This window comes from Bidens hawaiensis, unplaced genomic scaffold (genome assembly GCF_021521415.1).
Source record: "Bidens hawaiensis isolate Kalapana, Puna unplaced genomic scaffold, B.hawaiensis_p1.1 tig00027291_1, whole genome shotgun sequence".
NCBI classification, from domain to species: Eukaryota; Viridiplantae; Streptophyta; class Magnoliopsida; order Asterales; family Asteraceae; genus Bidens; species Bidens hawaiensis.
In genome coordinates, this window is record NW_027494402.1 from 169,015 (window position 1) to 229,962 (window position 60,948).

Sequence of the window (60,948 nt, forward strand, 5' to 3'; positions counted from 1 at the left end):
TTTTTTTTTTTTTTTTTTTAATAACCATTATTTTTTCACAGTATAAACAAACCGGTAACTACAAGGCAAACCGGTAACTACAAGGCAAAACGGACTGACCGAAGCCATTCTTTGCTTTCGTTGTTAGGGTTCTTTGCTTGGAAGATTAAAAACACATAACTTTCATTTATAGTTTTTACATTAAAAATACAAACATTAAATCGTTATCGCATATTCGTAACTCAAAAATACAAACATTAAAGAATGCTTAGACACGATTACATGAACAACTTGCTGTTTCTTACTCATTATTTGCCTCCATGTTTGCTGTTTCTTTAACTAATTTTCTTCGCTACCCGATCCCGAGCTATTCCTTAGGTAATCGTCGTACGCGGCTTCTTCATCGGTCATTGGTTGAGTGTGTCCTTCATTGACCTCGTCTTCATACAAGCCCGCCTCATACTCCATTTCCTCCTCGAGTGAGCGTTGATGTTGTGCCCTATCTAAAGAGTCCAAGTAATCCTTGTAGCAAATCGACATCTCTATAGCTGGTGGAGTGAGTCGAGTCCTCCTAATCGATATAACCCTGCCAGAAACAGAAAAAGCAGACTCCGAAGCTACCGTGGAAGCTTGGACCGTTAGTAAATCTTTGGCCATGGCGGCGAGGATCGGAAACTCATCCTCCTTACCTCTCCACCAAGCCAGCAAATAAAGACTTCTAAATTCATCCGGAGTCATGTGTTTCACAAAGTTGGTACCACCATACCTTCCAAGTTCACTGCTTGGGGTGTTTACCTTTTGACGTTTACCGGCGTCTTCCCAAATCATGTAGTACATCCCCATTTCAAGGTCGGTTTGGGATTGGGATTGGGCAACAGCTCTTAACGAGTCATGAATTTGGGAAGACGACCCGTATTTTGTAAGGTAAACATCATACATGTTTGACAATGTGGTGTTGAAAGCATTCTTTAAAGTTTGGCTATAATAGGGGTTTTGATCGTCGTTTAACTCTAGCTAATCACAAATTTTTTCTATTAAAGCTTCAACACCACCAACATTGATGCAAGGGTTTAACGCAGCAGCACATGTCAAAACAGCGGGTAGTTTTTGAAAATATTTTCTAAATTTTTCTTTCATTTTTACACCCATATCAAAATAAGGTGCACCCCTACAATGAAGTTCACTCAACTTTGTGCACATGACAGCAATTTTTGGTAAAGCAATGGGGCTTGTTGGATAGTAAACCCCGGATAAACTAGTTGTGCAAGATTTAAAAATTTGAAGGACCTCCGTAACGATCTCAATCAATAACCAGTTTCTAGGATCGTACGGTGCACATTTACCCCTACTTGACAAAATTTGATGAAACGCAATTAATGATTCTTTTTGTTGGATGGCTTTCTCAAACATATCACAAGTCGAGTTCCATCTTGTTGGACAATCCCAATTTGGCCCCAACCATTGACAATTAGCTTCTACACAAAATTTTTTGTATCTTGAAAATGTTTTATTGTTGCTAAAAACATCTCGTAACATTCTTTTAAAATTGTTTCTTTGCGTTTCGATCACGTTTAACCCATCTTGCACGGCCAAGTTGATAATATGTGCAATGCATCGGCTATGAAAAAACGCTCCATCACAAATAGGTTTATACTTTAATTTTAAATGGCCAACCGCGGCTGTATTGTTGGACGCGTTATCAAACGAAATTGAAAAGATTTTATGTTCAATCTTGTATTGTCGAATGACTTTATCCAAGAGTTTAAAAATATTTCTACCCGTGTGCGGGTAATCAAACAATTGAAACGCAACGGTTCGTTTCATCATTTGCCACGACTCGGGGTCAACCCAATGAGCCGTCACACAAATGTATGAGTCGGGCGAACCATGAGGTACCGACCACACATCCGTTGTTAAGTTTACACCAGTTTGTAAGTTTGAAAAGTATGAAATTAGTTCGGATTTAGCGTTTTTCCATGCTTTAAGACAATCTCTTCTAAGGGTCGAACGACTTACGTGTTGGTAGCGTGGTTGAACATACTTTTGCATCATCTCCGTGAATTGAGGGTTGTCGAAGTGGTTGAAAGGAAGTGTTTGTTGAATCACAAAGTTTGAAAAATTTTGACGTACCGCTTCAAGGTCGTACGTAAACACCGCTCCTTGATTCGTCATCTCCGGCTGCGAACTACTTCCCGATTCGTCCTTCAAGGCCTTGCAAAAGGGCCTTTGTACATGCGCTTTTAAAGTGGAGTTTGCATCTTTGCCATAAAACTTCAAACAATGTTTGCATCGAGCTTTTTGGCTACCGTTAGACATTTCGCATAGGTCGAAATGTTGCCAAACATCATGGTTTCGTTTCGTGGGGATGACCCGAACGACCGTTTCTCCCATGTTCGAGGCACCCATGTTGACGGATGAAGCAGCACTTTGGGAGGCCATGATAATCGACTACGAAATAAGAGCGTATGGAGTGGTAATGTGGTATAATTGAGCGTGAGATAACAAAATAATCGCGTATGAAATAAACGTTTAGAGCGTTTGGAGTTGTATAATCGAGTGTGATCTAACCAATACCCAACCTAAACTATATATAGATGTTTGTGGGGGGTAAAATGGTAAAAAAAAAAAAACGGTCAAAAAAAAAAAACGGCCATATAGCCGTTATACAACGGCCAAAAACCGGTTTTTAACCGGTTAACCGGTTATGGAGAAACCGGTTAACCGGTTTTTCCACAACGGTCAAAAACCGGTTTTTTTATAAACCGGTTAACCGGTTTTTCCATAACCGGTTATTAAAAAAAACCGGTTTTTTCATTAACCGGTTTGTTAACCGGTTTTGGATCAAAAACTTGTAACCGAAATACGAACCGGCGGTTTGTAAACCGGTCAAACCGGTTTTTAAAAAACCGGTTTTCGTAAAAACCGGTTTCCGGTTTAAACCGGCAAACCGGTTCCCCAACCGGTTTTTTTGACCATCTCTATTTACTAGTGAAGGCTGAAAATCAGGTTAGGTTGAAAGGTTTAGGCAAAAACAAAAGTAGGTTTGTGATAAGAACACAATTAGGAGCTATCTAACGTATCTGGAAAAAAACAAACAAAACATATACAATATGAGTATAAAGACTCAATATAGTGATTACTAAGGAGTTTTTGATGATAGGAGTGTGTGTTTCTTACAAGTGTGGTTGTTGAGTCGTTGACTAAGGGTACTATATCTTATGGTGTGAATCATGCGATGGTGGTTGTTGACTATTAACCAAAGAAGTCAACTAAAAAGAGTCATCAATGTGCAAGTTGAACTTTGGACAAGTGATTCTGAGAATCAAGAGAACTGTGTTGACTACAACCATTATTGCCATGTCCCATGACCCAATTTAAGTGCCCTATATATCTTTTCAGAATACTTGTTATTAATTTCTGAAGTACTATATATCTATATAAAATATGATAATATATTATGTTGAGAATTGTAACATCAAGACAACCAATCGCTAAATACTAATCTTGAGATTAATTTATCTGCTTGTCACAAATTTTGATTGTATTCCTGTAACTAGAGAAACTAAATGATTGTTTTTTTTTATTAATTTTGACATACTTACGACCTACGGAATATTATTTAATAAAAGACTTCGCAATCTTAATTAATACTATCTTGACATATCCACGACTTATGCTCTTAATGACATTTTATAACTTATGTGGGCTTCACATATCTTATGGGTTTTATAAGTATGCCTTTTGAATTGTGTTCGTGTATATATGTTATGCATATTTTGAATTAGAAGTTCATGAATTAGAGTATGTTTGGTTAGAAGTAAGAGCATTCACATTCCATTCTACATCCATATCTCTACAATTACACTACAAAACACTATATTTCTCTTTCCTGTTTAATTAAATAATACTTTTATCATACAGTTTTCTCTCTCCTCTACTCACAACCAATCCAACAAATATTAAAAAATAAATAGGGGCAAACAATGTTCCCCAAATTTACAAAAAATTACTACATTTCTCTCTCCACCTTATAATTTACACTCACAATCATTCAAAACCTCACCATATAATTTACCAATCTCCCTCACATAATTATGGGGGATGAGATGTGAATGCTCTAATGGAATAAAGAGGGAATGGAATGAAAAAGAGAATGAAATGGATCATTACCGTTCTTTTGTCTTGTTTGGTTAACCTATGGAAATGAAATAAATAATTACTTTATGTTGCTTGGTATCCAATAAAATTGTAGAATGAAATAGAAATAATAAAAAGATTCCTATCCCAAAATATATTTATTTAAAAAAAATGAAATGCCGACGGTGGTGATAGCTCCGGCGACGAAAATGATGGTGGTGGCGGTTAGGCGGGGTGCTTGTGGTGGTGGGGTTGGCGGTAGTAGCGTTGGTATTGATGGCGATGGTAGGGTGGTGGTCAGGCAGCGACAATAGTGGTGGCGATTATGGTCAGGTGGCGGTGGTAGCGCTGGTGGTAAGGTGGTGGTGGTGGTGGCGACGGTGAGGGGGACGGTCAGGTGGTGGTGGTGGCGATGGTAGTGGTGGTGGTTGTTGTTAGGTGATGGTGGTGTTGAGAAAGTAGGGTGAGGGATGAACGGAATGTAAAAAAAGAAAGGGGTGGGAAGGAATGGTTTGATGGAATGAGATTCCATGTGTAATTGATGATTTCATTCCATTGAGTAACCAAACACCATTTTCTTCATTCCCACATAATGAATCATTCCATTCCTTTTGTCATTCTCGTATACCAAACGTTACCTTAATGTTAGCAATTGAGAAATTAATACTTTTAAGATAAGAAAAATAGTTTAGCAGGCTTTTATTTAACGAAAATGATAATGACAACAAATTGGATCAGAGTAAGTTATATATTTGATAATACTCTAATTAATATTTTTCTTATCGATTAACTATATATCATATACGTATTAGAATATATATTTGTATAAAAGTTACCCACAAGTTTTATATAATTTTTTGTGGGACTTAGCCTACACACTTTTGGTGGTTGGGTCATACAGACACTCTAGACTAAATATATGTTATATTTGCGTTGTAGATTTTTATTCAAGACTTGTATAATTTAATGACGTCATGTGAATCGCTAGAAACATGTGAAGTGTATGGCTAACCCAATAACGAAAGTTTCGTAAGGGGACTGGAGCAGGCTACCATGAGACAAAGATTCGGAACTAATATATGTCTAAGATTCAATATTGAAAAAATTTCAAAGGTTTTCCCTGACTTTGTCTTTGTAATTTCAGAATAATGACTTTTACATGTATGAATTTCCATTTTAAGAACTTTACTTCTGGTTTTCTCCGCCATAACCAAATTAGCAATGTTGCTAGTTGGTTGATATCTTATGCAAATGCTTGATTAAAAGTAAGCAATCATATTGTGGAATGCGACGAGTAATAGTTTAGGTGATACGTGTTATTCTTTTTTCTATTTTTGACGATGATTTTATTTTAATATTTTTCGTCTATAGGGCTTAAACTCAAGACCTCTCATTTCAAACACATGTATTTAAAGAATTTGCATGTGTCAGTAGATCACCCCCTTGGTGATATGCGTTGTTCTTGAACCTTAACTTTTTCTCTTCATAAAATTTATTATTGGGAAAATTCACTATGTTTTACTAGATAGTCTATTGTATTTATTAATTAACATTATTCATATAAACTCTTCAAACCTCTTTTTATCATCTACTTAATTTATATACCTTTTCTAATAAAACCTTATTCAACTTTATATGTCTTTCTTAAATCTCAAATGCAACATTTGTCATTTTGTTTTGTTTTAATTTGTTAACCACTTATTGATTGTTTTACCAAAAATAGTTATCACAAAATCATAACAAGTATTTATGTTAACAAATTTAAAATGGGTAGGGTAACTTTTCTATTATTATTATTATTTTTTAAACGACAGGGTAAATTAAAAGTAAAAAAAATACAAATATGTCCTCGACATCACATATGAGTATTAATTATTGATGCTTATATAGTAAATGGCTTAAAAATCCCGTGAAAAAAAGACAACTTTTTGTGAGAATTTATACAAAAGGATAATTGTGCAATTTAGCCACAATATGTTTTTAGATAAAATCAGTTAGTACACATGACCTTTTTTGTCTTAAGAGTTTAGATATAGAAAAAAAGAATATAATTATTATTTAGTATATGTATATGCTAATAAACTTATAATGTAAATGTGTGCCTCTATGGCTATGATTTCTACAAAATGATTTCACATATCTACTTTATTTCTTGTATCTTTATAAATGTCTTGTAACATAAAAAACTAACATCTCTACCGTCTTCTATAAATATAATTATATATTATATTGTTCCCGGTGAGAAAAACTGCTACAATGTTCAACATACACCGCTGGATCATGCTGAGATCAAATCTGGACCATCCAAAGGCCATTAAAACCTTCTAGAAGCAGCAGTTGAGAGCGGTTATGCAATCCGTATATGATTCCTAAACTTTAGGCCATGTGATCATTAACATACAATTCAAATTGATTCCGCTTTTCATTCCATCCAGCTCCTACAATTCACCAACACATAACTGCCTACCATAAACCACCATACAGATCATATTAATTATAAATTAATTTTTTAAATGTACCATATATCTTCCATATATAAAATATTAAGAGAGAAGCATTTACAAATCAATGAAAAATAAAAACAGGTAAACATTTAAAACTTCTACAAATCATTAAAATCAAATCAAAATATCCAATAAAAGATAAATTTTATAAGAGTACCAAAATCATACAGCTAAACATTTCTACATTCTAATTATATTAAATTACTAATAAATAGCATTATGACTGTATCTATCTATCTTTTTTCTTCAAAAAAGTAGTTAAAAAAATAAATTATAAATTATACCTAATAGTTTACATGAGGACCAAAGTCATACACTAAAATTTTCTACATTCTACTTATATTAAATTAACAATAAATAAGCATAAGTCATACACTATATTTATTTTTTCCTTCTGAAAATCAATTAAACCGAATAGTTGGTTATGTATGAATTATGCTTATTTAAAATTTTAAAAAATTCCATTTGCCTCCATTGAAAATGGCGCAAATTAACTGTTGCCACTCTCTTTTGTAATTCAAAATTAAATAGAGTAGTGGGTTAGTGGGATGACACATGGTAGCAATTCATTTGTTATGCATCATTATATAAGAACATTCACGGCAGTAAAAATAGCATTGCATTTGTCTGAATTTGCTGCAATGAAGATCACCCTTGTGAACACGAAAACGGATCCCACGGTAATTTGTTAACCAACTTATATTTGCTAGCTTCATTTGATAAATTTGGACATTATGCTAAAAAGTATTTTTTTTTCATGTTCTATGTTAGAGTGAGCCATCTACACAGCCTCAAAACATGAAGCAGAAGAAAAATGAAAAAGAAACCTAAAGAAGAAAGGCAAATCATACCCGGATCACCTTCTGTAAGTTTAATACTTTTAGCCTTTTAGTTCCTACCCGCTGCAATCCTTTATTCCATCTCTACAAGTTCAGCTAAACTTAAACTGCAATTCAAAAAACCATACAAATAATTATTTCATGAATATAACGTTTGAGTATCCATTTCTTGTGCAGACTAATTCAGACAGTGTTCTAATTTGTGTTCAGATAATTTCATATGGACCCAATTTCAGTCCCTATAAATCTCACCTTCAACGGGAATTTAGTATTGAGGTATCTATATTTTTTATATTAATTCTATTTTCGTTTGCTAATTTCAAAAATTGATAAAATTATAGGATCGGGAGTTTGAAAAAAAAAGCCAAAAGAATGAAAAACCTTTTTAATTGGTGTTGGAGTGAGGTTATTGAAGTTGATGACAATGATGAGGATGAATTATCCGATTCAGCTATCTAGGGGCTAAATCTCAACTTTATGCATAACAGACCGACTTACACGTGTTAATACTTAGATCTTCAAAGCTTACTTCTTTGTTTTGTTTCGTTTTAAGTTATCGTATGTAATGTTAAATTTTACTACTTTGTTAGTTTCTTTTGAGTTTGGTTTGTAATGACTATGTTTTAAATTACTTTGTTTCGAGTTAATCTACAAATTAAGATGTTGAGGTTATTTATGTTTTTACATACATGTTATCAATTATTTGTTATACTATAACAACAATGTTTACATGTGAATGAGCATTTTATATAATCGGTTTTTAAAGTTTAGAACTCAAAATTCTTGCTTAGATTTTAAATTGAAGTTTAAAACTTTTTGCTTGTATTAAAAACAACTATCAACTTAAAAATTTTACTTAAATTTTAAATTGAAGTTTAAAACCTTTTACTTGTATTAAAAACAACTATCAATAACATATCAAGAACACTACTAATGAAAAACAAACGACTCAAAATTTCAACATATTTAGTGTTTTAACCACCATAGGTTATAAATTCATAGAGCATTAACATATTGTACTCATTTTACTTTTGTCTTACAATATATTTCAGATTTAAATTTTAACAAATTGTATATGTTTATAACTATACTACATGTGATGTAAATAAATAAAAAAAATGTATGAATACACTTACATCTAGAGTGGCCGAATAAGAGAATATCATGAAAGATGTAACATCACGTAAAATTTGGGCCAAAAATGTCAATTTTCAAAGTCAAGAGACCAATTCTGCCAAAATTTAAACCCCAGGGACCAAAAATGTAATTTCTGGTTTCCTGACCTATCGCGGTACGCGATGGGTCAGAAGAGACACCCATCGCGTATCGCGATAGGGTTGTCTGACACGTGGCACACGGTGGCAACGCCTGCCGCCACGTGTCACCACGTCCGCCACGTGGAACGGTGTCCTGCCACGTGTCGACACGTGGCAGGTCTAGGCACTGACTCAGCAAGCCTACATCGCGGTACGCGATGGGCTTGCCAGGTGACCCATCGCGTACCGCGATGGGGTCCGAGATCAGCCCTATAAATAGCGGGTTCCGGCTCTTCACATTTGCACATCAAATTTCACACATATACTCTCTCTCTAGCTTTCTCTCACTATCTCAAAATACGTGCCATTGATCCGTCTCGATAAACGTGCCCCAAAACCTCGTTTTCCATGCCCGTTACCTCGATTTCCGTGCCACTCCCCGACATTCCGAACAAGAAGGAAGTGCCGTCCAACGACCCGGTGATCTCCTCGAAGTGCGTGCCAAAGGTGTCTCGAGAAACGTGAAAAGTGTGGAAAGGAGTGTTGATCAAGTGAACGTTAAGAAGCGAGTAGCGTCGAAGTGCTGCCCGGGTGTGAAGGGTATTAATAAAGCCAAGCAAGGTAGGCATAATGCCCGACCAAAATAATAATAAAATATTATAACAGCTTAATGCCCTAAAGTCGGAATTATACTCGATGATTATAAAAGAGAGAAAATGTAAAACAAAGAAAATAAAGAAAAGAAAGATGAAAATATATATGTGAATATATATATATATATATGATTATTCTTTGTTATAAAATATATTATTTAAGTGTAATGAGTATACTTAAATAATAAAGAAATTACGTTTCTTAAAGAAAAAAAACGTCGGGTTTTTCAATATAAACTAAAGGTTTTAAAGTAAAAGAAATAATGAACTAAAGGTTCATCGAGATGATAAGACTAAAGGTTTTAAGCCGGATCGTTTATCCGACTAATAAATGTTATACTCGTACTATAGGTGCGAGATAGCAAAGGAAGGACTAACGGACGGTGTTGGAAGCCGATCCCATTGAAAAGGTGAATACGCCCCACTTTATAAACTTGTTTTCAAACAAACGTGTTATGTGTAAAACTTTACATGAGACTACGTGTCTCTAAAAACATTGTAAATAAGAGTATAAACCTAGCCCTCAGGCTGTGGTATACGTTTGTCTGGATCCTTACATATGTGGTATGCGGTGGGCACATCGCACCACGCCTGGTCACGACCTCCATCCACTATGGGCCGGACCAAAGTATGTCCGAGTGAGAATGACCTTGTGTATATTTATGATATCTAAGCATGTCGAAACGCTGCGGTGTTTTGCTGAGGTGACCTAGAGTAGAGACTCGAGTTTATGATGACTGTTTTAACTTGATTATTCCTAAGCCAAGATGGGCCGAGACTTACGTGGTCTCGAGGGGTGATTAAGTAAAGAAAATATTTTTAGCGTCAGCATATTCACCAGCATTCGTTGCTGACGTATTTTATTAACATTTTGCAGGTAATAATGAATAGAGCTTGAGGACGAAGAAAGCTCAAGTATCCGATGGCTCGGATAAATTTTGTGTAAATATTAAAATACCGTGGTTTTTGTAAAACATATAAACAAGTAAACTAAACGAAACTTTCGTCTCATCTTTTGTATTGTAAATATTTTATAATATCGATCCTTAAGTTTTTATAAGTCTTCCGCATTAACCCGTTACTCTGATTTATTTACAAATACGATACCAACTATGGCTCACACTCCTAGGCCTAGAATGGGGGTGTGACAGGTTGGTATCAGAGCCATCGATCTTAGTGAATTGGGTATCATAAAACAATACCCAAGCTTCGATCCAAGTTTAGGAATATTTATTTGTTTATTTGAATAGGGATAAGATTAGTTGGTAACCCTTTCTTTCCCTCTTTACACTCTAAACCACCTATCAAGATGTCTTACGAGAATTTAATGAAGTATTATGATAATGAAGTAAGAAGAGCAAGGAAATACTACAAGTTTCCAAGAGGCATCATGAGCAAAGATTACTTTGAATCATTCTTCAATGAAGAACATAAACAAAACCCCAATCCAAGTCCAATCTATCACCTAGACAACACTCCACATGAAGTATACCAACCCCCAAGGCATTCAAGCTATCATCCAACAAGCCTTCCAATGTACCAACCATCCGAAATACCGACGTATCATCCTACTGAAATTTCCATTTATCAACCATCCGGAGGTTCAACGTATTACCCACCAAATCCACATCCTTCATACGCTTTCCTCTCCAACTTACCAATCAAGGAGAAACCGAAATCTTCTTCATCCGACTGGATGCAATGCCACTTCGATCAACTAAGGTGGCATACCGGCACTTCAACTATGGATACTGCTAACGTGTCAACAAGGAAGGACCCTCTCACAAACCCAAGATAAGAGTGACGATGCCATACGAGAAGATACATATGCCGACAAAGACCGAGGAAGAACCAAAAGAGGAACCAGAAGAAGAATCGGCAGAGGAACCGGAAGAGGAAACCGACCCCGAGGAAGAATATCCGGACAATCCAAATGAAGTAACCACACCAGAAGAAGAACAACACTCCACCCCAAGCTATGGTTCTGTCGATCCATACATGAAATTTCTCCACGAACTCAAGGGAAAGGTGTCATCAAGTTTTCCACCATACTAAGGCGAAATTCCATCCATTGAAGAACAGGCCAATGAAATCCGTGAGCAAAATGAAGCAGCCGATGCATTTTTCAATTATCATTATGAAGAGACTGCAACTCCATACCCTGATTCCAAGAACCACTATGATATTGTGATGATGGGTTACCGCGACCCACCGCCAAAGTATGGGTATCCGACTGACATGCCTCAGTCCCAGGAGGAGCATTTGGACCGAGCCTTACACGAGACTGATGACCTTAGGAAGAAGATTTCTGTGGATGAGAAGAAAAAGAAGAAGATGGGAGAAAAGCTTCTCCGCAAATGCAACAAGTTGACAAGGGTAGTGAAGAAATTTATGAAGGACTAAGTGGATAGTAATGATGGTGTGTTCAAAGAATGAAGTTTATATGTGTAATATAGTTTGTATGTTATGTGTGAAGTCTGTATAATATGTAATAAGGATAGGACTTTATATATCGCTTAAACGATATATAAATATGTTGTAAAAATAATATGCATATCATAAAATGATATGTATATGAATGTAAAATAAATAAACTTATATAATAAGAAAAGAAATGTGTCAAATTTCAGATAATAAAAGATAAAAATGTCTCGAAAAAGTGATAATCGAGAGGCCTCCCGAAAGAAAGCTGAAAGACATGAAGCTAAAGGGAAAGGTCCCGAACGAGAGGAACCAATTCCCAACAAGTATATGAATCAAATACAACAAGTGATTAGAAAAGCTGTTCAGGAAGAATATGAAAATAGATCCCGATCTAGACAAACAAAACATACTCAATCTGAAAATCCTTCTCGAAAATCTGTTTCTAAACCCCTTACTCGACCTTCATGTGAGGAAGAGAGTGATCATGATTCAAACAACGATAAGGGTGTTATAAAAGAATTAAAGAAACTTAAGATAGGAGGATGCCCGTTCAAAGACTTTAAGTATTACGGGCCGAAAGAATTCCACGAGGACAAGGGAGCCATCACAACGGTGAGGTGGCTCGAGGAAATGGAGACGATTGTGATTACAAGTAAATGTTCGGAAGAAGAGAAGATCCAATACTCCGCCTTGATGTTCAAAGGTGAGGCACTAGAGTGGTGGAACACGCTGATGATGAGTAGAGGAAGGGAAGTAATGTATAGTCTAACCTGGAATGAGTTTAAGGAGTTGTTGATGTCGAAGTTCTGTCCGATGCACGAGACAGATCAAATACAAACCAAGTTCTTGGCTCACAAGGTTGTTGGAACAAACCTTCGTGAGTATAATACAAAATTCCACGAGTACTGTCGTTTAGTTCCCCAGCTGGTTAACCCTGAGTCCAGCAAAGTGACACGTTACATTTGGGGACTGCCACGAGAGATTCGTGACATGGTGAGGTCACACTTGCCACAAACCACTGACTCCGCGATAGAGTTGGCTGGATACCTAATGAGCGGAATGATCCGCAATAAAGAAGAAGACAAGAAGGGTGCAACATTGCAAGACCCGAAGAAGGAAGGGAATACCCGTTTCAAGGGTAAGGGAATTGACCAACGAAGGTCTGGATTCAACCCCGGCATCCCGCAATGCAAAATCTGTAAGAAATATCACCGAGGAAGATGTCTTCTATCTCCACGACTTTGTGAATCATGTCACAAACCCGGCCACGCCACGGCCGATTGTTGGAAGAAGAAGATGACCTGCTATACTGCAAAGAGATGGGACATCTTAGCTTCGAGTGTCCCAAGAATAAGCCCGCGATTGGTGGTGCGGGTGGTAGCGGTCAAAAGAACGAGCCCAAGAAGGGCAATGCAAGAGTCTTTGTCCTAGATACGAAGAAAGCGGCCGACACACCAGAAACCATCACCGGTACGTTTCTTGTTAACAACGCTTATGCTAGAGTCTTGTTTGATTCAGGTGCCAACTTAAGTTTTATAGATTATAACTTTTGTAGTCTATTAAACGAACCTTTAATCAAACTCAATAAAACTCTAAGCGTCGAGACCGCTAGTGGCGAAACTATTAAAATCTCCAAAGCTTTAGAAAACGGAAAAATCTTATTAGCCGGTTATGTTTTGCCTATTCAATTTCTACCCATGACTCTTGCTGGTTTTGATGTTGTATTGGGTATGGATAGGTTATCCGACAACCATGCTCGTATCCTTTGCAATAGCAAGACTGTTGAACTTCAAGCCCCGGATAAACGAACTATTCGAATTGAAGGGGATAAAGACGCTGGCCAAGTTACCCTAATCTCCATGATAAGGGCTAAAAAATGTTTAAATCAAGGATGCTTAGCATTCATGGTCTACGTCACCGAGGAATCAAAACCCAAAGAAATCAAAGACGTTTCTGTTGTTTACGATTATGCCGATGTTTTCCCGATGAACTCCCCGGCATTCCTCCCGATCGATAAGTAGAGTTTAGGATTGGTCTTATTCCTGGTACTGCTCCGATCGCTAAAGCTCCATATCGCCTCGCGCCAACCGAAATGAAAGAGCTGAAGAAACAATTGGACGAGCTTCTTAAGAAAGGTTTTATACGACCGAGTTCATCACCATGGGGAGCAACGATATTATTTGTCAAGAAGAAGGATGGATCCATGCGTATGTGCATCGACTATTGAGCTCTTAACAAAGTCACAATCAAGAATCGATATCCACTCCCTCGAATCGACGACCTTTTTGATCAACTTCAAGGTGCTAGCTACTTTTCAAAAATCGATCTTCGTTCCGGCTATCACCAACTCAAAGTTCAATCCGAAGATATCCCGAAAACCGCTTTTCGAACAAGGTATGGCCATTATGAGTTCACCGTTAGCCATTTGGACTTACTAATGCGCCAGCCGCATTCATGGACATGATGAATCGAATCTGTAAGCCTTACTTAGATAAATTTGTTATCGTCTTCATCGACGACATACTCATTTATTCTAAGTCTAAGGACGATCATGAAAATCATCTTCGAACCTTACTTGAAATTCTTAGAACCGAGAAGTTGTACGCCAAGTTCTCGAAATGCGAGTTCTGGTTGCACGAGGTGCAATTTCTTGGTCACATCATAAACGTTAATGGTATTCAAGTGGATCCCGCTAAGATTGAAGCAATCTCTAAGTGGGAAATCCCAAAGTCGCCAACCGAGATTCGAAGTTTCTTGGGATTGGCCGGCTATTATCATAGGTTCATCGAAAACTTTTCCCGAATCGCTATTCCCCTAACTTCTTTAACTCGTAAGAACATCAAGTATGAATGGGGAACAAAGCAACAAGTGGCGTTCGATATACTCAAACAAAAGATTACCCAAGCTCCTATACTGGCCTTGCCAGAAGGTACCGAAGACTTTGTTGTCTTTAGTGATGCATCTCATTCTGGTTTGGGATGTGTACTAATGCAATGCAAGAAGGTTATCGCTTACGCCTCTCGTCAACTCAAGGTGCACGAAAAGAACTATACAACTCACGATCTAGAGTTAGGCGCCATAATCTTTGCACTTAAGATATGGAGACACTATCTCTATGGAGTAAGATTTATCGTGTACACCGATCATAAAAGCTTGAAACATATCTTTGAGCAAAAAGAGCTTAATATGCGCCAACGACGCTAGATGGAAACTCTTAACGACTACGACTGTGAAATCGTTTATCACGAAGGTAAAGCCAACGTTGTGGCTGATGCCTTAAGTCGTAAAGAGCACGAAAAGCCAAAAAGAGTCCGAGCGTTAAGGCTAGAACTTCAAATTGATCTTATCGACCAAATTAAATCTGCTCAAGCTCAAGCTATTCACGAAAACAAGATCTCCGATGAAAAGCGAAACAGCACCATTGACTCACTAGTCAAGGGTGACGATGGTATCCTTAGAATGGGAATCCGGATTTGGGTACCAATCATTGGAGACTTACGTGAGAAGATTCTGAATGAAGCTCACAAAACAAAGTACATGATGCACCCCGGTAGTGACAAAATGTATCAAAACCTTAAGTCGAACTACCGGTGGAATGGAATGAAAAAGAACATCGCTTCGCACGTTGCGAAATGTCTAACTTGTTTGAAAGTCAAGGCTGAACATCAAAAGCCTTCGGGATTGCTTCATCAACCCGAACTTCCCGTTTGGAAGTGGGAGTTAATCACTATGGATTTCATAACCAAACTCCCAAAAACGACTCGTCAACATAATGCTATATGGGTGATTGTGGATCGTTTAACAAAATCCGCACACTTCATTCCTATCAAGGAGTCGTACTCAATGGATAGATTAGCACGTATTTATGTGAACAACATCGTTACTTTGCATGGAATACCACTATCAATAATTTCCGATCGAGACAGTCATTTCACGTCTCACTTTTGGAAAAGCTTCCAACAAGCACTCGGTACAAAGTTAAACCTTAGCACCGCCTATCATCCACAAACTGATGGGCAAAGCGAAAGGACAATTCAAACGTTGGAAGATATGCTCCGCGCTTGTGTGATAGACTTAGGTGAAAGTTGGGACGACCACTTACCCCTAATGGAATTTTAGTATAACAATAGTTATCACTCGAGCATTCAAGCCGCACCATTCGAGGCGTTATATGGTCGTAAATGTAGGACGCCCGTGTGCTGGTCTGAAACTGGAGACAATCAATTGTCTGGACCCGAAATAGTCCAAGAAACTACCGACAAGGTTCTTCAAATCCGAGAATGACTTAAAACGGCACGTGACCGCCAAAAGAGTTACGTCGATGTCCGTCGTAAGCCGTTAGAATTCAATGTTGGTGATAAAGTTATTTTGAAAGTCTCGCCATGGAAGGGCGTAGTCTGCTTCGGCAAGAAAGGTAAGTTAAGTCCTCGGTTAGTTGGACCCTTCGAGGTACTCGAACGAATTGGTACCGTCGCATACCGTTTGCGACTACCTGAGAAATGCAAGGGATACACGATGTATTCCATGTTTCGAATCTGCGTAAATGTCTAGCCGACGAATCTCTTTCGATGCCCCTAAAAGATGTAGAAATTAACGAGAACTTAAAATTCATTGAAAAACCAATTCAAATTAAAGATTCGAAAACTAAGAAACTTAAAAGACGAATCTTGAAAATCGTGAAAGTAAGATGGGACTCACGAAGAGGGCCTGAGTATACTTGGGAACTCGAGTCCGAGATGAGAAAGAAATATCCCGACTTGTTCTCGTAAGCAATCTCGAGGACGGGATTTATTTCAAGGTGGGGAGGATGTAACATCACGTAAAATTTGGGCTAAAAAAGTCAATTTTCAAAGTCAAGGGACCAATTCTGCCAAAATTTAAACCCCAGGGACCAAAACGGTAATTTCTGGTTTCCTGACCTATCGCGGTACGCGATGGGTCAGAAGAGACACCCATCGCGTATCGTGATAGGGTTGTCTGACATGCGTGACACGTGTGCCACGTGGCACACGGTGGCAGCGCCTGCCGCCACGTGGCAACGCGTCCGCCACGTGGAATGGTGGCCTGCCACGTGTCGACACCACGTGGAAATACGTCCGCCACGTGGAACGGTGGCCTGCCACGTGTCGACACGTGGCAGGTCTAGGCACTGACTCAGCAAGCCTACATCGCGGTACGTGATGGGCTTTCCAGGTGACCCATCGCGTACCGCGATGGGGTCCGAGATCAGCCCTATAAATAGCGGGTTCCGGCTCTTCACATTTGCAATCAAATTTCACATATACTCTCTCTAGCTTTCTCTCACTACCTCGAAATACGTGCCATTGATCCGTCTCGATAAACGTGCTCCGAAACCTCATTTTCCGTGCCCGTTACCTCAATTTCCGTGCCACTTCCCGACATTCCGAACAAGAAGGAAGTGCTGTCCAACGACCCGGTGATCTCCTCAAAGTGCGTGCCAAAGGTGTCTCGAGAAACGTGTAAAGTGTGGAAAGGAGTGTTGATCAAGTGAACATTAAGAAGCGAGTAGCGTCGAAGTGCTGCCCGAGTGTGAAGGGTATTAATAAAGCCATGCAAGGTAGGCATAATGCCCGACCAAAATAATAATAAAATATTATAACGGCTTAATGCCCTAAAGTCGGAATTATACTCAATGATTTTAAAAGAGAGAAAATGTAAAACAAAGAAAATAAAGAAAAGAAAGATGAAAATATATATGTGAATATATATATATATGTATATGATTATTCTTTGTTATAAAATATATTATTTAAGTGTAATGAGTATACTTAAATAATAAAGGAATTACGTTTCTTAAAGAAAAAAAAACGTCGGGTTTTTAAATATAAACTAAAGGTTTATAAAGAATACTTTATAACTAAAGGTTTTAAAGTAAAAGAAATAATGAACTAAAGGTTCATCGAGATGATAAGACTAAAGGTCTTAAGCCGGATCGTGTATCCGACTAATACATGTTATACTTGTACTACAGGTGCGAGATAGCAAAGGAAAGACTAACGGACGGTGTTGGAATCCGATCCCACTGAAAAGGTGAATACGCCCCACTTTTATAAACTTGTTTTCAAACAAACGTGTTATGTGTAAAACTTTACATGAGGCTACGTGTCTCTAAAACATTGTAAATAAGAGTATAAACCTAGCCCTCAGGCTGTGGTATACGTTTGTCTGGATCCTTACATATGTGGTATGCGGTGGGCACATCGCACCACGCCTGGTCACGACCTCCAGCCACGATGGGCCAGACCAAAGTATGTCCGAGTGAGAATGACCTTGTGTATATTTATGGTACCTAAGTATGTCGAAACACTGCGGTGTTTGCTGAGGTGACCTAGAGTAGAGACTCGAGTTTATGATGACTGTTTTAACTTGATTATTCCTAAGCCAAGATGGGCCGAGACTTACGTGATCTCGATGGGTGATTAAGTAAAGAAAATACACACTCACCGAGTTATTAGATTTGTGAACCATTTTTTAGTTTACAACAATTATACTATTAAACTATACCCTGCAACTAAATATAAATAGCCTTATCATTTTGGTTATAGTTTTTTATGTATCAAAAATACAAAAACTATTATTGTCGCTATTGACTGGTATAAGTGGGTTTGTTACTGTAACGGTTTTAATCCTTTTGTAATTCATTAAAGTAACACTTTATATTAACACATTGTCCACCGGACGAATATAAAACTAATTCTATTTAGTTTGTAAAAAAAAAAGAATACAGGTATACCAAATACTTTAAAAGAGATCGAGAATAAAGAATTTTTATTATATTCTATTTGGATATGTGTTATAGTTTCATAACCTGTGCTTCATAACCACTCGCATATGCACCATAGCCCCCAAACACTTGCAATGGCATTGCCCATTTGCCATTCGAGCGCAGTACTACTTAATCACTGACACTAGGGCTACGTATTGTGATTTTTTTTTCAATTAATTATTAAACTAACTATTTATCTCCACCAAACCCCTCATTTTTATTTTGCATTTTACCCAATCATAACATATCCGACTTTGTTTGAAATGGTGAAAACCCATAGATAAAACTCAGACTCTCCACCTCTCATAACACATAGTCGCCGTCAAACTTAGAACTTTTTTTTTAATATTTTTGAGATTTTTCCATATTATTATTTTCTAAAATGAAAAAGTGTATCCGTCCACACCGCTCGTCGCTCGAACTCGTTCGCCGCTCGCTCGGAAATTGCTCGAAAAATGCTCGCTTGTTTTTACGCTCGATTGAAAACGAGCCGCTCTGCTCGGTTCGGTTTGTAAACGAGCCAAGCAACGAGCAAAGGTCTGCTCGGTTCGGTTCGGCTCGAATATTTTCAATATATTTTATATATGAACAAATATATAAATATATAGACAAAACACATAAATATAATCTTACAATTATTTTTACCCCTTAAAATTTTTCATATTCCGTCAGTTTTATAGTTTTATTTGTTCGATTCAAGTGTTTATAATACTAAAAGTTTGTTTACATGATCATTATATCTCACTTTAAACTTATTTTTTAATAAAAATTTACAATATATTACACGTTTGTCTAAAAACTACTAATTTATTTATAAAATATATTATTTACAACTTTCAAATTTGTTTCTTATTGAAAAGTTTAATGTGAAAAAGAAATAAATAATGCTCGAAATCGGTCGATGTTCGATCGAAAAATGCTCGATTCGTTTTGGCTCATTTCGGTTTTCGCTCGATTCGAATTTCAGCCGTTCGGTTCGGTTCGGTTGTAAACGAGCCAAGCAACGAGCGAGCCTTCGCTCGGTTCGGCTCAGCTAGTGAACAACCTATCTTTGATATATTAAGAGAGAAATGAGTAAAAAACAAAGACTTGGTCTATTTGAGTTGACCGAGCCCAACACTCACGGCATGCCACTCGTGACCATTTCACTGTGTCGTTGACCCCTCGCCCAACACCTTCATTTTCAGGTGTTCTCACACTTTAATATGTTTATTATTGGTTTAGTTTGTTTGGGTCACAAACCATTAAACATTAAAAACAGACTTAAATATAAAACTCAATTTAAGGTTTGCTCCAACTTTGTTCAATTCTTCAAATATGTATTCTCAAATAAGTTTAAAATTAATGAAATAAGTTTAAAATTAAGTATTGGTTTGGATTGTAAACTGAACCGCAAATCGTATTAGGTTCGATTTGGATTTTGTATTTTCTCAGTGTGAGGCAGATTGGGAGTGTAAACCCTACCCTTGGAAGCGATGAAATATTGCCACGTTAAACTACTATAAAGAATCTTCACCACAAAAGGCAATAACCTAATTAGAATCACGATGAAAATAAACATAACATACTTAGTACATGACACATACTGTTAGTGTAATCTTGCGTAAGTGTGGGGACCTAGTTGTCGTACTTACAAACCTAGGGGGTTATTGAGTTAGTTTTCCTCCTATTCTTGTCTAACAAGTAATTGTATAGTTATAAATAGGGGTTATTTGTAATCAAGTAAACACAACAATTTATTAATAATACAATAAAGGTTTAGACTTGAATCTTATTGCCTTCAATTGGTATCAGAGCCAAGTTCAAAAAATCGATAAAACACGTGTTCGAGTCGGCGGCTAAGATTTGAAGGGCCGGCGATTGGGAGGCACGTCACCACACTGTTTTTGTCTTCAAGACCAAGGGTGGCGAAAACAGCAGGTTTCGACTCGGTGATTTGCAGTTGAGACAGTAATCGGTGTTGGAACTGTGAGCAAATTAAAAGCAAGTCGATCGGCGGCTAAGGTTCACGTTCTTGGATTACTGGAATTTTGCTTTTATTAAATAACTAGGTTAAGTACCCGTATACAACACAGGTTTAACAAATTTAATTTCATATGTTCAAAATATCAATAACAAAAAGCCATGATAAATAATTTTGCTTATTAGACTATATGGTATGGATGCATCCTTGCTTCCCATTTTAAAAAGTCATTTCATCACTATATCCACTCCACTCCACTCCACTCACTTTCACAATACGAAGAAAATGATCATTAATTCACCACTTCTCTCTCGTTTCAAATAAAATATTATTATTTATGTAACTAAAATTAAATTAAAATTTAGCATAACTAAACTAATACCACATAAAATATTACCGATTAATTAAAATTTGCATTGATTTATGTAAACATTTAATTAACAAAAAAAGGTGAATTGGCTTCAAATATTACCGGTTATTCTTCTTATTACTACTACTACTATGATTTGTAATTAATGACAACTCATTGTTCCCGTCAGTTGGTTAAAAGACACATCAGGGGCCACATCACTAAAAACGAACGACTTGTTAAATTTTCGTTAACCTTGCACCCACATGCGTAGTTAGGATTATTTTTTGTCATTTCAATAGCTGAGACATATCTTTGCCAATCGAACATAGCTTGGATTATTTGAAACCAATTATAAAAAAAAGTTACAATTAACCTAGAAGTTCCAACACACAAAAAGAAAATAAAAATCATAGAGTATTGAAATTAAATGTTTTTTCCGTATGAACATATAGGCTACCCACTAACAGATTACCGCTCAAAATAAATAAATATCTAAACATAGTATTTCATGTCTTACAATACCTTTCGAATATGGTATTCAGTTCAACATTAAGGGATGGCAATTTAAATAAAAACATTGATTATAATATAAGAGAAATTTAAATAAATAACATGTATATCAAGAAGATTAAGAAAATAATAATCAAATTTAAAAAAGCAAGAAAGTTGATTGAAATAGATTACTTGAATCTAGTCTCCATTATCCACGACTAATTTAGGTGCTGCAATAACATCTTCATATTCATCAATTGGAAGTGGATAAGGGACTAACACCTGCATATAATTTTTCATCTACTCATTAAAACCAACACCACATATTGAATCACAAAGATATAAATAGGCCAGTTTGTTTCTCATTATTTCCGAACTCCTTTTGTAAAGAAGAATCAAGAAGCTATCATGGCGAATCAATAAAACGCATTACAAATATTTGTTAATTTCATCTAAGAAATTAGGGAAATTACAATCTGTTTTACGTTCAGATTGATAAAAACTGAACAATATTATGAAACCACATAAAATATTACTCAGATTTAAGCAATTTATTGATCATGTAGAAAATCAATCAGAGGCATGGGCACGAACAGATTCATGGTTTATCATAATACAAATAATATTCAAATTTAAAATTAATAATCTTCCAGAATCTACATCTCTTCAGGGTATATAAACCAAGATATTCAAGTTTTAAATTATAACTATGGCTTATTAATTTAAAATTTTGAACTGATTTCACTCAAATCACAATCCAACGCCGTAAAACATACACTTAGGGTTCCACAACCCAAATTTCCAACTAATTTATTCTCCAATCATGAGTTATCACACACATCTCATAGTCATAATTCCAGAATCCGGATGTAACATCGATATTAAAAAACTAATTATTATTAGTAATGAAACTTGGGAGTGATGTTTTGGTTAAACAGTATGTTGAAATGGGTTGCAGTTTGACATTATGATATATGGTATGTTTTCTAAATCCTAATTATACTTTAATAACAATATATGTAATTTTACAATAACAATCAATCTAGAAGTTGAACACAATAACTAATGAATTTGATAATTTCCTGTAAGCTTCAGAATATCAATTGTTTAGATTAGCAATTGCGTTATCAAGTTGAGCATCAATATTTAACTTCAAGAAACAAAAGTATATAAAACATCACTTCAAATTAAACCAGTACAATGATGTTTAGAAACAAAAATCACGAAAGCATGTACGATTACTAATGAATTTAATAATTTACCTGAACAATTTGACTTTTGAGGATACCAATTGTTTCATCAAGTTGACCTGCGATAATCATTTTCAACAAATAAAAATAATCAATCAAGAGCATAGAGATGAGAAAAATAACAAAAAACTTGACTGTTATGATTCAAGCACTATTCTATATAAAAAAATACATATTTGTATACACAGCTAAACCAATAATATGATCGTTACACAGTCCTTTAAGGTTTATACAATAGATTAAATTAACTAATTCAGAAATACAACGAATCAAATGATTTTTAGTTATAATGGTAGAAAAAAGGTCAAACGTGATCCAAAACACCATCCCGATGTCACACGCATAATCCTAAGTCCGTGCTTAGTAATTAAGTACCTCAATGTAGAACTGAGATTTACAAATTAGCAAGAGTAGTAAACAGATACTTATATTGCATAATTTTTTTAAATGATCAATAATTTTACAATTTGAGAATATGTTCCAAATACAATGCCAGATCACTACCCTTTCTCTAATTTCGTCCTTAACATCACAAGCCAAGCAATAAACCAAAAAGAAACACTCAAAACATAATTTTCAGGAAGGTATTTAAAAGAATATTACCAATAAATCTGATGAGTATAGAGACTGATTGAATTTACTTAACTACACATAACACCAAACATCAATTCAATCTCCATCTAACAACTTCAAAACACAAAATCACTAAGCAAAATATCCAAAATTAATAACAAACTAACAAAAATTGAAAACACATATGTAAACAACCTTAGAACATAGAGGTAAATAACAAAAAAATTGATTGTTATAATTCAAGAACTATTATATATTGAAAAATACATATTGTGAACATACATTAATCAAAATTGGCTAAACCAATAATGATTGTTACACAATCGTTTTAAATTATACAATTCAGAATTAATCGAAGACTCTGATTAGCAACATACAGTCTGAAATAAAAGATTTCGATTGAATAGTCACCGATGGCGAGGAGCATGTACTTCGACGGAGACGGAGATGAAACTGAAAAACTTGGTCGCCCGTGATTTTAGAGTTTAGGAATGAGGTTTGACAGATCTAAAACATTAGGAAAGAGGCACAATTGATTTAGGGTTTTGCAAACATTGATGAATCTAATTGTTTGGATAAGGGATCCGAACCGGCGCTGTGAAAGGAGAATTTTGGGAGGCGGGAATTAGAGAGCGAGGATAGGCTAGATACAGGACACGTGGCAAAAGCAAACTTTTATTTATTTAATAGTATAGATTACCAAAGGTTAAAAGTTAACAAGGGGTTTCCATGCTCACGTAATAAAGAAAAATTATTATTTTAAACAATTATTTTGTTTGAAGCACAAGTTATTTACGAGCAAACGGGCTCGGTTCTGAAAGTTGTTCAGGGCTAGTTGATTGGTTTGTATTTTTTCCAACGAAGTGGAGCAAAGGGGTTCAACACCATCAATGGGAGGTGATAAAGAAGAGCCGGTAATCCAACCCAAAGCGAATGGGGGGATATCGTTGCAGGTTCCAAAGTTGAACGGAACTAATTACATCACATGGGCGATTGTGGTGGAAGCGATCTTGGATGATCAAGAGTTATGGGAAGTTCAACCGAATGAGGTTGCCGTTATTGATGCGAAGAAGAATAAAACGACAAGGTCGTTTTTGTTCCAAGTTATGGAAGGTAATATTCTTCTTCAGGTTTCTCAATACAAGAATGCTCGAGAAATATGGGCGGCTTTAAAGGCACGTTTGTTGGGGCTGAGCGAGTTCAAAAGGCTCGACTACTAACGTTGAAAAGTGAATTTGAGAAACTCAAGATGGTGGAAGACGAGACTGTTGATCAGTTTGTGGGAAAAATAACTGGTTTGGTTTCAAAGGCAACGGGTCTTGGTCACGTATTCGAGCAAGATGTTTTGGTGAAAAAGTTACTTGACGCAGTTCCAGACAAATACTTTAACTTGGTAGCCTCAATCGAGCAAACGGTTGATCTCAATAGTATGAGGTTTGAAGATGTTGTTGGAAGACTTAAGGCGTTTGAGGAATGTCTACGAGGGAGAGAACGTGCTTCAAATTCACAAGGTCAGTTACTTTTCAATCGAACAGAAAGTAATTACAAAGGCAAGTCGTATGATCAGTCTGGTAGCCGAGGTAAGGGTTGACCGAGTTCATAGGGACGTGGAAAAGGCCGAGAAACCGGAGGTCAAGACCGAGATGATGAGGATCAAGATGGTTGTGACAACCGAGATGGTCAACATCGTGGGTCAAGGTATACGGGTCAAAGGAAGGATCGTCAATGGTGAAGAAAGAATATATCACAGGTTCAGTGTTTCCGTTGTGATGAGTTTGGTCACTTTGCGTCTACATGTCTGGAACGTATGAAGAAAAGGAAGAATCTAACCTGAACAAAATAGATGATTTTGATCCAAGCTTATTTAAGATTAAAGGTGATCAGAAAACGGTTTTTCTGAATGAAGATGGTGTGATTCCAAAGCGTTTCGAAACCGAACCGATGGAGAAAGATGTTTGGTATCTCGACAACGGAGCATCGAATCATATGACGGGTAATAAATCGTATTTTTATGAATTGAAGGAGCAAGTCACGGGAACGGTGAAGTTCGGAGATGAATCTTGTATTGATATTCGGGGAAAAGGGTCGGTCTTAATTGAAGGAAAAACGGGGGAGCAATGTTTGTTGACCGATATCTAATACATCTCGAGCTTACAGTGCAATATCATAAGTCTTGGTCAAGCAACGGAAGGTGGATGCGAGATTCACATGAAACATGATTTGCTAACCATTAAAGATGATACAGGTAAGCTTTTGATGAAGGTGACAAGGACCAAGAATCGATTGTACAAGATTAATCTTAAGATAACAAGTCCCGGTAAACGAGCTATCATTGGAATGAAGAATTTTGCAGGTAGGGATCTTCAAAGAATTGGACTGAAAGAAGACAAGCCGGTTACGAGTCAGATTCCAATCAAAGATCCAAGTTCCAAAATTCAAAGTCCAAAGAAGAGTGTTCAAGAAACTAAACGTGTGGTCAAGAAAGAGATTCAAGCCCAAGGGAAGGCGTGTGATGATCAAACGAAGCAAGTGTGTCTTCTAGCCAAGTGGAGCCAAAAGAACATTGCAAGAGATCATGAAAAGCCTCGGGAGAATCAAGAGAATGATGACAAGCGTGAAGTTGAAGACCCGCCAATATTGAGTAGGAAATTAGGGGGTGAATCGGGTGGCTCGGGTACAACATGCGGGGGTGATTGTTGGGTCAATTGTTGTTTGGCCCAAGTGTGAGGCCCAACACAATATGTAGGTTTTATTATATATGGTAATGTCTTGGCTAACAAGTTAGGTTAGTCCTATATAAACCGAGTTATGGTTAGACATTAGAGAGGGTGAGTTGGTGTAACAGAGTTAGGGTTCATCAAGAGTCAAACCGGGTTAGGGTTTGAGGGTTTGTAATCAGTTTTTTGAGTGATATTATAGATTAATATAAACGAAAGTTATTCGTTTAATTCGTGTGTTGATTATCGATACGGGACTTGACATACAACATTTCACCGAGGGTATCGATGATTCGATTCTCTAGGAATGAACATTAAGCCTTCTTATAGCTCATTTGCTATCTTACATAGCTCACACACTCTTTATAGGGTCGAACTAACTAATAGTGAACGGACCTACGAACAAGATATGTTTTGGACGGTCAAGTTGTTAGGACAACCCGAGCCACCTGAAAGGAAACACACTTGAAGCAATGTATGGACGTCAACAAACTACGAGATTGAATATAAGTGAGGAAGAAACTTATTAGGTTGTCCTCGTCAGTTCACTTAGGCAACACTTGCGACAAAGACTCGTGATGGTGAGCATTAATGCTCCTAAGTCAATTTCCCGGAGGTGCATAAGCTTCTATCTTCGACAAGAAAAGGCACTCAGCATTCCCTAGCTATTCATTCACTTCAACATTTACTACACTACATTTCTATCTCCAACCTATTTATTTTCACATTGAAGTAGTGAAACTCCTATCTAGGTGCTCATTGTGACAAGATTAACGATATTATGTGTCACAAAAATCACTTCGTACAAGAAATAGTACAATTCATCTTGGTGTTACCGCAATCCCGGGCTACCCACATGGATTGTGGAAGCAACATTACGGCATTACCTAATTAAATTATCACGAATTAAATTGTCATATTGTATTTTATTGCGATCTTTGGATGCTTCTAACGGATGTGTTATTGAGTAGTGTCAAGAACTGACACCAACAGTGTATGAACAACCTAAACACAACCTATGCCAGTTTTTTGTTACATTTGTTGGTGACTTGGAGTACAAACTATGTGTATTTTCGTAAGCATCAGAAGTGATATATACACATCAATAAAAACATTATTCTAAGGATTCGGTATTTCATATATTAATCTGTTTAGAGTAAGAGAGTAAAACTAAGAGAAAGAAATTTTCTATTTTCTTATCATTTCATGTTTTTAAACAATAAAAAGAAAGATCACACCTTTGTGCACAGATGCCCCACACCTCAAGAACAATAGCAAATTCGAACATTTTCGGTAAAAACAAATAATAATAAAAGTTATAAATGGTCTTGATATTTTAAAAATTAATTAATCATAAACACAGTACAAAAATGTATTAATATGAAATAGTAATAGACGATTACCAACTCCATCAGTTTAAATTTTTGTAACATCATGAAAATTTCGAGTTTAAATTGTCAACTTTCCAAAGTATAGGGACAAAAATTGCCAAATTCCAAACTCGAGGGTTAAATTTAAAAATTATGTTTTTCTGACTCATTGCGCTAGGCGATGGATCAAAAGAGAGACCCATCGCGTACCTCGATGGGGTGTCTGACAACGAGATGTGTGACAAGTCACGTGTCCACACGTGGCACACCAGTCGCCACGTGTCCTGACACGTGGCCACACGTGGCACGTCGTCCGCCACGTGTCAACACGTGGCACACCGTCTGCCACGTGGCGACACGTGGCACACCTACTATCTGACTCACCAAGGCTACGTCACGGTACGCGACGGTTGCCTTGAAGGCGGTCGCGTACCGCGATGGGACACTAGAAAATGTCTATAAATAGCAAGGTCCGGATCTCATTTGATGCACATCAAAATCAGTTTCCTTCTCTCTCTCCGACATCTCTCTAAATCCCGACAATCGTATACTTGATCCACCTCGATAAACGTGCTATAATTCCTCGTTAAACGTGTCCCGATTCTCGATTTCCGTGTCAACGTTTCCTCGAAATTTGTGCCACCTCCACCCACACTCAATCAAGAAGGCGTTGTTGTAATGACAAGAAGGCTGGTAACCTTTCTTTCCCTCTTTACATTCTAAATCACCCATAATATTAGATGTCATTCAAAGCTCATATAGATGACTTTGTGCGCAAGGCAAAGGAGGCCGGAATCACCGAACCTTACCCTGAGGACAACATGAGTGGTGGACATTATGAGGCATACTTTAACCAAGATGTGGAACATGACTTGACCAAACCCGTATATTATCCCGGAAGTAGACACTACCCAATAGACGTTCCCGATAGTCCACCAAAACAAGGAATTGAGCCACCAAGACACTCAAGTTACCATCCACCAACAATACCGATGTACCATTCATCCGAAATACCGACGTATCATCCAACAGAGATCCCCACTTACCAACCCTCGGAAATACCGCAATACTATCCAACCGGATACCTACCAAACTCTCACCCATCCTCTGAGTGGATGAAATATCTCTCTGAACAACAACAATGGCATACCGTAAGCTCCACCTTCAATGAAGTTAATTCCCAACCAAACAATGGTGAAGGACCATCCCGCAAACCGAAGATGAGGGTAATGATGCCCTCTGAAATTTTCCAGATGCCCCCAATAAACAATGAGACCACACAACCCATGGAGGAAGATGGACTGGAAGAAGAAGAACCTGAAGAAGAGGAAGAACCTGAAGAGGAAGAGGAGGACCCCGAAAAAGAGGAGAATCCTGAGGAAGAATTGGAACCGGAAGAAGAGCATCTCGATAATCTTAACGAGATATCAATGGATGGATCACTCACTTCCCAAAATCCAAGCAACGGTTCTGTGGATCCATATGTTCAATAGCTTGAGAAACTCATGAATCAAGCTTCGTCAAGCTTCCCACCATTCCAAAGTGTAATTCCAACAGAAGAGGAACAAGCTGATGAGATCCGAGTACAAAACCGTGTTGCCAAAACCTATCTCTACCTTGCATCCGACATGACTTACGTTCCGTATCCAGAACCGAGGAATCACTACGAGATGGTGACATCGGGTTACCGTGACCCACCTCCACAGTATGGATACCCCAACGTAGTCCCGCAATCGTATGAAGAACATTTGGATCGTGCTCTACACGAAACCGACGACTGGAGGAAAAAGGTGGACGAGGAAGGAAAGAAAAAGAAGAAGGTGGGAGAAACACTCCTTCGTAAGTGCAGAAAAATGACGAAGGTTGTGAAGAAGTTCTTGAAAGACTGAAGATGGTGAAGAAGGATGTTATGTGCAAAATAACTTTGTATGATATATGTTGTAATAAGAACGTTAAAACGTTCTTGAAATAATGATAGGATGATCTATATATATATATATATATATATATATATCGTAGGAACGATATATATATATACGAATATGTATTGTAAAATAAATATATATATATATATATATATATATATATATATATATATATATATATGAATGTGAAATAAAGATGCGTGTTTTATAAAGAAATTTGCTAAATTTCAGTTAAAAGACATATTGAGAGAAAATGTTTGAACAAAGTAATAACGAGAATGCTCGAAAAGAAAAAGAAATAAAAGATAAGGGGAAAGTCCCCGAGAAAGAAAAAGAAGAACTCATTCCCGATAAATATCTAAACAAAATTCAAAATATGATTAAGAAAGCGGTTAGGGAAGAGTCTGATTTTAGATCTCAATCTCGATATTCTCTATCCAGACAAACCAAACATTCTCAATCCGTTCACCCTTCAAAATCTGTAAAATCCCGTCCAAAACCCTCTCATGACTAGGGTAGTGTTCATGAGTCAAACGCTGATGGAGGCGTTCGTTGAGAGTTCAAGAAACTCAAAATCGGCGGTTGTTCATTCAAAGATTTCAAATACTATGGACCGAAAGAATTCCATGGTGACAAAGGAGCCATCACAATCGTGAGGTGGCTTGAAGAAATGGAAACAATTGTGATTACAAAAATTCAATATTCCGCCCTGATGTTTAAAGGAGAGGCGCACGAGTGGTGGAATGCGTTATTGATGAGCAAAGGAAGGGATGTGATGTATGGCCTGACCTGGGATGAGTTTAAGGCAATGGTGATGGGAAAGTTTTGTCCCATGCATGAAACCGACCAGATTCAAACGAAATTCCTCAATCATAAGGTCGTGGGGACAAATCTTCGTGAGTACAATACTAAATTCCTTGAGTATTGTCGTTTAGTTCCTCAGCTGGTAAATCCTGAATCCAACAAAGTCACCCAATACATTTGGGGACTACCGCGGGAAATCCGCGACATGGTAAGATCCCACTTACCAAAAACCGATGACTCTGCAATGGAGTTGGCTGGTTACTTGATGGGCGGCATGGTTCGCAACAAAGAAGAGTACAAGAAGGTTTCAACAACAACTGTTCAAGGGAGAACAAGTGGAGGCACCAACTACAAGGGCAAGGGCACAAACCAAAGTCGATTCAATTCAAGTGCTATGCCATGAAAGACTTGTAGGAGGTATCACAAGGGTCGATGCAACTTCACCCCGCCTCCGAAGGTGTGTGAATCATGCAACCGTACGGGTCATGCGGCTGCTGATTGCTGGAAAAAGAAAATGACTTGCTACAATTGCAAGGAGATGGGCCATCTAAGTTTTGAGTGCCCAAAGAACAAACCTGCTGCTGGTGGTGCGGGTGGAATTGGCAAGGATAAGAAAGGAAACGCTCGAGTCATCGTACTCGACACAAAGAAGGTCGCTGACATGCCGGAAACCATTACCGGTACGTTTCTATTCAACGACACCTATGCTAGAGTTTTATTTGATTCGGGTGCCAATTTGAGTTTTATAGATTATAGTTTTTGTAGTCTATTAAACGAACCTCTAACAAAGTTAAATAAAACTCTAAGCGTCGAGACTGCTAGTGGCGAAATCGTTAAGATCTCCGAAGCCCTTGAAAACGGAAAAATTCTCTTAGCTGGTTATATTATGCCTATTTGTTTGTTGCCCATGAGTCTGGCTGGTTTTGATATTGTACTTGGTATGGATTGGTTATCCGATAACCATGCCCGTATCATCTGCAATAACAAAACCATTGAACTTCAAGCCCATGATAAACGAACGATTCGAATTGAAGGGGACAAAGGCGCTGGCCAAGTTAGCATAATCTCCATGATTAGGGCTAACAAATGTTTGAATCAAGGATGCCTCGCATTCATGGCCTATGTCACTGAAGAGTCCAAGCCAAAAGAAATTAAGGATGTTCCTATTGTTTCCGACTTTTCTGATGCCTTTCCTGATGAACTCCCCGGAATTCCTCCCGATCATAAAGTAGAATTTAGAATAGATCTTATTCCTGGTACTGCTCCGATCGTCAAAGCTCCGTATCGCTTAGCACCAACTGAGATGAAGGAGTTAAAGAAACAACTCGATGAGCTCCGTATCTTATTCCTGGACTTACAAATGCCCCAGCTGCGTTCATGGATATGATGAATCTTATTTGCAAGCCTTACTTAGATAAATTTGTTATCGTATTCATCGAAGACATACTCATTTACTCTAAGTCGAAGGCTGATCATGAAATCCACCTTCGAACGTTGCTTGAAATTCTTAGAACCGAGGCCAAGTTCTCGAAATGCGAGTTCTGGTAACACGAGGTACAATTTCTTGGTCACATCATCAACGTCAACGGTATTCAAGTGGACACCGCTAAGATTGAAGCTATCTCTAAGTGGGAGGTCTCAAAGTCTCCAACCGAGATCCGAAGTTTCTTAGGTTTGGCTGGCTATTACCGTAGGTTTATCGAAAATTTTTCTCGAATCGCTGTTCCCCTAACTTCCTTAACTCGTAAGAACATTAAGTATGAATGGGGGACGAAGCAACAAGAGGCGTTCGATATACTTAAACAAAAGCTCACCCAAGCACCGATACTGGCTTTGCCATAAGGTACTGAGGATTTTGTGGTATTTAGTGACGCATCTCACTCCGGCTTGGGATGTGTACTAATGCAACGTAAGAAAGTAATCGCTTACGCCTCTCGTTAACTCAAAGTACACGAAAGAAATTATACGACTCACGATCTAGAGTTAGGCGCCATAATCTTTGCACATAAGATATGGAGACACTATCTCTATGGAGTAAGATTTACCGTGTACACTGATTATAAGAGCTTGAAACACATCTTTGATCAAAAAGAGCTTAACATGCGCCAACGGAGATGGATGGAAACACTCAATGACTATGATTGCGAGATTGTTTACCATGAAGGCAAAGCCAACGTCGTGGCCGATGCCTTAAGTCGCAAAGAACATGAGAAACCCAAAAGAGTTTGAGCATTACGTCTAGAACTTCAAGTTGATCTTTTCGAACAAATCAAATCTGCTCAAGCTCAAGCGATCAATGAAAACCAAATCGCCGATGAAAAACGCAACGGCACCATTAACTCGTTAGTCAAAGGTGACGATGGTATCCTTAGACTCGGCAATAGAATTTGGGTACCAATCGTTGGAGGTTTGCGTGAGAAAATCTTGAACGAAGCTCACAAATCTAAGTAAATGATGCATCCCGGAAGTGACAAAATGTACCACAATATCAAAGAAAACTATTGGTGGAATGGAATGAAAAGGGATGTCGCTTCGCATGTTGCAAAATGTTTAACTTGTTTACAAGTCAAGGCTGAACATCAAAAGCCTTCGGGGACTGCTTCAGCAACCCGAACTTCCCGTATGGAAGTGGGAGTTAATCACTATGGATTTCATTACCAAACTCCCAAAGACGACTAGACAACACAATGCTATATGGGTAATTGTGGATCGATTGACGAAATCCGCAAATTTTATACCCATCAATGAGTCGTACTCAATGGATAGACTAGCGCGTATTTATGTGAACAACATCGTTGCTTTGCATGGAGTACCGTTGTCTATAATCTCTGATCGAGACAGTCGTTTTACGTCTCACTTTTGGAAAAGCTTCCAACAAGCTCTTGGTACGAAACTTAACCTTAGCACTGCCTATCATCCGCAAACTGATGGGCAGAGCGAAAGGACTATTCAAACGTTGGAAGACATGCTACGGGCTTGTGTGATTGATTTAGGTGGAAGTTGGGATGACCACTTACCCCTAATGGAATTTTCATACAATAATAGTTATCACACAAGTATTCAAGCCGCACCATTGAGGCGTTATATGGTCTAAAGTGCAGAACGTCCGTGTGTTGATCTGAGACCGGAGACAATCAATTATCTGGACCCGAGATAGTCCAAGAAACCACCGATAAGATTCTCCAAATCCTAGAACGACTTAAGACGACACGAGATCGTCAAAAGAGTTATGCCGATGTCCGTTGTAAGCCGTTAGAGTTTAATATCGGTGACAAAGTTTTATTAAAAGTTTCGCCTTGGAAAGGCGTTGTTCGCTTCGGTAAGAAGGAAAGTTAAGTCCTCGATTCGTTGGACTTTTGAAGTACTCGAACGAATCGGCACTGTTGCATACCGATTGCGACTGCCCGAGGAAATGCAAGGGATACATGATGTATTCCATATTTCGAATCAGCGTAAGTGTTTAACCGATGAATCTTTGGCAATGCCATTAAAAGGCGTTGAAATAAACGAGAACTTAAAATTTGTAGAACGTCCAATTCAAATAGAAGATTCGAAAACAAAGAAATTAAAAAGAAGAACTTTGAAATATGTGAAAGTTAAATGGGACTCGCGTAGAGGGCCCGAATATACTTGGGAACTAGAATAGGAAATGAAAAAGAAATACCCCCACTTGTTCTTATAAAGCAATCTTGAGGATGAGATTTGTTTCAAGCTGGGGTGGATGTAACATCATGAAAATTTCGAGTTCAAATTGTCAACTTTCCAAAGTATAGGGACTAAAATTGCCAAATTCCAAACTCGAGGGTTAAATTTGAAAATTCTGTTTTTCTGACTCATCGCGTTACGCGATGGATCAAAAGAGAGACTCATCGTGTACCGCGATGGGGTGTCTGACAACGAGATACGTGGCACACCAGTCGCCACGTGTCCCGACACGTGGCCACACGTGGCACGTCGTCCGCCACGTGTCAACACGTGGCACACCGTCTGCCACGTGGTGACACGTGGCAAACCTACTGTCTGACTCACCAAGGCTACGTCGCGGTAAGCGACGGGTGCCTTGAAGGCGGTCGCGTATCGCGATGGGACACTAGAAAATGTCTATAAATAGCAAGGTCCGGGATCTCATTTGATGCACATCAAAATCAGTTTCCTTCTCTCTCTCTGACATCTCTCCAAATCCCGACAATCGTATACTCGATCCACCTCGATAAACGTGCTATAATTCCTCGTTAAACGTGTCCCGATCCTTGATTTCTGTGTCAACGTTTTCTCGAAATTTGTGCCACCCTCCACCCACACTCAATCAAGAAGGCGTTGTTGTAATGGCAAGAAGTCTCGAAAAACGTGCCGACGATTGTTGAAGTTGGCATACCAAAGTTGATCAAGAAGTAAAGCGGCGTTGGAGTGCTGCTCAATTTCGTAGGGTTTCCAATACGCCAATAAGGTTAGGCGTAACAACAAATTCAATATAATATAATATTATAATAAAGGCTTAAGCCTTGAGTCGAGGTTATACTCGATACCTCGATAAAAGAAAAGAAAACATAACAAAGAAATGAATGAAAGATAAGATAATGAATATTGTTAAATTCATATATATGTATGTAAGTATATATGTATATTCTTTGTTATGAAAGTATTATTTAAGCAATAATGAACATTCTTAAATAATAAAAGAAAATGATTACGTTTCTTGGAGAAGAAGAAACGTCGGGTTTCTATATAAACTAAAGGTTTATAAATTACTTTTAAACTAAAGGTTTTCAAGTAAAAAGAAAATGAAATAAAGGTTCATCGAGGTTGAGATATAAAATAAGACTAAAGGTCTTAAGTCGGATCGTGTATCCGACTAACAAATGTTTATACTCGTACTATAGATGCGAGATAAATAAGGGAAAGACCCTCGGAGGGTGAGTGAAGCCGATCCCAAAGAGACAAGGTGAATACGCCCCCAAACTTTTATAAACTTGTTTTCAAACGAGTCAAACATGTTATGTGAAATTGTTTACAAGAAACTACGTGTTCCTAAAACCGTTATAAATAAGGGTATGAACCAAGCCCTCAGGCTGTGGTATACGTGTGTCTGGATTCTTACATAGGTGGTACTACGCGATGAATGGGCACATCACACCACCCTTGGTCGTAGGACGCTCTCCTGCAGGGAGTACGACCTTATATGTATATTTACGGGTACTTAACTAAGTCGAACGCTGCGGTGTTTGCTGAGGTGACCTAGAGTAGAGACTCGAATTTATAATGTGTTGTTTGACATGTATTCCTAAGCCACGATGGGCCGAGGTAGGCGTAGTCTCGAGGGTTAACAAAGTAAATAAATTATTTTGCGTCAGCGTGTTCACCAGCATTCGTTGCTGACGTATTTTCCTACCTTTTGCAGGTGAACAAGATTAGCGCTTGGAACGTCGGAGTGCTATATTTTAATCCGATGGCTCGGATTTATTTTGTAAAACACTTAAACATATTAAAATAGGTGGTTTGTAATTATAATGTTTTGTTAACAACTTAAACGGGTATTTTATAATCCCGTCTTTTGTTATATATATATATATATTACATTTTGATCCTTAAAAGTTTTATAAGTCTTCCGCAAATTAACGCAACTTTGATTTATTTACAATTGTGGTACCAACATATGCGTCACACTCCTAGGTCGTGTTTTTGGGTGTGACAAGTGTTGGTATCAGAGCCATCGATCTTAGCGAATTGGGTATCATAAACAATACCAAGCTTCGATCCAAGTATAGGAAATAATTGTTTATTTGTTATAAGGATAAGATAGGCTGGTAACCTTTCTTTCCCTCTTTACATTCTAAATCACCCATAATATTAGATGTCATTCAAAGCTCATATAGATGACTTTGTGCGCAAGGCAAAGGAGGCCGGAATCACCGAACCTTACCCTGAGGACAACATGAGTGGTGGACATTATGAGGCATACTTTAACCAAGATGTGGAACATGACTTGACCAAACCCGTATATTATCCCGGAAGTAGACACTACCCAATAGACGTTCCCGATAGTCCACCAAAACAAGGAATTGAGCCACCAAGACACTCAAGTTACCATCCACCAACAATACCGATGTACCATTCATCCGAAATACCGACGTATCATCCAACAGAGATCCCCACTTACCAACCCTCGGAAATACCGCAATACTATCCAACCGGATACCTACCAAACTCTCACCCATCCTCTGAGTGGATGAAATATCTCTCTGAACAACAACAATGGCATACCGTAAGCTCCACCTTCAATGAAGTTAATTCCCAACCAAACAATGGTGAAGGACCATCCCGCAAACCGAAGATGAGGGTAATGATGCCCTCTGAAATTTTCCAGATGCCCCCAATAAACAATGAGACCACACAACCCATGGAGGAAGATGGACTGGAAGAAGAAGAACCTGAAGAAGAGGAAGAACCTGAAGAGGAAGAGGAGGACCCCGAAAAAGAGGAGAATCCTGAGGAAGAATTGGAACCGGAAGAAGAGCATCTCGATAATCTTAACGAGATATCAATGGATGGATCACTCACTTCCCAAAATCCAAGCTACGGTTCTGTGGATCCATATGTTCAATAGCTTGAGAAACTCATGAATCAAGCTTCGTCAAGCTTCCCACCATTCCAAAGTGTAATTCCAACAGAAGAGGAACAAGCTGATGAGATCCGAGAACAAAACCGTGTTGCCAAAACCTATCTCTACCTTGCATCCGACATGACTTACGTTCCGTATCCAGAACCGAGGAATCACTACGAGATGGTGACATCGGGTTACCGTGACCCACCTCCACAGTATGGATACCCCAACGTAGTCCCGCAATCGTATGAAGAACATTTGGATCGTGCTCTACACGAAACCGACGACTGGAGGAAAAAGGTGGACGAGGAAGGAAAGAAAAAGAAGAAGGTGGGAGAAACACTCCTTCGTAAGTGCAGAAAAATGACGAAGGTTGTGAAGAAGTTCTTGAAAGACTGAAGATGGTGAAGAAGGATGTTATGTGCAAAATAACTTTGTATGATATATGTTGTAATAAGAACGTTAAAACGTTCTTGAAATAATGATAGGATGATCTATATATATATATATATATATATATATATATATATATATATATATATATCGTAGGAACGATATATATATATACGAATATGTATTGTAAAATAAATAAATAAATATATATATATATATATATATATATATATATATATATATATATATATATATATATATATATATGAATGTGAAATAAAGATGCGTGTTTTATAAAGAAATTTGCTAAATTTCAGTTAAAAGACATATTGAGAGAAAATGTTTGAACAAAGTAATAACGAGAATGCTCGAAAAGAAAAAGAAATAAAAGATAAGGGGAAAGTCCCCGAGAAAGAAAAAGAAGAACTCATTCCCGATAAATATCTAAACAAAATTCAAAATATGATTAAGAAAGCGGTTAGGGAAGAGTCTGATTTTAGATCTCAATCTCGATATTCTCTATCCAGACAAACCAAACATTCTCAATCTGTTCACCCTTCAAAATCTGTAAAATCCCGTCCAAAACCCTCTCATGACTAGGGTAGTGTTCATGAGTCAAACGCTGATGGAGGCGTTCGTCGAGAGTTCAAGAAACTCAAAATCGGCGGTTGTTCATTCAAAGATTTCAAATACTATGGACCGAAAGAATTCCATGGTGACAAAGGAGCCATCACAATCGTGAGGTGGCTTGAAGAAATGGAAACAATTGTGATTACAAGCAAATGCTCCGATGAGGAGAAAATTCAATATTCCGCCCTGATGTTTAAAGGAGAGGCGCACGAGTGGTGGAATGCGTTATTGATGAGCAAAGGAAGGGATGTGATGTATGGCCTGACCTGGGATGAGTTTAAGGCAATGGTGATGGGAAAGTTTTGTCCCATGCATGAAACCGACCAGATTCAAACGAAATTCCTCAATCATAAGGTCGTGGGGACAAATCTTCGTGAGTACAATACTAAATTCCTTGAGTATTGTCGTTTAGTTCCTCAGCTGGTAAATCCTGAATCCAACAAAGTCACCCAATACATTTGGGGACTACCGCGGGAAATCCGCGACATGGTAAGATCCCACTTACCAAAAACCGATGACTCTGCAATGGAGTTGGCTGGTTACTTGATGGGCGGCATGGTTCGCAACAAAGAAGAGTACAAGAAGGTTTCAACAACAACTGTTCAAGGGAGAACAAGTGGAGGCACCAACTACAAGGGCAAGGGCACAAACCAAAGTCGATTCAATTCAAGTGCTATGCCATGAAAGACTTGTAGGAGGTATCACAAGGGTCGATGCAACTTCACCCCGCCTCCGAAGGTGTGTGAATCATGCAACCGTACGGGTCATGCGGCTGCTGATTGCTGGAAAAAGAAAATGACTTGCTACAATTGCAAGGAGATGGGCCATCTAAGTTTTGAGTGCCCAAAGAACAAACCTGCTGCTGGTGGTGCGGGTGGAATTGGCAAGGATAAGAAAGGAAACGCTCGAGTCATCGTGCTCGACACAAAGAAGGTCGCTGACATGCCGGAAACCATTACCGGTACGTTTCTATTCAACGACACCTATGCTAGAGTTTTATTTGATTCGGGTGCCAATTTGAGTTTTATAGATTATAGTTTTTGTAGTCTATTAAACGAACCTCTAACAAAGTTAAATAAAACTCTAAGCGTCGAGACTGCTAGTGGCGAAATCGTTAAGATCTCCGAAGCCCTTGAAAACGGAAAAATTCTCTTAGCTGGTTATATTATGCCTATTTGTTTGTTGCCCATGAGTCTGGCTGGTTTTGATATTGTACTTGGTATGGATTGGTTATCCGATAACCATGCCCGTATCATCTGCAATAACAAAACCATTGAACTTCAAGCCCATGATAAACGAACGATTCGAATTGAAGGGGACAAAGGCGCTGGCCAAGTTAGCATAATCTCCATGATTAGGGCTAACAAATGTTTGAATCAAGGATGCCTCGCATTCATGGCCTATGTCACTGAAGAGTCCAAGCCAAAAGAAATTAAGGATGTTCCTATTGTTTCCGACTTTTCTGATGCCTTTCCTGATGAACTCCCCGGAATTCCTCCCGATCATAAAGTAGAATTTAGAATAGATCTTATTCCTGGTACTGCTCCGATCGTCAAAGCTCCGTATCGCTTAGCACCAACTGAGATGAAGGAGTTAAAGAAACAACTCGATGGCTCGGATTTATTTTGTAAAACACTTAAACATATTAAAATAGGTGGTTTATAATTATAATGTTTTGTTAACAACTTAAACGGGTATTTTATAATCCCGTCTTTTGTTATATATATATATATTACATTTTGATCCTTAAAAGTTTTATAAGTCTTCCGCAAACTAACGCAACTCTGATTTATTTACAATTATGGTACCAACATATGCGTCACACTCCTAGGTCGTGTTTTGGGGTGTGACAAGTTTAAGTTTATTTCATTTGCCATGTAGTATGTATATGCTACTTTTAAAATTAAACATCAACATTAAACCAAAAGCGAGACTACTACCTATTTAATTAGAGAGTCAGGCTAAATGTACCCCTCCTGGTTGCTTGTCATACCCCCCCCTCCCTGGAAAAACCAACTTTAATATTACCCCTTGAAATTATATAATTACCAAATTAGCACAAAAACAAGGATTTCTTATTTTTTTACAAGTTGCGTTTTTTTTATGATTTCGAGTTTAAGGTTTAGGTTTTCGGGTTTAGGGTTTAGGTTTTCGGGTTTAGGGTTTAGGTTTCAGGTTTAGGGTTTAGGGTTTAGGTTTTCGGGTTTAGGGTTTAGGGTTTAGAGTTTAGGGTTTAGGGTTTAGGTTTTCGGGTTTTCGGGTTTTGGGTTTAGGGTTTAGGGTTTAGGTTTTCGAGTTTCGGGTTTATTTTGTAAAAGATAAAGAGGTAAAATAAGGATATTATAAATATATATACTATTAAAATTAAAAATATATATATTATAAATTTACAATATTAATACTAAAAAAATAAATTAATAGTAATACTTGATAGTTTTTAATTTGATATATGTAGTGAAGATTATTAAGTAAAGAATATGTTTAGGAACTAATATGTATATAAATAATGTTAAAGGGTAATAGTAATTTATCTAATAAGTTAAAGGGTGGTGTATATTTAGTGAAAATGATATAAGGGAGGATATGTTTAGCAGCACCCTTAATTAAACCTCTTATTTTTTCGTACGTTTCTTTTTCTCCATATGCTTCTCCTACTCCACCTTTCTAAGTTCTTAATATGCACTTCTTTTTGCCAATTCTTCTTATGTGCATAAAGAGACCACGCAAACATATAACGTGTTACACACTTTCTAACAACCAATCTAACACATTGGTGTGACATGACACAATAACTATAAGCTACAACCACACATTTCAATTACATGACTAGGCTAACGAAAAAGTTATACTATCACCTCTCCCGCCTTCCTAAAGTTGTATGGTAGTTTCAACGTGAACGTTAACCTTTCTAAGGGTGTGTTTGAGATTGCTTATTTAAGTGAAAATGACTTTTTGTTAGAAGAATTTATTAACATATGAATATTTCAAAAAAGTTTTTTAAATGTTTGGTTTAGCTTATGTGTTGGGGAAAATCAATATGACCAAAAATGACACTAAAATGAGTGTAATGAGTTTTGAGGGTTAGAGGAGTGTAATAGGTAAATCAAACTCATTAAGTTAATACGTTACATATTCCTAACTTTTCAAAACCTCTTTATTTTTCCTTCTCCATAAGTTAAAATCTATAAGGCATTATAGTTTTCCAAACACCTTATACACCTTATTAACTTTTCAAAAAGTTTATAAATTGATGAAAATAAGGAATCCCAATCACCCCCTAAAAAAACTCTCTCAACCGGTCCTCCACTTCCTGAAGTTTAATAATAGTGTTGACGTGATGCTTGAAACACAACTGTCGAAAACAAGTGGTCGGAGGCCTTTGAAAAAAAAATTTATATATGGTGATGATGAACCAAAGGATTGGTTGAGAGAGAGGAAGTTGGGTACCATACATACCCAGTAATCCTAGTCCTAAGTCTACGTGACTAGCTATGAAAATAGAACCACAACCACTTGGGGATGAGGTACATTTTATACACTCCTTGATAGAGCTAAACTATTAGCTCTTTGGTAGTCGAGAGACACATAACACATGAGTTTATTGTACCGAAATGTATACAAGTGTTCTTCCTGTAAAAGAAACTCACACAAAAGATAGGTAGAACAACATAGTTCAATTATTGTTTCTTCTCGACAAGAACGAACAATGATGTGTTATTCTACTACTTTAGCTAATGATATTATCACCAAGATAAAAGATAAATGTAGTAGTCAATGCCTCAATGGTATATATTTTTAGACCGACTAGCTCACACACCCTTAAAAGCTATTCCTAAACTACACATTTGTCTTTTAGGAAGCTAAACTTCTCAATTACTTTGGTACAAACACCTTTTCACACACTTTGATATCGTTGCGCTACAAGTTCTTTAGTAGTTGTTAGACTTGTCATCAAGGTAACTCGTCTGATCAACGTTAGAATTCACATGGATAGAAATTTTAGAGGATTGTTGAATCACCAAATCATGAACATAGGTACCATATAAGTACTAGAAAATCTACTTGATTGTAGTCCAACAACAATATATCCGTGTCTGCAGTTTGTCACTACTAGAAAAATCCGCTAGAGAAAAATAAAATCAAGATCTTCAAATGAAATGCAACTATCTGATGTAAAGAAACGAGAAGCAAAAATATTCTTTAATATCAAACTGATAGTTGAATCAACAACTCCAGCCAATTAACACTTTAATAATCTATAGGTTATTTGATGCAATATTGTTCACTTTGTTTGTGTCAAGTCATTTAACTCGTAACTAGTCTGATAAAAACTAATCGACTCAACCCAATTAAACATTACACCAAATAAAGTTTTAAATTACAAAAACAAAACAACACAACCAAATTACAACACCCATTTATTAAAAGAAGAGGGAAACCCCATCAAATCTTTTTATGATTGTCGACTGTCATCTTGAAATTCATGTACAAAAATGATTCAAATATGTATGTATGACCCTTAACCAATTTTATTATCATAGAATTGTAAATACTCAATCTTTTAGAACATTGATTTCTTGTTTCTATTTGACTAAGACAAGAAATAATAATTAAGGATACCAACAAACAAAAGCTCCTTAGAAGATTTCGTCGGACAAAAAATGGAATTATTTCTAACTCTTCAAGAAACGAATGCTATTTAATTTGACTCTTCAAGAAACTTAACTAATAAAGCGTACATAAATAATTAAATAACAATGAACTTGACCCTTCAAAATGTCGGGGTATTAGTCTATAACTCTATTAATTTCATGATTAGGATTGATGGTGTCTTGTTTTTAATTTATAACAATACTCCTAATTAGTCCTAAACTACGGTTTATTAAATACTTAGGTTTCAAAATAATAATACATACCAATAAAAAACAAACAGAAACATTTTATAATATTTGTTTGAAAGCGACTTATTTTATTGAGTTTAATAAAACTCAACACATTGACCTATTTTTTTCAATACATTATATATTTATCCAACTTATTCAAAATATTTATAAAACATAAATATTATTAATTTTTAATAAATTACTTGTTCTCTCATTTTAAATGTGAGTATGCAACATCTAAATGTGTAAAAATGGATAACTTTCTTTTGTATCTTTTACAAGATAGTTATATTACAAAAATTATTGATGTTGCGTTGCGTTCCACACTAGTAAAACAGACACATCAAACAAAAATCACTAGCAATGTCTTTGACTCTTGTATATATATAACGATTATGCTAGTAATCAAAGATTCGAAGATCATCATACATAAAAAAGTTCATATTTTTAGTATAATTTTCTAAAATATTAAAAATAAAATATATATTACTATTTATAGTATTCACTCATATAAACTGAAGCCTATGTAAGTATGTATGTAATCTTTCCAATTTTCTATCAATTGGATTCATGGTTTCTATCTTCAAAGCCCATTGGTTAGCCCAAGTAGGGTTAATAACAATTTAATAATATTCTCATAGTAACACTAACTAAATAAATATTTTTATAGTAATGTCCCCTAAATCCAACGCTATATAAATCTATAATAATAATGTCCAGTCACCACTCACTTATTATTATTATTAATCATTCTTTTTCCGGCAGCCATCGGAGTGTTCTAAACCCGCCGGAAAATTATAACCATGACGGGTCCGGCAACCAAACCCTAATATTCTCATACGGCACTCTGAAGACCGGGTTCTCTAATCATAAGCTAATGCAAGATCTAATATCTCGAAACGACGCCGTTTTCTTAGGCAATTACGTCACGGACCTACGCCTGCCACTCGTCCGTGGTCCGTACGGCGTTCCGTTTCTGTTAAACCTTCCCGGGAGATCTCGCCACCGTGTCCGCGGCGAGCTTTATTCGGTTTTCGACGCCGGAATCCAACGCCTTGATGTGCTTGAAGGTAAAAAAAGTTTGTTTTATTTATTTATTTATTTTTGTTTATTTTATTTTTTTTAATGAAAGTAGGCTTAAAGGAATGAATTGGGTAATGGGTAGGTGGGTTTAAAGATTAAGAATTTAAATAATGTTTTTTTAATTTTTTTTTATAAAAACGAAATCTGTGCTTGAAGGTTAAATTAGGATTAAATAAAAGAGTGTTTTTTTCTATATATAAAATATACTTAAATGAATGAATTGGTTAAGAATGCATGTTGTTTTCAAAATATATTTCTTAGTTTTTTTATAAAATAGAAATCTATGCTTGATGGTGAAATTTAGGTTTTAAAGTTTTATTTAGACTTAAATGGATGAATTGGGTAATTGGTAATTAGGTTTAAAGATTAAGAAAACATATTATTTTCAAAATATATATTTTTTAAAATGTTTTTATAAATAAGAAATATGTGCTTAAAGGTAAAATTTAGGATTCAAGCTGTTTTTTTTAAGTAGACTTAAATGAATGAATTGGGTAATGGGTAATTGGTAGTTAAGTTTAAAGATTAAGAAAACATAGTTTTCAAATTATATATTTTTTAATAATAATAAAAAAATCTGTGCTTGAAGGTATAACCCTAGGGCATTACGAGCGGCTACCGATTACTGTCCGGCTGGAAGGTAAGGGTGATGGTGACTTGGTTGTGGAGGCGGAAGCGTATTATGCGCACCGGAATTTTGCGGAGGATATGTGGCGGAGGAGTGGAGAGGTAGGGTTTGAGTCCTTTGATTATGAGGTTGCGAAGGGTTATGTGAGGAGAGATTTGAGGCCGAAGGATCGTAGCTTCCGTGAGCAGATTACGCTGTTTTGTTCGTCGAATTGAGCCGAAAATGGTGAGGTTTGATTGCAACTGTGTCAGTTTAGAGATTAGTTTGCTGGAAAGTTATTATTTGATTGTGTTTTGGAGCATAATTTTAAGGAGTTTAAGGCAATCATAACTTAGGGGTGTAAACGTGCCAAGCCCGAGCTCACGAGAGCTTGAGCTTGGGCCGTGATTCGGTTTTTCAAGTTCAGTCTTTGCTGATTTATTATTTATTAAATTTTAATTTATGTATGTATATAATTATTTTTTATATATTTTGAGAAAAACCTTGTAAGCGAGTCAAAGCTCGCCTCGAGCTCGGCTGTACAGTATGAAGTTAATGCGTAGAAGTCCAAAGGAGGCAAAACTTAAAAGCTTCACAAGGCTCGACAAGCCTAAATGAGCTTTCCAAACAAGGCTCGAGCTCGGGCTCGATAAGTAGACGATCTTTATTTGGGGCTCGGTTTGAGCTCAAAAGAGCTCAGTTCATTTCGAGCTTTTTATCAAGTCGATCTTGAGCAGCTTGGCTGTTTGCACCCCCTAGTTTTGGAGCATAATAAAAAAAATTTAGCTAGATGGGCTTATCGAGTTCGAGCCTCAAATAAATCTAGTTACATTGCAGAACCAAGCTCAAGCCAAGCTTTGGATCATTTAAGGTATTGCAAATGAGCTTGAGCCGAACTTAAACTTGTTTAAGGGTTTTCTCATATTATACAGAAATAATTAAAATTGTATATTAATTAATTTGTTCGTAGATAATAAACGAGCCTAGTCTGAGCTTGAAGAAACGACTCACGAGCCGAGCTCGGACTCGACTAAGCTCGTCTGCACCCCTAATCATAAGATATGCTTACAGCCTGCCCCATTTCATATAATTGAATCAGAATCTGACCTTGTATGGTTTTAATGTCTTTTGTAACAGTTTCTGGAAGAAGCAATTGAAGTTGCTAATTGGTGGTTTGTATAAATCTTCATTCAAGCTTTCAGCATTGATGATATTATCCTGTGATCAAAATCACAGGCAGATTGCAGTGTATGTATGTACTTATTGTTGAAAACTTTGAAATAAAGCCCATTGATTTGTATTTGTATGGACAAAATCCCCTTATTGAAGTCTGAAATCGAAGCCTCTTTGTATGCTGATGTTATGCTACTTTATTCACATGTGTTTAGAATCACTTATTAATTGAAATATGCATCTTCAAATCAAAAACCAAACACAAACTTCATATATTACAGGATATCACAAAGATAGTAGTTTAATACAAATCTCACATGCTTATTTTAGGACAAATACAATATCGGGAACTAGTTTAATTTTAGAAACCGGTTGTAGAAATTATGCAATCAGGCGCATACAACTTTGACAGTGTTGGTTTCATCTATGACACAAATGCAACCTTCACCGCACTCAAAGTAGGTCTTGCCGGCCTCCGGGCCATCAGTTTTGGTTACAACACAAGACCAACCTTCAGGACACTCAGAACGCTTTTGCGGCTGCAGAGATCTCCAATGGCTGTTTCACCACAGCCGTCTCACTGCAACACCATATAGATTAATTATGGATTTATATATTAAATGTAAGTAAACGAACTACGAGTGTTAAATTGTTAAGGGACGTACGTGACACAAGTGCAACCACCGCCACCACATTTTGCGAATGGTTTGCCAACCTTGGATGGCTCGGTTTTGGTGACGGTACATTTCCATCCGTCTGTGCACTTGCAGTTTGGCTTGTTTTCAGTGCTGCATGAGTGAACAAGGCGGTGTTAAATAATATTCAACCATAGGTTAATCCTACTAAATAACCATTTATTTGTATTTTACATGTAGTTTAAAAGATAAAATGAATTAGGAATACCTTGGAGAAGTTTGGCTTACACCCTCTGACTCCATACTTAGCAAATAGATCTTCTTTCTTGAAGTTGGTTGGTGTTTTATGGTATTTAGCTATTTGTTATCACTTAGCTTTTAGTGGAGAATTTTGTCTTTATCATCTTTTTTAGTGTATATTATTGTCACCTTTTGTATTATGTGGCTGTTAATACCAACCTTTAATCAATCATAAAAGTGTAGGGGAGGCGTCCACGAATCTCCCATTATATTTTTGTCCTACTTCCTTTTAGATCATTCTAGACCGTGTTTTAAAAACCGGTTCATACCGGCCGGTTGAACCGCTAATACCGGGTTTCGCATATCAGACCGGTATTTTGAGTGGTTTGCTAGAACATCAAACCAACGGTTTTTTTTCTAAACTATTGGTTTTAACCTAGCGATTCACATCAAAACGAGTAAACTTTTGGATTATTTTTTGAAAATCAAGTGAATTTGTATTGTTTATACTTTATTATGGAATCACATAATTTTGGATTATACTTTATTATGGAATCACATAAATTTTTGGGTTATTTTTTGAGTTGAAGTTACATTTTTATAATATTACAAGGTAAACCATTCAACTAGATTTAACCTCCCGGTTTAACCAGTTGTACCATTTTTTGGCCAAATTCAGTACGAGTTGAATACCGGTTTTAAAGCATTAGTTCCAGAGACTTGGATGAGAGTTGGGCTGGTATGCATCTAGGTTTGATGATTGAAGTATGGGCTTGGTAATAGGACCTGTTAATGTCTTGGTGACTAGGTCTAATGATTAATCTGGACTTATGTTTGTGCCTTGAGATTAGACTGGGCTGACCTTATTCTAGGTCATAAACATGGGCCTAGTGGTTATACTGGGCTTCAGCATGGGCCTAGAGGACTAGCATAATACTGTATTTGGGCCTAGCTAATAGCTATAGGGCTAACTTTCTTCTTTGTCACTCGCACCGTGAAGGGCTAGGTTTGGGTCGGGCATGGAGGTTTGGATCAGGTCCGTTGTGCTGTCAGCCTGGGGCTTACGGATTGGCCCACTTCAAGCTGTAGAGGAGTATGTGACTAACATGCATGGCGCCCGTAGCTTGTGGCTTTTAATCCGTTTATTGAAAATATAAAACCATCTGTCGCGTTAAAGTTAAATACTTGATTGGTAAGATCTTGTATAAAACCATATGTGTATATAACTGTTTTGTGATGAAATGATTTTGAGTATGTATAGTAAGTATAGTTGACTTATCATCCTTGTTGGGATGAAAGCAATTGAGTACATCACATGGGATTGGAAAGAGCCATATATAGTGGCCACACTGGGAAGCATTTTGCTTCAATACCAAAAGAAAGATATGAAGAATAATATTAACAGCGACCAATCCTGCTTGGACACGTGTTCATTGATCTAAAAGATATTTCCTATTCAATAACATGTTTGCTTAAAACTTATTAAAAAGTAACAGAAGATATTATCCATTCTATTTTTATTAAGTTTTCATACAAACACTCATGCATCCTTAACATGTATGCATCATATAATGTGATGATTTGAATCTTAAAGTAGCTAACATATAATATGAGTTTAATTAGTTTACAAAATTTGTCCTAGTTAACATTTTTATCCTATTTGCTCAACCCGTGTCTGAAAGTGAAAGGCGATGGTGTTATCATGTATGTATGTATGTATAATGCAATTTGCACAATGTCTATAAATGTATTAATTAACTAATAATTAATCAATTGTGGTCATAAAAAGGTTATCTTTAGTTGGAAAACTTTAATCAAGTGTTATCATCTTATCCAAATTGATGAAAACATGATACAAAAAGTAACTAAGCTTACATTCAAGTAGTGAAATGTGTTAATTAGTTTGAATTTGAAAATGTGGGTGACAGCAAAAATGCATCATACTTAGATATTGGCTATGGTCTATGGGCTATGGTACGTTATAGATAATGCAGGCTCAGTGCGGAGGAGTTGGACCAGCTGCACCTTTACCATGTGCCCATGCGCACACACTCACTAACCCAAGGGATCACAATGCCTATAAATTGCTGCATTTGTACTTGTTTCTTATTATGCTCAACTTTCCATAAATGGATAACCGGAGAGTAGTTGTTAGTGTTTTGGTCCTCTTTTTATGCATTGCAGTTTGTTCTGCTGCTAGAACACTTTTGAATTATGAAAGTGGTGATGGTGAACATGTAGTGCCTGGGTATGCATATGGAGGTGGCGGTGAGGGTTCGGGGAGTGGTGGCGGTTATGGAGTAGGAGGTGAACATGGAGGAGGATATGGTGGTGGTAGTGGTGGGGGGCATGGTGGTGGTGGTGGATATGCGGGTGGGTATGAGCATGTTCCTAGTTATGGAGGAGGTGGTGGTGGTGGTACTGGTGGTGGTTCTGGTTATGGGGAGCATGGTGGTGATTATGGAGGTGGTGGTGGTGGAGGGAGTGGAGGTGGTAGTGGTGGTTATTATGGAGGTGGTGGGGAGCATGCGGGTGGTTATGGTGGAGGTGCTGGAGGTGGTAGTGGTGGTGGATATGCTGGTGGTGGTGGTGAGCATGGGGGAGGATATGGTGGAGGTGCTGGAGGTGGTAGTGGTGGTGGATATGCTGGCGGTGGTGGTGAGCATGCAGGAGGTTATGGTGGAGGTGCCGGAGGTGGTAGCGGTGGTGGATACGCTGGCGGTGGTGGAGAGAATGCAGGAGGTTATGGTGGAGGTGCAGGAGGTGGTAGCGGTGGTGGGTATGGAGCCGGGGGTGAGAATGGTGGTGGGTATGGTGGTGGAAGTGGAGGTGGGCATGGTGGAGGCGGTGGAGGAGCTGGAGGACAAGGTGGATATGGAGGTGGCGGTGGTACAGGCAGTGGTGGCGGTGGAGCATATGGAGGTGGTGCTTATGGTGGAGGAGGTGGTGGTGGTTCCGGAGGTGGTAGCGGTGGTGCTTATGGTGGAGGAGGCAGTGGTGGGTCGGGAGGGGGAGGCGGTGGTGGTGAACATGGAGGAGGTGGTGGCGGTGGCGGTGGCGGAACCGGGGGTGGTGGTGGTCATGGTGGCTACATTCCATGAGAGCCAAGTTATATCCTGTTTACCTTGTGTTTTAATCATCCTAAAAATAATTAGTATGGTGGAATCTTGTATTTATTTAAGCAGTGTATGCTTTTAAATTGATTCAAATTATTATGCAAATCTACCTTGTTAGTAATGTTTGTAATTGTTGGCATTTCATCAAACTAAAACAAGCATGATCAAATAAGAAATCTGAATTCATCTAAAATTTTTAAATGGCATGCCGCCACTTAGACTCAAACGCTCTAGCATTGCTTCCTAGGAGCAGCATACCTACCAATTTCACCATAGCGGCTTGCTCGGACTTATTATAGCCTATATATATTCAATCGTCGAGATTGAACTATCAAATGTTAATAAACAAGTGAGTAGATATCGTCAATAGTCTATTAGCTATGCAATGATGCTCTTGTTTAATAAGCAGAACTTATGTTCAGTTATTAAAGATTGGAAGGAATATACAGTTTTGGTTATCCTTATGTTTTAATACCAAAGGGAACATGAAGAAATTGTGAGGGTTTAAACTTTAAATGTAATACAAAGCCTGTTTTTGGAGAGGGTTTAAACTTTAACCTTATACATATGTCCTGACTGAATCCGATGACACTTTGTAGCTCTCTACATCTTAAAAAGTAAAAAAAAGAGCCAAGAAAACCACGATAGCCACACATCACAATATTATAACCATTTCCGCCACCCTTTACACATTACACTTTCCTTAACGATAAATTCACACGACTTTTAAAGGATTCTGTCTTGAAAATCATTCATTAAAGTCGAAGCTATTGAGCTCAGCTTCTTTCCTGTTTCTCCTGCTATGTTCTTTAGCGATGACATGTCCTGTTGTGCCTGCAATTACAATATTTATAAAAAAAAAAAACAAATATCCGAATCAACCATGTAAATTTAGGAAGGAAATGAATCTCATTTTTAACAGTTGATAATATTAATACCTGGAACGACAGACGGTTGATTAGGTCACTAGCACTAAGATCGAGGTTATTATCCGAATCATGACCAAATAGATCAGCACTTGAGATAGCTGCCGAGCCCTAGAACACCAAATCATAGAAGAATATTTCAGAACCTTATAAAAACAGCCCACATAAGTTAGCACTGAAGGTTTGTTGAGTTTAAGGTACGAGAGTACAAACCTTAAACTTATCAAGTCTTGCTTGACCATCAAGATCAGCTTTTTCCTGGTCCCCAAAAAACTGTGCTGATGAAATCGATTTAGCATTAGAAAACTTCTTCCTTGCTTCATCAGTTTCCTGTATCTGAATAACAATTTTGAATAGAGTCCTATCAGACCATATTATAACCATTTGATGCCAAAATAATAATGAAAATAATACAAATATTGCTGACCTGGACTTTTGATGAGGTACTTTTCTTGGAGAAACCACTATCCATTCCATATTCAGCAAAGAAACTGGATGACTTAGGTGGCGCAACATGACTAAGCGTGTTCACACCACCTGGACCCGTCTCCACAGTTTGAGAACTATCCACATACTCGAAGCGAGAAGCGTGAGGTATTGCAGCTGCGGTGGATATGCCACTTGCTGACGTGGACACTTGTACAACCGGTTCTTCCGGCTTCTGATCATACAGACTTTCACTTGTCTGCACAAAATCAGTAAAATCAAAAACATATAGATAATAATTATTATTAACTTAGTTCATTATGATTGTTACCTTGGAGCTAAGTTTTCTTGCACCAAGCCCACTAGGTTTTCCAGTCTTTTTTGCTCCAATAGGCTTCTTGACATTGGCGGTACGAATAGTTGAAGAGGTTTTCACTGGAGCCGAGCCGTTGGATTCAGGTTTTGCTGAAGGGGTCTCTTTTGGGGGTTCAGTGAGCTTGAAATCAGAAGGTCCATCAAAAGGTTCAACTGGTTTGGTAGAAACAGGGGATGCTGGCAAGACAGCATCTTCTGCAGAGCTTTTAGCAACTTCTTTTGAAAGTAACTGTTTGTATAACTCAGCAGCTCTAGAGGTGTATTTGGCCTCGATTTTCCCTCCATCTGTCCACCCGTGTTGTTTAAAGAAAACTTGGGCACGATTGTTGCCACCAAAGCTCATCATCTTTAGCTGATCTGGTGTCCATGAATCTAAATTGGTTGACCTGAAAAAGTAAACAGCTTTATGAGTAACCAGTAAAAACAACTTAAAAGAAAAGGGGACTCTATTTTTGTGAGTTGGTGTTTCTCAATTTATCATGCTACAGTATGAACCTATTTCTATACGTCTTAGTCAATTAAAAAGAAATTGAAGTACTTTTGACAAGAGTATAAACTATTAGAATTGATGGAATGCGTTTCAGCTATCTTAGATGCTGTCTATTAGCTTGACTGAGGTGATATTAATCTTCTCATACAGTGTTTTGCAACAAATATAATCCTAAAAGCAATACAGCCACTATGGAGCAACAGTTGCTAATAATTCAGGGAGATGAGAGTAGTTTAATTTGAACTGTAAGATGTCACCAATTCCCAGTTCCACAAGATTACAGTTAACAGAGTTAAGTACCGCAACAAACTACAGGAAAACATAGTGCACCAAAGACTAGAGTTACCAAGATAAAATCCTGGAACAGAAAAGGATTCTAACTGTAATCAATCAATATATCAGAAGGTAAATTCCCTTTGTTTCTAAATAAGTTTATGAACTTACAATTATTCACAATGCCCCTTGGAAGTTCTAACTATTTTGTTGATAATTTAACAAACAACTATTATTATCCAACTTAAAAGTAGTCTCAGCTAGTACTTAGCAGCCAAATCAACATAGATAAAGGGAGTATTACTGTAAAGTATAACTGTATATGATCATATTGGCTAGGAGATAGCATCTCTTCAGTGCCTCCCACTGACAGTAACCTTAAAAACTTAACTGTTATTTATGACCCTGTAAATCCTTTTTACTATGTAAGGCTCCTGCTATTGAACCAAGTCATAACACATTACAACAAAGATCTACCACCACACGCCAATTCAGCATTCCCACACAACCAAACATTCAAACCTAGTGCATTACAGGGTGAGATTACTACCTAAATGAATAAACAAATTCGTAACAACCTACAACTATTAAATTTCAAAACATTTATAATGTGTTCATTAGCAACCAAACCTAACTTTAAAATAAAGCTAAGTTTCAAATTCACAAAAGCCAGCAATCCTCACAATTACAACTTACAAGTACAGTAAAGTACTAAAGTTCAATCCAAATTCAACAAAAAATCAGTACTCTTTAAGTGAAATCAAAGTTATATCACTACATCAGCCTTATATTATCATAAAATTTGATTATCAACAATTGAACCCGACATAAAAATCAACACAGATAAGAGAATTACCTAACGAAGCTAACATGAACACCGAAGCTACACACCAAACATTCAAACCCAATGCATTGCATATTCCTAATAACCTACAACTATTGAATATCTAGACGTTTAAAATGTTATCATTTAGAATTAGAAATTAAACCTAATTGGAAGATAAAGTAAGCTTCAAATTCACAGGACCTAGCAATCCTCACAAATATAACTTACAACAACAGTAAAGTTCAATCCAAATTCAATAAAAATAAAGTACTCTTTTAAGAGAAATTAAAGTTACATCAGCCTTAGTTCATCCTACAATCCAATTATTAACCGATCGCACAATTGAACCCTAAAAAACACATCAACACAGATAAGAAAATACATAACGAAGCTAATATGAAAACCGTGACTAGAAACCAAACATTCAAACCTAGTGCATTGCATGGTGAAATTACTACCTAAATAAATAAACAACTTCCTAACAACATCCAACTATTGAATTTCAAAACATATAAAATGTGTTCAAAAGGGGGCGTTTACCTGCCACTTTATTGTAATCATTTGGATGTAATTAAATGAAAAGGCTTTTTGGATTTATTTATTTATATTTTGCATGTTGAGCTCTGTAATCGCAAGTCAAAACGTTATAGCAATGAAACCTAATTGACAAAAGCTAGCCATCCTAACAATGATAAGTTACAAGTACAGTAAAGTCGAATCCAAATTCAACAAAAGATCAGTAGTCTTAAGTAAAATCAAAGTTAAAAAATCAGGTTTTAATTCCTAAAGACTAATTAACAACCTAAATTAAGCCCTAAAAAACAACAAATAATAATACTCACCTAACGAAGCTGATATGAACACCGAGGCTGCGATGGGTGGCAGAGCAGTCAATACAGAGGAATATCCCGTAAGTCACCGACGCCCAAGTAGGATTCTTGGCGTTACAATCAAAACACATCTGATGATGATGATGATTTAACAATAATAATAAACTATCAGATCTCAATTGAATTAAACCTAATTATTATTATATTACAGATCTGAAGGAAATAGAAGGAGACCTTGTTTTCTGATTTGGCTTTGAGCTTGCGGAAAACAGCGTTTTTGTCAGTGAAAGCAGCAGAATCGGAAGCCATTGGAATTGGAGTGTTGATTGGTGGTGAGGAGATTACTGAATCTGAGATTTATGAACTACTCAACTCCTCAGGGGAACAAATTGGTAATCGATTTGGGGATTAATTGGATGTTAAAATAAATACAGTTTTGTTTCTGACTTTTTACGTTTACACGGTACGGTGGTGGTCAGGTTACGGGAATGCCCCTTGGGATTGGTATTGCGTTATTGTCTTGGTGGTTTAGTTAGGTTCTTTTGCAAATCGTAAATTAATTAGATTCGTATTTTAATCACAACACAAGTCAACTAACTACTATTTTATCCGGCATGCTGTACTTCGGTAAAACACGGGAGGTTGTAAATCCCAAGCGTGTCAGTCTCGGGCGTTGAGTATATGTAAGTCGACGTGAATTCGATCGGTTTCAGCAGGGCCCTCTTTGAGGCATTGCAGGGTAGTCGACGGCCACAAGCCCGACACCCAGTTAGGCCCGAAATTTTTTTTTCAAAAAAAAATTATATGTATTTTTATCAAAAACATGTGTATAATTAATGTTTCAACACAATTAAATAACCACTAGCTTGGTCTAATGGTAAAGGGGTATCACATCTAACCAAAAGGTTGTGGGTTTTAGTCTTATTTGAGATAATTTTAAGCTTATTTTTATACAAAAGTTTTTTACACAACTTAAATCATAATCAAATAAGCCTATTTATAATTAAATTGTTTAAAGTCAACAAAATGTTTCTTTCACTTAAGGCCCAAAAAAAAGTTCGCCTTTGGCCCAAAATTTTTTTGTCTTTTCGGAGCCGACCCTGGGTTTCGGTTACATGTGTTATGGTACCAGGAGTAAAACAAAACAAAAAAGTTATAAAAGTTGAGGTGGATCACTGGGGCTGTGTTGGTTGGTAAAACTCGGTCATTGGCAAACCCCGAGCGTTGTCAATCCCGAACATTGAGGCGGTGAGTGTTCACAAATTCGGTCGGTTTTTCGTTACGGTACGGGAACTAAAACAAAATTGGCAGTTGGTTGGTTTTGTTACGTTCGTTATGGTACTAAAAAAGAAAGGAAAAACATAATAATGTGGATCAATAAGGTGTCGCTAAGTACTAGCGGTGTAAACGAGCCGAGTCGAGCCGAGCCAAAGTGTGCTCGAGCTCGAGCTCGAACATAATCGAGCTGGCTCGAGCTCGGCTCGTTTTTTCTATCGAGCTGAAAAATCGAGCTCGAGCTCGGCTCGTTTGGCTCGAGCTCGTCGAGCCAATCTCCTTTAATTTTTTTATTTTTATTTTTTATTTTACAAATTTTGATATATAAAAGACAAAAATATAATATTAACATACATATTATATAAAGTAATAAAGATTATAAATTAGAGAATTTATAACTTTATATGTATGGAAAATTGGTTTTTATTGGTCCCAACTATTTTATTTTTGTCGGCGTTGATCCCAATTATGATTTTGGCTGGCAACAGTCCCAACTTTCACATACGGTGATTCCACCAGTCCGCGACTAACGGAGTACTAACTTGTAACATCCTAAATTTTATAATATTGAATAAAGAAAGTTACATTTATTGATTTCGCGTTATTAATTAATTAATATCGAGTTAAGAACGGATCATAGACTTAGATTAATTAAGGTGGACTAAGTGGTAATGGGCTTTAGGTCCATGGGCTTCAAGGGGTATAAATACCCTCTTAAACCAACCTAAAACCCTAAACCCTCATTTATATCCATCCAAATCTCTACACACTCAAAAACACACACCACCATATTTCGGCCGAGAGAAAGAGAGGTGAGGTCCGAGCAAGCATACGCGATTCAAGATAGATACAAGATCTAGAGCCCTTAAGCAAGCTAAACGAGACCGAAGAACGTATAAAGGTAAGCCGTTTTACCTCTAAAGTTTACATTTTTATACACTTTTAGTTTTGAAACTTAGAACGAGAATAGATCAAGTATAAACGAAAGATAAAGTTGTAAACTTGATAGTAAAAATAAGTGTAAAGAACCCGAAAATGGAAACATGAACCCTTAACACTAGTATTGAACGTTTTTGAACTTAAAGGTCCAAACTTTACGTGTTTTCGGGTCAAACCATATCCAAAAACGACCATAGGAATGATCGCGGGTTAGTCAAATACCATACCCATGGATTTCTCGGTAAAACGATGATGATTTTGGGGATTAAAGATGAACAGCGGCGGCTGCTGACAACTTCGCCTGCAAGCAAATTCGCTTGCAAGCAAGTTCGCCTAGTTGATAACTTCGCCTAAGGCTAAGTTCGCCTAATTGATAACTTCGCCTAAGACTAAGTTCGCTAATGCTCAACTTCGCCTGGCATAAGTTCGCTTAAGGTTAACTTCGCCAAACTTAACTTCGATTGATGTTAAGTTCGCTACAAGTAAGTTCGCCTACCTTAACTTCGCCGAACACTAACTTCGCCTAATACAAGTTCGCTTACAGTAAGTTCGCTTAATGTTAAGTTCGCTTAATGATAAGTTCGTTGGAGTTAGCAAATTAGAAAATAAATTAAAAACCTAATGGAAAAATGTGTTAAGACAGTTAATGGAAATAAAATTTTTCCAAGCTGACCTGGCAGCTCGACCCCAGCCAGGGGCTCTGCCCCTTGGACCCTGCTAGGGACTGCCGCCCTTAGACCCCGCTACCAGGGGCGCTGCCCCCGGACCCCTGTTCGTTGTGGGTTATATAAAGATAGAAATACAACATGAGTAGTAGTAGTTAATTGATACATGTAAATATTATACAGTTAGCCGTGCACAGCTCAAGAAGGGAATAACGATTAACGGAGAGCGTAACAGGATTCAGGTGAGTTTCTAGCCCCACTTTTGTGTTATGTTTTCGGGGCTGTGTTCATACTCAATATGTTTGTTAATACACTTTTCCTAAGTGATAAGTGTATGCCTTATATGAATAACGTGAAACGTATGAATGATTGCTTGTTAGTACGTGAACGATCTTCGGATATTGCACGTACTGTCAGGTTGTAGTGTTACGTATAAGGTAAGTATAATGTATTTGCTTATATGTATGAATGCGATAAAGTTAACAAACGAAGGAAAGGCATGGTTGTATGGTAACGAAGAGGGACCAGGCCCTAATAATATATGTGATGTTAGGGACCAGACCCTTATAATATCTGTGATGTTAGGGACCAGACCCTTATAATATCTGTGATGTTAGGGACCAGACCCTTATAATATCTGTGATGTTAGGGACCAGACCCTTATAATATCTGTGAGGTTATAGGGCGAAAGGCTCTTTAAAACGTATGATTATGTATGTAAAGAAAGTATGAAGGTAAGAATGAAAGTATATGCACTTATGTGTGTATGAAAGAAAGTTAAGAGGTTAAGTATGAAATGTAAGAAGATATTGTATGATTATGTGATTAACTAGAACTCACTCAGCGTAGCTGACTTTTAGTATGCACGCAGGTGAGTAGAATGAGACAGGTAGCTTGAGGGGGACACATGGCAGAGTTGGACGAAGCTGGCATCTGAAGATTTTGCTATGATGTTTTATTTTAAAAGACTATGTTTTGTTTTTAAATGACGATGAATGCTCGATAAGACATGAATTATGGTTATGGAATGTAATGGTTTGAATGTTTTTAATGTTCCGCGAATGTTTTAATTAACTCGATATTTAGAACTGCGTTTGTGAGTAAATCCAACACGAAAGTAGAGCTACCGGTAACGGGGCCTTACATAACTCCGTTAGGTAAAAGCTGATATGTTGTCATAGTTTTCAAAATCAGATGACATGGGCATCCTACGTGGATCACAGTCTTGCCTTCACAATCACAGTCTTGCCATCATGTTGACCATCAAGCATTAGTTGACTTCAAACGTCAAATCACCTTTGACCCATCAAACCTCTTACAGTCATGGACACCTCAAACCAACTGCTACAAATCATGGGCCGGCGTTACCTGCAACTTTTCCGGCAGAGTCGTCAACCTCTCCCGCTCCGGCCTCATCTCCGGCGACGATTTCATCCTCGACACGTCACTCTCCGGTACTCTCTCTCCTTCTCTCTCTAACCTCACCTTTCTACACCTTCTTGATCTCGGCAACCTTAAATATTTATCGGGTCGGATCCCACCGGAGTTTGGCCAACTTTCACGTCTCACCCACTTGTTTCTTGACTCCAATAAACTCTCTCGCGAATTTCCGGCGACGTTTGGATTACTATTCAATCTCGAAAAACTTTATATTAATAGTAATCAGATTAGTGGGAAAATCTTTCCGGAGATTTTTTCATTTTTTAAATCGTTATCGGAGATTGGTTTCTCCGGGAACCAGTTTTCCGGCGAGGTTTCGGCGTCGATTGGGGAGATGGGTTTGATAACAAAACTTGATTTTGACAACTAGGACGACACGTCAGCTTTTACCTAACGGAGTTAGTACTCCGTTAGTCGCGGACCAGTGGAATCAACGTATGTGAAAGTTGGGACCGTTGCCAGCCAAAATGATAGTTGGGACCAGTGTGGCATTCGTCAAATTTGAGTCTCGAATTATATTAGTTTTGTAAACTTTTATTTTGTAAAACCGACTCGACACTTTTGTTTCTTTTTTTAAGTATTATATAATATTATTATATACCTCGATCTTTAATAAATCGATATTTTGCCATATTATAGTGGCGTTAAGAAAAACATAAGGAGTTCAAACTAATTTTCGTAAAGTGGTTATAAACTTGTAGAACTTTGGAACTCATTTTAAACTTTGTTTGAAACTTGAGGAGGATATTTTAAAAATATATATTATATATCCAACACTAAACCCTAACCCCATCATAAACTCATCCCCCACTCCATCTCTTTCTCTCTAAACACAGCCGCCGCCGCCGCCTCCGGCAACCCCATTTTCGGCCGACGACCTTCGGCGACGGCAACCCGACCAACACAACCTCCGGCCACCACCCTCACCTCCCATCTTCTTCTAGCCGTTTTCCGGCGGGTCTCCGTCGACCCCACTCGATTCCGGCCACCCAGTTTCCGACGCACCACCACCACTAAACCACCACCTCCACCGCAGCCTGTAACACCTCTAGCCGAACACCCTTCCCTCCTTGTCATTTCCGGTGAGCCCCCTCCCTCCTCCGGCAGCCCCGCAACACCCCACCACCTCCGGCTCGTTTTTTCGGCGAGCCCAGACGAGCCACCGTATTCACCGTCTTTTTCTCTCCCTCTCTTTCTCTCTCGGCTCACTCTATCTCTCTATCTCTCTCGACTTTCTCTCTCTCGGATTTCTCTCTCCCTCTCTATATCTCTCTCGACTCACTGTCTCTCTCTCTCTCTCCGTGTTATCTCTCTCGCAGCCCTCTCTCTCAGATTTTGTTTTCCGGCGGCTTTTGTTGTGTCGTCTCCAGCGGGTTCGTTTCGTTTACTTCCCGTTATAGATCCACGACTCGTGAACACGAAAAAGGTATATTGAAGAGGTAGGTCCCAGCAGAGCCCAGTTGGACCCGCAAGACTCACCTTGAACAGGGACGTCTGCGCAACGACCAACTGCTTCCGCAGGACCCACCATGCTCAGAAGACCTTACGCGCAGTACGCCAGCTGTACCCGCAAAGAAAGCCTCCCAATGGTAAAGTACCCCGCTTGTTCCCGCAGTTGCGGATACAAGCCATCAAGGAAGGCTACCCGCACTGATAGCAAGGCTACACGCACAAGGCACTATTGCTACTTCAGTAGTCACCTGAAGGAATGAGCAAGGCGGGAATGCTCCCGCCCAAATGAGCCAGTCCGTATGCTTCTGGAAGATCTTTTGTACTATACCTACCAAGGTATGGGCAAAACAGACGATCTGACCAAAGACGCCCATGAACCAATCACAGGGTGACAGCTCACCGACAACAGTACGAGGAGGTGCACCCTCTAGTACTGTTTGTCACTATTAGCCGCTGCCTACTCACCAACCCTTACTGTGGGACGTGCGCAGCCTACAGTTGGTGGAACAGTGCATAGCCGGCAGTAAAGGAACAGTATACAGCCGACCTTGTCACTGTCGGCCGCAGCCTATCCACCAACCAGCATGGCTTGTGCGTAGCCCACTGTTGGTAGAACATGAATACTATTCAGCCGGCTGTACCTTCTAGGAAACCTACCTTCGGCTATAAATACTCCAACACCTTGGAATGGTAAGGACATCATCTGATATCTCGTTATCTTATCTAGAAATCTTTTAATATACACTTATATTCAGAGCAATCTAGTCTGATTCTCACGCCGGAGGGTGGTCACAAGGAGGAACCCCCCCCCCTTCTCAGTGACGAGCTTACGGTGTCTGTTTTGCTGGTCACCTGAAGAACAACCTTCTCTGTTGGACCTCATCCTCGTGGGAAACATTACTTAACCCCCAGATTATCTGTAATCTACCCCGGGTCAATTAGTGTTTCTTCATATATAATTTGGGTGTTAGTGTTATTAAACTTCATATATCGATTATCGGATTTAAGTCTGTTAATAACCGGTTTTATATATATTTGGTTATATACGTTGGAACGAGTTTGGTTTTAAATTGTTATTTAAATTATGGAATTGGGTTGTTAACCTATTGTGTTTCGGGATTTGGATTTTTGAGTCGTCTCATCAAGACCCGAGTTCGAGTCCCCCGTTAAAACCGATTTTGTGTTAGTGTTGTTAAAAGTTGTATAATTAGTATAAAACCATTTAATATATAAACTCACTATTTATAACGATTATTATTATATTTATTATTACTATCATTATTATTATAAATATTAAAGTTGCTATTATTATTTATAAAGATCATATTACTAATTATTAAAATCATATTTCTATCATTTATTTATTAACAATATTATTATTATTATTATTATTATCATTAACTAGATGGTTTTTATTATTATTATTACTATTACTGTTAATATTATCCACTTGTTTTTATTGAACCAAAACCCATGTCGGGCCTAGTGGTCGTTTCACGTCATTAATACTCGAGTTACACTTTTATCACTAACACTATTAGAATTACAATGTTATAAGTATTAATTGTTATCTTTAATATGACACATATAATTTTCATAATAATAATTATTATTAGTAAAATTCTTAAATCTATTAATAATGTAT

General features: G+C 37.6%; 3 protein-coding genes and 1 long non-coding RNA gene across 4 annotated transcripts; 2 read left to right on the top strand and 2 right to left on the bottom strand.

Annotated features, from left to right (window-relative positions):
• Window positions 1–43,191: 43,191 nt before the first annotated feature.
• Window positions 43,192–45,595, top strand: LOC143575055 (putative gamma-glutamylcyclotransferase At3g02910). The gene is made up of 3 exons (XM_077059516.1): window positions 43,192–43,602; window positions 44,205–44,468; window positions 45,360–45,595. The coding sequence occupies exons 1-2, from the start codon at window positions 43,245–43,247 to the stop codon at window positions 44,456–44,458; spliced, it is 612 nt and encodes a 203-aa protein (XP_076915631.1). The 5' UTR covers window positions 43,192–43,244; the 3' UTR covers window positions 44,459–44,468; window positions 45,360–45,595.
• Window positions 45,596–45,637: 42 nt separating this feature from the next.
• Window positions 45,638–46,417, bottom strand: LOC143575056 (uncharacterized). The gene is made up of 3 exons (XR_013142706.1): window positions 46,299–46,417; window positions 46,061–46,183; window positions 45,638–45,975 (listed from the first exon to the last, which is right to left on the bottom strand). It is a non-coding gene; the product is annotated as an uncharacterized LOC143575056 (long non-coding RNA).
• A 1,723-nt stretch (window positions 46,418–48,140) lies between these two features.
• On the top strand, window positions 48,141–49,508 carry LOC143575063 (uncharacterized). Its single transcript, XM_077059522.1, has one exon. It carries the CDS (start codon window positions 48,400–48,402, stop codon window positions 49,369–49,371), a length of 972 nt encoding a protein of 323 aa, XP_076915637.1. The 5' UTR covers window positions 48,141–48,399; the 3' UTR covers window positions 49,372–49,508.
• A 410-nt stretch (window positions 49,509–49,918) lies between these two features.
• Window positions 49,919–53,860, bottom strand: LOC143575057 (putative ADP-ribosylation factor GTPase-activating protein AGD8). Its single transcript, XM_077059517.1, has 7 exons — window positions 53,767–53,860; window positions 53,545–53,663; window positions 51,070–51,499; window positions 50,740–50,997; window positions 50,526–50,648; window positions 50,325–50,423; window positions 49,919–50,220 (listed from the first exon to the last, which is right to left on the bottom strand). Exons 1-7 carry the CDS (start codon window positions 53,839–53,841, stop codon window positions 50,113–50,115), a joined length of 1,212 nt encoding a protein of 403 aa, XP_076915632.1. The 5' UTR covers window positions 53,842–53,860; the 3' UTR covers window positions 49,919–50,112.
• Between the last annotated feature and the right edge of the window lie 7,088 nt (window positions 53,861–60,948).

Excerpts from the sequence above, each read along its gene's own strand:
- LOC143575055 (XM_077059516.1), top strand. The coding sequence starts at position 43,245 with ATGTCCAGTCACCACTCACTTATTATTATTATTAATCATTCTTTTTCC. Across the intron at positions 43,603-44,204 it reads ACGCCTTGATGTGCTTGAAG|GTATAACCCTAGGGCATTAC; the intron begins GTAAAAAAAGTT and ends CTGTGCTTGAAG.
- LOC143575063 (XM_077059522.1), top strand. The coding sequence starts at position 48,400 with ATGGATAACCGGAGAGTAGTTGTTAGTGTTTTGGTCCTCTTTTTATGC.
- LOC143575057 (XM_077059517.1), bottom strand. The coding sequence starts at position 53,841 with ATGGCTTCCGATTCTGCTGCTTTCACTGACAAAAACGCTGTTTTCCGC. Across the intron at positions 51,500-53,544 it reads GTTCATATCAGCTTCGTTAG|GTCAACCAATTTAGATTCAT; the intron begins GTGAGTATTATT and ends TTACTTTTTCAG. Across the intron at positions 50,424-50,525 it reads CAAGACTTGATAAGTTTAAG|GGCTCGGCAGCTATCTCAAG; the intron begins GTTTGTACTCTC and ends TTGGTGTTCTAG.